Consider the following 72,089-nt stretch of genomic DNA (forward strand, 5'->3'; position numbering starts at 1 on the left):
AAAATTGCCAAAATATAAACGTAAGCAATACGTAGTACCACGTGTTTGGTTTTTGGTCGATTTTATCCCCTTTGATGACGTGTTATTATCCTATATAGTTATATGGTCATGTATAGGGGTCCATTACCTTTCATAAGATATGGGTATATTTGTGCACTCCTTTAAAAATTTGGGAGGGGTACTTTGGCCCACCCCTTAAATTTTGGAAATTGCTCATTTTATATATTTGGTATTATAGTACTGGACCCTAACATGTATTATAATAAATTTGGGTGGTCCACTTCGTTCCCTTTTAGGGGTACAAAATTGCCAAAATATAAACGTAAGCAATACGTTATACCACGTGTTTGGTTTCGACCCAAGTTATCCCCTTGGATGAGGTCCTATTACCTTATATGGTTATATGGTCATGTATAGGGGTCCATTCCCTTTCATAACATATGGGTATATTGGTGCACCCCTTTAAAAATTTGGGAGGGGTACATTGGCCCACCCCTTAAATTTTAGAAATTGACCATTTTACATATTTGGTATAATAGTATAGGACCCTAATATATATATATATTACTATAAATTTGGGTGGTCCACCTCGTTCCCTTTCATGGGTACGAAATTGCCAAATTGTTAGTACAACCACGTGTTTCGTTTTTGACCTAATTTATTCCCTTGGATGAGGTCCTATTACCTTATATGGTTATATGGTCATGTATAGGGGTCTATTACCTATCATAAGACATAGGTACATTTGTGCACCCCTTTAAATTTTTGGGAGGGGTACCTTGGCCCACCCCTTTAATTTTGGAAATTACCCATTTAATATATTTGGTATTATAGTATAGGACCCTAATAGAGATTACTATAAATTTGGTTGGTCCACCTCGTTCCCTTCTAGGGGTACAAAATTGCCAAAATATAAACGTAAGCAATACGTTATACCACGTGTTTGGTTTTTGGTTGATTTTATTCTCTTTGATGAGGTGTTATTACCTTATATGTTCACATGAGCGTATACAGGAGTCTATTACCTTTCATAAGACATGGGTATATTGATGCACCCCTTGAAAAATTTGGGAGGGGTACCTTGGCCCAACCCTTTAATTTTGGAAATTGCTTAATTTCATCATGTGGTGTCATAGTACTGGATCCTAATATGTATCATGATAAATTTGGATGGTCCACCTCGTTCCCTTTTAGGGGTACAAAATTGTCAAAATATAAACGTAAGCAATACGTTATACCACGTGTTTGATTTTTGACCTAATTTATCTCCTTGATGAGGTCCTATTACATCATATAGTTATATGGTCATGTATAGGGGTCCATTCCCTATCATAAGACATAGGTACATTTGTGCACCCCCGGGAGGGGTACAATGCCCCACCTCTTTAATTTGGAAATTGCTCAATTAAACATTTGGTATTACAGTATAGGACCCTAATATGGATCACTATAAATTTGGGTGGTCCACCTCGTTCCCTTTTAGGGGTACAAAATTGACAAAATATAAACGTAAGTATTACGTTGTACCACGTGTTTGGTTTTGACCTAATTTATTTCTTTGGATGAGGTCCTATTACCTTATATGGTTATATGGTAATGTATAGGTGTTCATTCCCTATCATAAGACATAGGTACATTGATGCACCCCGGGAGGGGATTCGGTATCATAGTACAGGCCTCAACATGTATCATGATAAAGTTGGGTGGTCCATCTTGTTCCCTTTCATGGGTAAAAATTGCTAAAATATAAACATAAGCAATATGTTGTACCATGTGTTTGGTTTTTGGCCCAATTTCTCCCCCTTTGATGAGGTTCTATTACCTTATATGGTTATATGGTCATGTATATAGGTTCATTTCCTATCATAAGATATGGGTACGTTGATGCATCCTTTAAAAATTTGGGAGGGGTATCTTGGCACATCCACTCGGTTTTAGAAATTGTTTAATATAAGCATTTGGTATCATAGTACAGGTCTTCAATATGTACCACTATAAATTTGGATGGCCCACATCGTTCCCTTTCATGGGTAAAGAACTACCAAAAATCGAATTTCGGAGGTTATTGACACCTATTTAGCACGTTATATGGTTTATTACCTTTATATGTTTATGTTCCCTTTTAAATTTGGGAATTATCAAATAACAAAATTCGGTAAACGTTTTCTAGGACCCATTGGTGTTCCTCTTATGGCCAAATATTCAAAATTTAAATGTTATTGACCGGCTTTATTATTGAATAAGTACAGGATTTATTACTTTTTTCATAAGACACAGGTGTATTTGTGTACCAATCTTAAATTTTGGGAGGGGGTACATTTCTTATTGTCGTATCAATAATTGGTAAATGTTCTTTGGGTAAATCATTGTGATCACGTGATCGGTTATTGACCTATGATGGGATTAGGAGTCCAGGACATTGGTACATTGAAACTTTGTAGGATAATTTGATAATGCGTCATTGGTTTTGATTATTCCCGCCAAATATAAACGTAAGCAAGACGTTGTACCACGTGATTGTCCTTGATGAGGTAGTGTACAGGGATTCATTTCCTTTGTTGTGGTACTTCTTAAGTTTGAGTACATTAAACGGTTGGTTCTACTCAGGTAAACAATTGACGGACATTATTGACCTTATTGAACATATAATGATATGATTAATTCTAAGACTTAGGTATATCAGGAGAAGTATTCTTTAAATTTGGGAATGGTGATAAACAGAATTTTAACATAAGGTGCGAAATTTGAAACAATACATTGAACTTTAGTCACAGCTCATAGTCTATCATTGGTGGTGATTGATTTGAAATCTGATAGCTATCCTTATTGAATCTTATGACTCATAGACGAAAGGCAATACATGCTACAACACTGGCAAAGTTATTGTTAATGCAATTTGATTGGTTGATCACTATCTTTCCTGCAATCTGATTGGTTGATCACTATCTTTCGTGCAATCTGATTGGTTGATGATTTTCAAATCTTTGCTGTATTCAGTTTTAAGTTTTGTTTAACATTTAAAAATCTTGGTTTCGTTCAACATTTTGCACTCACTGATAAATATGATCAAAACCGTTTATTTGTTAATCGAATAGTTAAAAACCGGATAAAGTTTGACGGTTAACCGTGAAACGTAAAATTTTTTTTAGTTTGAAATTTTTTTGCTTGAAATTTTTTTGTTTGAAAATTTTTTCGTTTCCAAATTTTTTTTGTTTCAAAATTTTGTTTGAGATTTTTTCGTTTGAAATTTTTTGTTTGAAAATTTTTTCGTTTGAAATTTTTTGTTTGAAATTTTTTTCGTTTCCAAATTTTTTGTTTGAAATTTTTTGTTTCAAAATTTTGTTTGAAATTTTTTTCGCTTCAAAATTTTGTTTGAAAATTTTTGTTCTCGAAATTTTTGTTTCAAAGTTTGAGTTGACATTTTTAAAAGTTTGTGCACTTATTAGTAAAGAACCGGAACTGTTTAGAACAGAAACCTTTGATATTGTGGTGCAATAGTACACGTCAGAACCTGGGGTTGTACTTGAAATGAAAAAAAACACAATTCATTGAAATGGATCATTTTATTACACTCCACATACATCCATACCAGATAGTGGTTCTGGATATTGTCGATACAATGTATTTTGAACTTCTTGCACTAGTTTGTCTTTAGCATATAATTTTAATTCCAGTTGAAGTCTTTTAAGGTCTAATGCAATATCAATTGGTGGAAACTCAATGTCCATTTGATCACAAATAAACTGTTTATCAATACAGGTATGCACTAGCCGGAACTGTTTAGAACAAAAACATCTGGCAACGTTGTGGTGCACGTCAGAACATGATAATGCAACGTCATCAGTTTTGCATCATCGTTCGAGTTAGTATTCATCATGGCTACTTGTCTGCAGTTTCTAAACACACGTGATGTGATGAAATCATTTACCAAGATTACTAATTTACAACAGAATGTACCTTATAGAATCTTAGCTAGCCAAATGATCCCTACAAAGTTTGGATTAAGAATCGTAGTGAAGCTTGAAAATGATAAGAATATAATTTTACCAGCAAGATATTTACCCATGGAACCATCAAAACAAGAAGAACTGCTGCGTTTCTTAAATACTGGATCTGTATCTTTATGTTACAAAGGATTCTTGGGTCGAAGTCATCAACTTGAATTTAGTACACAGCAATTATGATGAAATCATGAATTCAAACGTCAGCACATCAGACATAGTTGTATGAATGTGGTTGGTCAGCAACTGTGATGAAATCATGAATTCAAACGTCAGCACATTCCTTACCAATGACGTCAGCAATAACTATAAACCAGCAAATACACTGTCATCCCACGAAATCATTTGAGCAAGTGCTTTTCAGGAGGAAAGATGTGTACTTCTAACGATAAAGAGTTCATCTTCGCAAGCTATTATCCAATAAACAAAACATGTGATGATTGGTATCAGTGCTAGAACATTTGAACCTGTGATTCGATTGGGCAAAGCAGAACAATTTGGTGTACAACTGACCTGTGAAGAATGGCAAATATTATGTTCACGAATCGACCAAATGAACGATTATTTTCATGATGAGCTAAATGTGACCATAGTCAAATCATTAGGCTCAAATCATGAAGTGGTGCTGCGTACAGTCCTCGAAGAGAAGATGGTGCTGTTACGTAAAAAGAGTACATTCCATGTCCCTCGCAACATGGTGTATCTAACACAAACGGAATGGAACAAATTCATCAGCGTATTTCAGTGTGTGAAACATGCAGTGGAAGTGTGCAACAAAACTAGTATATTCCTGAAAAAGTACTATTTTGAAAAATGTGTTATGCATATTGTACAACATGTATCTAGATATTGTGATGGTTGTCAACATCGTTCGTGGGTGCATACCTGTATTGATAAACAGTTTATTTGTGATCAAATGGACATTGAGTTTCCACCAATTGATATTGCATTAGACCTTAAAAGACTTCAACTGGAATTAAAATTATATGCTAAAGACAAACTAGTGCAAGAAGTTCAAAATACATTGTATCGACAATATCCAGAACCACTATCTGGTATGGATGTATGTGGAGTGTAATAAAATGATCCATTTCAATGAATTGTGTTTTTTTTTCATTTCAAGTACAACCCCAGGTTCTGACGTGTACTATTGCACCACAATGTTATCAAAGGTTTCTGTTCTAAACAGTTCCGGTTCTTTACTAATAAGTGCACAAACTTTTAAAAATGTCAACTCAAACTTTGAAACAAAAATTTCGAGAACAAAAATTTTCAAACAACATTTTGAAGCGAAAAAAATTTCAAACAAAATTTTGAAACAAAAAATTTCAAACAAAAAATTTGGAAACGAAAAATTTTAAACAAAAAATTTTAAACAAAATTTTCGAACAAAAATTTTCAAACAAAAAATTTCAAACGAAAAAATTTTCAAACAAAAAATTTCAAACGAAAAAATCTCAAACAAAATTTTGAAACAAAAAAAATTTGGAAACGAAAAAATTTTCAAACAAAAAAATTTCAAGCAAAAAAATTTCAAACTAAAAAAATTTTACGTTTCACGGTTAACCGTCAAACTTTATCCGGTTTTTAACTATTCGATTAACAAATAAACGGTTTTGATCATATTTATCAGTGAGTGCAAAATGTTGAACGAAACCAAGATTTTTAAATGTTAAACAAAACTTAAAACTGAATACAGCAAAGATTTGAAAATCATCAACCAATCAGATTGCACGAAAGATAGTGATCAACCAATCAGATTGCAGGAAAGATAGTGATCAACCAATCAAATTGCATTAACAATAACTTTGCCAGTGTTGTAGCATGTATTGCCTTTCGTCTATGAGTCATAAGATTCAATAAGGATAGCTATCAGATTTCAAATCAATCACCACCAATGATAGACTATGAGCTGTGACTAAAGTTCAATGTATTGTTTCAAATTTCGCACCTTATGTTAAAATTCTGTTTATCACCATTCCCAAATTTAAAGAATACTTCTCCTGATATACCTAAGTCTTAGAATTAATCATATCATTATATGTTCAATAAGGTCAATAATGTCCGTCAATTGTTTACCTGAGTAGAACCAACCGTTTAATGTACTCAAACTTAAGAAGTACCACAACAAAGGAAATGAATCCCTGTACACTACCTCATCAAGGACAATCACGTGGTACAACGTCTTGCTTACGTTTATATTTGGCGGGAATAATCAAAACCAATGACGCATTATCAAATTATCCTACAAAGTTTCAATGTACCAATGTCCTGGACTCCTAATCCCATCATAGGTCAATAACCGATCACGTGATCACAATGATTTACCCAAAGAACATTTACCAATTATTGATACGACAATAAGAAATGTACCCCCTCCCAAAATTTAAGATTGGTACACAAATACACCTGTGTCTTATGAAAAAAGTAATAAATCCTGTACTTATTCAATAATAAAGCCGGTCAATAACATTTAAATTTTGAATATTTGGCCATAAGAGGAACACCAATGGGTCCTAGAAAACGTTTACCGAATTTTGTTATTTGATAATTCCCAAATTTAAAAGGGAACATAAACATATAAAGGTAATAAACCATATAACGTGCTAAATAGGTGTCAATAACCTCCGAAATTCGATTTTTGGTAGTTCTTTACCCATGAAAGGGAACGATGTGGACCATCCAAATTTATAGTGGTACATATTGAAGACCTGTACTATGATACCAAATGCTTATATTAAACAATTTCTAAAACCGAGTGGATGTGCCAAGATACCCCTCCCAAATTTTTAAAGGATGCATCAACGTACCCATATCTTATGATAGGAAATGAACCTATATACATGACCATATAACCATATAAGGTAATAGAACCTCATCAAAGGGGGAGAAATTGGGCCAAAAACCAAACACATGGTACAACATATTGCTTATGTTTATATTTTAGCAATTTTTACCCATGAAAGGGAACAAGATGGACCACCCAACTTTATCATGATACATGTTGAGGCCTGTACTATGATACCGAATCCCCTCCCGGGGTGCATCAATGTACCTATGTCTTATGATAGGGAATGAACACCTATACATTACCATATAACCATATAAGGTAATAGGACCTCATCCAAAGAAATAAATTAGGTCAAAACCAAACACGTGGTACAACGTAATACTTACGTTTATATTTTGTCAATTTTGTACCCCTAAAAGGGAACGAGGTGGACCACCCAAATTTATAGTGATCCATATTAGGGTCCTATACTGTAATACCAAATGTTTAATTGAGCAATTTCCAAATTAAAGAGGTGGGGCATTGTACCCCTCCCGGGGGTGCACAAATGTACCTATGTCTTATGATAGGGAATGGACCCCTATACATGACCATATAACTATATGATGTAATAGGACCTCATCAAGGAGATAAATTAGGTCAAAAATCAAACACGTGGTATAACGTATTGCTTACGTTTATATTTTGACAATTTTGTACCCCTAAAAGGGAACGAGGTGGACCATCCAAATTTATCATGATACATATTAGGATCCAGTACTATGACACCACATGATGAAATTAAGCAATTTCCAAAATTAAAGGGTTGGGCCAAGGTACCCCTCCCAAATTTTTCAAGGGGTGCATCAATATACCCATGTCTTATGAAAGGTAATAGACTCCTGTATACGCTCATGTGAACATATAAGGTAATAACACCTCATCAAAGAGAATAAAATCAACCAAAAACCAAACACGTGGTATAACGTATTGCTTACGTTTATATTTTGGCAATTTTGTACCCCTAGAAGGGAACGAGGTGGACCAACCAAATTTATAGTAATCTCTATTAGGGTCCTATACTATAATACCAAATATATTAAATGGGTAATTTCCAAAATTAAAGGGGTGGGCCAAGGTACCCCTCCCAAAAATTTAAAGGGGTGCACAAATGTACCTATGTCTTATGATAGGTAATAGACCCCTATACATGACCATATAACCATATAAGGTAATAGGACCTCATCCAAGGGAATAAATTAGGTCAAAAACGAAACACGTGGTTGTACTAACAATTTGGCAATTTCGTACCCATGAAAGGGAACGAGGTGGACCACCCAAATTTATAGTAATATATATATATATTAGGGTCCTATACTATTATACCAAATATGTAAAATGGTCAATTTCTAAAATTTAAGGGGTGGGCCAATGTACCCCTCCCAAATTTTTAAAGGGGTGCACCAATATACCCATATGTTATGAAAGGGAATGGACCCCTATACATGACCATATAACCATATAAGGTAATAGGACCTCATCCAAGGGGATAACTTGGGTCGAAACCAAACACGTGGTATAACGTATTGCTTACGTTTATATTTTGGCAATTTTGTACCCCTAAAAGGGAACGAAGTGGACCACCCAAATTTATTATAATACATGTTAGGGTCCAGTACTATAATACCAAATATATAAAATGAGCAATTTCCAAAATTTAAGGGGTGGGCCAAAGTACCCCTCCCAAATTTTTAAAGGAGTGCACAAATATACCCATATCTTATGAAAGGTAATGGACCCCTATACATGACCATATAACTATATAGGATAATAACACGTCATCAAAGGGGATAAAATCGACCAAAAACCAAACACGTGGTACTACGTATTGCTTACGTTTATATTTTGGCAATTTTGTACCCCTAGAAGGGAACGAGGTGGACCACCCAAATTTAACCTAATACATATTAGGGTCCAGTACTAAAATACCCAATGTTTAAATTGGTCAATTTCCAAAATTTAAGGGTGGGCCAAGGTACCCCTCCCAAATTTTTCAAGGGGTGCATTAATGTACCCATATGTTATGAAAGGTAATGGACCCCTGTATACGCCCATATAACTATATAGGATAATAACACCTCATCCAAGGGGATAAATTAGATCAAAAACCCCCGAAATTTGAATTTTTGGCAATTTTTTAGCCATGAAAGGGAACGACATAGACCCCCAATACTAATAGAGGTACATACTATGGTCCTAGGCTACCATACCCAATTTTTAGATTTGGCAATTTCCAAAATTTAAGGGGGGTGGTCCTATGTACCCCTGCCAAAATTTAGGGGGTGGGCCAAGGTACCCCTGCCAAAATTTAGAGGGGGTGGTCCTAGGTACCCCTAGGTCATTGACCCTGGGCCAGGTCATTGACCTTTGACCTATGACGTCACAAAAATTTTTGCTGACTCGGCGCAATATACGCGGACCCCTACTACTTACGGTTTAAATGTTCCTACATCATACCCTTTGTGTAGCTCTCGTGACGCAGAAGGCTTCTGATAACTTGTAGATGAAATTAAGAATAAAATTAAGGCATAAATTTTGTACATAAACTTACAAAACGAGAGGAGATGGAAAGGCTTTTAGATAATCGAGACGAGAGAGTTCTACAAAAATTTACGAAACGAGACGAGAAAACCTTATTTTTCTTCTCATCTACTCTTGTAACAGTAGTTCCGGGTTATCGGGATGTCTATTCATGACATGGAAACAACACTTCCTGTAGGATTCCTGTGAGATATTTCTGGACTATTTGTACTATAATCATACAATGAGTTTTGTACATCCAAATATTGTCACATGACAGATACATCATATTGAAATCGAGTCTTCTGAGATCTAAAGGATAAACTTATGAATTAACTCATGAAATTACGTAGTTTAGCAGCTTGGATCGTGACATGTTCGTATAAAGTGTGGCAGGGTTTAGATACTGAACGAAGAAATAACAAAGTTTCACTTATATGTAACACTTCCCAAGTGTAACTCTCCGATTTTGATAAAAATTTTGCAGGTAGATACTGCACATGAAATAAACGATTGTGTTTTTTTATTTTCTGCGGAAAAAGGATTTTAGGGGGTAAAAGACCCCACCCAAAATTATGAAAATTGACGCCCAAAGAGCACGAAGAAGTGGACCGAAGTGAATAAAATTATGCACAGATATTGTAGACCCGAAATGAGGGAACACGTGTTTTGTATTTTCCCGAAAAAAAAAAACGGTCGGGTGAAGCACAGACCCCTCAAAATCTTTGATCACGAAATATCAAACGTGCTACTAACAGTATGTCAGAAGTGCCTAAAGGAGATGAAGAATTGCAACAAACTTTGCAGGGACAATACGCAATCGATTTTGTTATTTTGTGGGGAGAAATGTCTTTAGAGTGCAAAACTCCCCACTCAAAATTGTGACAGTTGATGCCTTAAAGGCAAGAAGAAATGGGTCGAAGTGAATGTACTTGTGCACAGATATTGTAGACGTAAAATGGGGGAATACGTGTTTCGTATTTTCCTGAAAAAAAAAAAAAAAAGTTGGATGTGGCACAGACCCTTCCAAACCTTTGATTACAAAGTATCAAAAGGGCTAATAATTATGCGTCAGAAGTGTCTAAAGGATATGAAGAATTGCAACGAAACTTTGTAAGAATAAGCAAACATGTTTTTATTTTGTGCGAAGAAGCAGTGTTCGGACCAAGGCCTCTTCCGTAAAAAGTAAATATTATCGTAGAAGTACAGGATACAGTGGAACGAAGCGAATGAAATTATGTGTAGATGTTGTGTATGCAAAATAATGCAATTTGTGTTTCCCAATTGTCTTCCGATTTGCTTCAAATTTGGCACATCAACAGTAAACAAATAACAAATCGACACGCGTTTTTGTTTATGCGGAAAAACATTGTAAGGATTAAATGTGCCCCCCGAAATACTATAAAAAAACGTTATAGGTAGGAAGTAGCTGATGCTAAAATAGTAAATTTTTACCAATAGATAGATGACCTAAAAGTTAGGGTCAATACAGTGAATCTCAAGTGTGTCGTGCTTCTACCCTCAAAATTTCAAGTTCAAAGCAGTGGCGGATGCAGCCCCTGGCCGGGGGTCTTACGCCCCCACTTTTTTGAGTGGCAAAAATAATTGAAGCTATTATTTATACATTTTTGGAAGCTTATAATAAACTTATGATATACCTATCATAGTCTGGGGACTGGCTGCCTCCAGTTTTTACCTTCTAGATCCGCCATTGGTTCAAAGACTGCACATTGCGCCCTCTAGCGTTGTACAAACGAGCAAAGGTAAATCGAGTCGTTCCAGGAAGCCTCACTGACGTTCGACTAATGACAGGAACATATATATGTTGATTTAACGTTACTGTTCTGTGAAGTAACACAAAATAACAAGTATTTCCTACTTTCAACCGTTTATGCATTGGCAGACTTTAACTATTTTAACATTAGCTATTTCGTACCTATAGCATATTTTCAGTGGCATATTTAGGAAGGGACTTCCGGGTTTAAGAAGACCCCCGAAATCTTACTTACTAAAGTATATTAAATATCTTGCAAAATTTTCACATTTTCAGACAAAGCCCCCCCCCCCCCCGAAACAAAATCGTAAATACGCCACTGCATATTTTGTAATATTTCGGGGTTACTCTCTTAAAATGTTTTTCCGCATAAACAAAAACGTGTCGTTTTTTGCGGCTTACTGTTGCTGTACAAAATATGAAGCAAATCAGATAAGGACACTTGCGAAACACGTATTACCTTATTTTACATATACAATACCTAAACACATTTTCATTTGCTTCTATCCACTTCGTCCTGCGCTTCTACGGTAATATTTACTTTTTTCGAAGGGGGTCTTGGTCTCCGCACAGTTTCCCCGTACAAACGAAGAAACATGAGTTCGTTTATTTTTTGTGTAGTATCTGAAACACAGTTTCGTTGCAATTCTCCATGTCACTTAGGCACTTCTGACTTATTAGCGCTTTTGATATTTCGTAATATACGGTTTGGAAGGGTCTATGCCCCACTCAACTGTTTTTCCAGGAAAATACGGAACACGTATTCCCTCATTTAACATCTACAATATCTGTGCACAATTTCATTCACTTCGGTCTACTTCTTCTTGCTTTTCGGCCGTCAAATTTCACAATTTTAGATGGGGACTTTTGCACTCTAAAACCATTTCTCCACAGAAGATAAAAGAATCAATATTTGTTTACTTTTTGAGTATTGTCCCTACATAAAGTTTCGTGAGGGTTCTCCATATCTTTTAGACTCTTTTGACGTATACTTATCAGCACTTTTGATATTTCGTAATCAAAGGTTTGGACGGGTCTGTGCCAAACCCTTTTTCCAGCGCTTTTTCCAGGAAAATACGAAACACGTATTCTCTCATTTTAGATCTACAATATCTGTGCACAATTTCGTTCACTTTGGTGCACTTCTTCTTGCTTTTCGGGCGTCAACTTTCACAATTTTGGGTGGGTCTTTTGTCCCCTAAAACAGTTTTTCCGCAGAAAACAAAAAACATATTCGTTCATTTCATGTGTAGTATCTACCTACGAAATTTTATCAAAATCGGAGTGTTACACTTGGGAAGTGTTACATGTTAGATATATTATAGTAGACAAAAGAAGTTAGATGAAGCGAAAGAGATAACCAAGTTATTGATCAATTCATGTTTCTTCTAAAGAGCTTTACTCATTGGTCTAGTGTGCCTTTAGTGTACAAGGATTTGAGTTCAACTTCCGGTAGATCATCGAACGCTCTATAGTAGTTTAGATATCGTCCTATATAAGGTTACTGCTGACGAACAATGTAAATGCAAATCATTTGATCAACGTTTGTCTAAAGTAAGAACTGGTGCTTGTAGCCTAGGGATGGTATATATCATTAAGAAAATCGTTTTATATCTAATTTGTAAGCTAATAACAGAGAATTGTTTTAAATAATACAGTGTTGCGCACAGGCGAGCACCCAGAAATGTTTGTTGGGAGAATCCAAGCTTTGGGAAGGAGGTTCCAATACAATAAGCCACTACGTCTATGTAGTATTGAACGAGTGTTATTCTGCCCTCGAAAATATGATAAGTAGATGTAAAATACTTTCGCCTATATTTTCAGAAAAAAAATGATAGAATTAGATGTTTTACAAGAGAAAGAATAACTTACAGATAAAGTGTAAAATCAACTTTTCATGCTACATCAATTATTTCCCCATTAAACAAGGATCATTTTATTGAGACACTTTAAAAATATATTTCAATTAACAAGTGTTGAGGGTTGTCCGGATTCGGTGTACCACCCTCGTGGATGCACCCTTAGTTGCGCATTAAACTGAGAGAAAGGGATTTTATATATATATATATATATATATATATATATATATATATATATATATATATATATTGTATAATGTAGGGGACACGAATAAACGATCAAACACCTTTGAAAGTAATGACGATTTTGATCGTTTATTTTTGTCTCATGCTTTATACATTCTTGACATAAATGTGCACCTGCACACATATAGTACGTTCATTTGATCATCTCTTTGTTAGTGTTCAGGCTATATAGGAAGAGATCTGCATGTAAAGTAGACTTGCTCCTCATAACATTTCCAATAAGTGTGCTTCTTATTATATATAAAATAACGTGTATATGTTTTACCTGAGTACGTGTGTGCGTGTTTGTTTGTCAGCAGATTTCGATTTTCGCTCATTTTCCTAAACGAGTCATCTAGAGCCATTAAATTTTGAACACAGGTAGAATCTGTACCACATTTAATCGCTTTCGAACTCCTTTTTTCGATTTTTGACTTTGAGGATTGGCGGGAAGTCAAAATTTTATGCAAAAATTACATTCAAGAAAACGAACCGTAGTATCTGTGAGATAAACGACACAAACTTCTTTTTTTCCTGTGTTATGTTGCAAACCTTTCAAACCTTAGCATTCTTTTGCATTAACTTATTAGTTTTGTGCGAGGAACGGGCATGTCAGATGACCGGAGAACGGATAGGGTCAATGAAAAAGGCATTGCTCGTCGTTATGTTTTTTACACATCTCTTAACTTTCAAAGATTTTGCATAAACATTAATTCTTCCCGAAGAACGGGTGTTTCATAGGCGCAGTAACATGAAACTTTCCCTAAGGGGAAAAGCATTAGTATTTGGATCCACCTAGAAAAATATGAAATATGAAATTTTGGTCCCCTAGAATTAAAAACCTAGGTCCCCTATTACTTTTGGGGGTCCCGGTTGGCGTTTTACTGAAATAGGACCTAATTTAAATTTGTGCTTCATTTTACAGAAATATAGTTTGTTTATATGTTAGGGCAGTAGCAGCAATTTAAGGTATTTTCACTTCATTTTGAACTCAATTCCATGTTTCACAAACGCAATTAAAGGGTGAAAATTAACTGAACGCGTTAAGAAGTTATATATATATATATATATATATATATATATATATATATATATATATATATATATATATATATATATATATATATATTATTTGTAGGGCTGAAAAATTCACATTTTATTGAAATGTGCCTAGATCACACTTTCGTTTCAGGAAGTGAGGAACCTAGTCCATGCTACATTAGCACATACATTTTCTTATCGTATCATGTGGAGTGAGAAAATTTTATCTTGAAGTGGGTCCTCTTGAACTATGGGAAACTTAAATGAAGCGCCATTGCCCTCCATGCATCTTCTCCCACAAGTGACGACACTTATTTCTGTTAGTTAGTGATCCATATAAATAAAAATGAAAATGACTGTTTGTGAGTTAATAACGCTTAAACCACCAAATCCGATCTCGATCAAATTTTTAACATACATGAGGTTCGGGCCTGGGATGATTATCATTTCACTTTGATGGCGCAATTTAGAGGAGGGGAAGATATACAAAAATGATAGAAAATGACTGATATTAGTGTCGAATTCATAGTTTTCGGGGTCGCTAAGATGAACAGTGACACTTCTGATGCCATTTAAATCCAATTTCAGCCCTGCACCTCGTGAGCAAATGGAAGGGAGACATTCAAATGATCGAAAATGACCGATATAAGTGCCAAATCAGCAGTTTTCGGGGTCACTGAGTTGAACAGTGACATTTCCAATGTCGTTTAAATCCAAATTCAGCTCCGCAACTTCGCAACGGGAGGGGAGGGGGAGATAAAAGTGATGGAAAATGACCGATATCAGAAAGCGCTTCAGTAATAGTAAAAAGTTACTGACAAACGGATCATATTACTATTTCTTCTTATTTTAACCCAGCGGATGACTGTGATTAGAAATAATGTTTACTGTGGTCACTTCTGCACGTGTGACCAACAACTAGAGCTTCATTTGTTTCTTTATCTATTGAAGTTTTAGTTTCTCTTTTTAGCACCAAGACAATACAAACGTAGGTCTACAGTTGAAGGTGGAATCTAAACCATTACATCCAAATTTTAGTGTTCTTTCTCTGGAAATCGAACCTGGGGTCTCGTATACCAAAGGCGCACTCGCTAGCAACAAGATCAGCGGTGAGGATTTAAAACTTAATGTACTTGTATTGGCCAGATTCACAGCACAATATGTTCACGTCATGTTCTTTCACGTCCTACTGCACGCGTACATGTTACGAAACATTCAGGTTCGAAACATAAGCTTTCCAAATAATCGAAATAGGCCTACCCATAGGACGTTTCTTGGAGACTTCGTTATCGTTCAGAATACTCTACTACGTAAGAATAAATGAAAAAAAAAAGTTTTGTTCTCCAACATACATTCTATGACTCATTAATAACGCAACATAAATGTTGTGTTTATATGATTAATTTGTAATAACTTCAATTACATATTAATTTACAATAACTTCAATTACATTTAAATATTTAAGATACCAATATCAACAAATTAGTATTATGATTGCCTAAAATTAACACGAACCGTCGGTGTCATGAAAAGGAAAAAAAAAAAAAAAAACAATTGATACATAACAGTAGAGTTAACATGCAGATCTGAGATGTTTTTGTGACTCCGTTGATTATTCAACATGACCTGCCCTAGTTTTACTATTATAAGCGGAAGTACAAGCTTGAGGTCTCCTTTTATCTGTTCTAATGACAAAAGTCGGGCACTGAGGAAAGAGGTGAATGGAAGACATCAGCCAGAGCAAGAACCAAAGACGGAAGGAGTCTTCACATCTTCACGTGAAGAGCCAAAAAACAAAACAAAACGTAACGAAAAAAAGAGGAAAGCATAGATGAAAAGAACTAAGGAATCACGAGACACTGTTAAACATTAACCCGTGATTTGATAATTTTTCATCGCTTTGTTTCCGCGTAAATGAGAGAGAATTTCAGTGGGAAGACACCAAAGTGATGTAGCAAGATTTAATAACACACAGAAACAATTATTCGTTATATTCTATGTTGATCAACTATTTGCCAGCACGATTTTATCTAAACAAGTAGTTATCTGTGTCTTTGACAGGTGAGTGAATTTTGTGTATCTTTAAATACGAGGCATGTTTAAAATATTGTTCGAAAACGAAATATGCATGTGAAATCGAGAAACAATTACAGGGTATATTGTACAGCTTTTATCATAAAAATTTTATTTTCTAGTTTCAGAATTTTATTCGGATATTTTTAGAATATTATTTTAACTTATAACTTCTACTTTTAGTACATGTTACATGAATATCAATAATCTCAATTTTTGGTATCTCTGCTTGAAGTTTGGAATACTGTAAGGCAGAACGGGATTAACAATATCATTGATGGTCCGGGTTTCTAAGGTGTACTGTGGTGTTTACAGCTAAGATGCTGCCATCTACTTTTTTTTTATTATTATGTAATGGAGTTCTCATACTAAGTGCTTAATTATTCAAAAGAACTCGGCCACGACACGGAGCTCTGCCGTGGCTTCCTAAGTCTTGCGTTGAAGACTCCTGTCATAAATTGAAGAAATTGAAAGTGTCCATGACCAGTGTATATTCAGATAAATATTTATTATCTATCATGTTATTAGAATGCTAGAATATTTGATTCCATCTTAACCACAAAAAATAAACTAAAGTATGCAGTCATAGTCATGATTGGTCTTATCAATCCAGTTCCATCTCATGTAATTCCATTATAAATTAACTATATGACATTTTAAAGTGAGGGACATGCGCCGAAGAGAAATCCTTGTATAAATGTTGTTGAGCATACTGGCATTAATAAAGAGAATATTAATAGAAAGATATGAATAACAAAGCATATCTTTGCTTCCTGGTTGTTAAGCAAAAATTCTGCCTCCTATTGACGAAATGGACAAAGTTGTCGAGTTCGATTTCCACTCAGACTACAATTTTCAGTGCGAGCACAGGGGCAGCATGCACCAATTTGGTATATGCGCACTTAAATTAAGAGATAAACTAAACTCTAGAAAAGTTAAAAAAATCAAATTATAGCTTTTCATGGAATGTAGCATAAAATATTTGATGACATTTCAACTAGGAGCTCGTGTGTCTTTGGTATCCTCTCCTATCATAGAAGATTGGAAAAAGAGGAAACGATAGCTTTCCCCAATCAGCACCACTAAAAAAAATTCGAGATTAATTGGTAAGTATTCCCTTCTTTTCAGCTCATGAAACTTGGATCTCATACAGGGTGTCCAATATACAACGCAACCCGGAGTTTAGGATAGTACAACTTTGAACCTGAAACGATACACAAATAATGATTATACCAAAATGAAGCCTTGTTCATGTATATATTTTTACACTAGGAAGCAACGATTGAAATTTACTAGAAATCACACTCTGTTGCCAGATGTATCCAAAGGTGTAGATCACTTTTTCTTTTTTCTTTTTCTTTTTCTTTCTTTCTTTCTTTCTTCCTTTTTTTTTTTTTTTTTTTTTTTTGCAAAACAAGTAAATTGACTCATAACTCATACGTATGGATGTTTTGTCGTTAATTTTCAGTTTGCTTAATTGGAGTAGCTTGGAAACTATGGATCAGAGAAAAAAAAGAATTTTTCATTTCCACCGATAACTAATCGGATGGGGCCTCTATAAGGAGGAACTGGTGAAATCGTAGTTTTCATAAATTAACACTCTGAATTGGCAACACTGCTGATGTTTCAGTGCATAAAAAGTAGGGATGGCCAGACGGATCCGGATCTTGGATATCCGGATCCGGAATTTCGGATCTTGGATCCGGATCCGAAGTTTCGGATCTTGGATCCGGATCCGAAGTTTCGGATCTTGGATCCGGATCCGAAGTTTCGGATCTTGGATCCGGATCCGAAGTTTTGGATCTTGGATCCGGATCCGGAATTTCGGACCTTGGATCCGGATTCGAAGTTTCGGATATTGGATCCGGATCCGGATATCCGGTTCCTGAATCCACACCCGAAATTTCGAACTTCAGATTCGGACTCCTGTTTTGAATATTTTAGGCCTTAGATTGAGACCCAGAACTAAAATATCCATAAGTATAAAATTTACTAGGTGAATTTTATCTAACTCAGTGGGAAGACAATTCAATTTAAATGACAAAAGATTATATCAAAATCTAATTTTCACGTTTTTCGGGGTTAGACCACTGTTGCGCACACCCCATCATTTAGCTCCCTCAAATTGTTTTCAAAGTACTTATATTTTTAAGTTTAAATGGATTTTAAAAAAAGGCAAGACTTATTTTATTATGCATTTGTTCATCTAATATTCATTTTAGAGCAATTCTTTTTCTCTTTGTCCGCAACTCTGATAAAAATCTATAACCAGAGGCGAGATTGAACGCTGAGAAAAGCCAGTGATCTGCTAGATCACCTTGGATGATAGTGTATTTACCAACTGGAACGATTTCACGCAACAAAATGGTTCAAAATACAAGAATAATAGGTCTCCTCCTGAGAAAAAAATGTCCTTCACTCGACTGAAATTCTATATCGCATGTTTTAGCTATAAAGGCTCAAGGTGAAATATTCACTCTTTTTTCTTAGAACTCCAAATAAAGCATAGGATAGATAAGGGATTCTCGACCTATGAGTTACGACCCACTGGTCGATACCGAGAAAATATTGGTTCTTTTTCTTTCTTTCTTCTCGTGACCGGGACAAATAGCCTCGTAATTGACGTGCGGATTAAACCCCAACAAACAAATAAATAAATAAATCTTTCTTTTTCATTATCATCATTTCTTTCTTTTTCTTTTCTTTCCTTTTTCTTTTTCTTTTTCTTCTTTTTCAATACAATAATTTTTCACGATTGAGTCTTCCTCACAACTGGAAGCCAGTCTTTCCATTCTACATCATTAGGATTAGATTAAAGCTACATCGGAATTAAGAAATATTTACTCAATTACTGGTATGCAGATCTTTCAGTGATTCTTGTGGTTGTAAATGATTGAAATTCCTGTCATTGCTTTTATATTCCTAAATTGTTCTATACAGTGGTTGGGAATTATTTATAACTTTTTATTACCATTATTCACTTTTTTTTTTCAAATGGTTGGGTATGTTTGCGACAGACTTCTGCAGATACTCCAGAGATACATACGTTTGCAAGAACTTGACAGTAATATAATTTCCATAGACGAAAATCCAACTCTTCTTTCAAAACATTTCGAGTCGTGTTGAGTTGAGTTGATTATGAATTTAACGCCAGCAGCGAAGCTATATGAGACGAGAACCTACTGATTAACGTGGAATCCGAACTACATGAGGTCCCGCCGGGAATCGAACCCGGTTTCGGATTGTGTGTTGGGTTAAAGATGCCTTGTGATTTCTAAGGACTTTGAGTGAACATTTCCTGAACCACTTGCAACAAGGGTGTCATTTAGGGGGGACATGAGAGGGCAATTGCCCCTCCAAGAGTTTGAGGAATACATATACTTTAATAAATTGTCTACTAATATACTAGTACAAAACGTGAAAGTCTGATATCGGTGGTGCTCTTGCTCCTCAAGCAACGCCACTGACTTGCAAATTTTCTTTTGTCCTGGATGTTGAGTGGCGATCCCCGTGTCTCCTAATATCTGCTACAGAAACCTGTGTTAATTAGCTTTGAATGGTAATTCCTTATGGTTTTTGCATCTACCAAGGCACGTGATTCTTTCACATTTCGCTACCGTCTCTATACCTGTAACACGAACTGCCATATATCGTACCAGGATACCAGCTGAACCCGCTCATACAAGGTTAGACATTGCGCCATGGTCCGCCACTGCTACTGCAATGACATAAATGATATATCGTGTAATAAATTCTACCATTCTAAGGAACAAAGTGTTTTTGTTTCATGAGAATTGGTTGTGTATTAAGAAAGTCAAAAACAATTTTCAATAGAGGGTTAATTTCCGTCCAACCTGTATGAAACATGGAAATATAACTTGTAGATAGAACGAATTATATGCGCATTTTAATAGCAGACCTAGCGTTGTACTAAGTACGGCATCACTATTGAGACATATCTACAAATGTTTCTCTTCAGCATTTTCCGCTAAATTAGAAGTCTCCGAAACAATCCATGCGTCGCTTTCAAGCAGGAGTTCACTTTCTTCTTTAAGCAACATAGAAACTTTATTTTTTAGATGATGGGACTACAAATTTTGTTCTCCAATTAAAAAGAAAGAGAAAAAGGAAAATAAATTTTGATATTGTGTTATTGTTATTAACTCGTATTATAATTTATTTTTTCTATAATTCAGATACAATCCAGAATAGTCGGTTGGATCACTTTTTAAAAAACAGGTTCAATTTTACTTCAGGTTATCAAACAGTATCAAGCCTTTGGAGGTCAAAATTAGAATACATTTATTATGATTTAAAAATAGCAGTATGAAACCATTTCGTTAGATGTCCTTCTGCTATTTTTCCAGCAATATCATAGTCCCGTCACTGGAAAACTTTTGTAGTTTGTAGTAAAAAAAAAAAAAAAAAAATGTGACATACGATTTACACAGGCTTCTTTTCAAACTAACTTGACACAATTCAAAGAACTTTGCACTGACTGATAGTCTGACGGTGCCAGGTCCGGTCGATAGTGTAGATGCATTAAAACCTCCCAACCAAGTTCTCTCAATTTCTGATAGATTGTTAAGGACGCATGCGTTCTGGCATTATCAGCGTGGAATACGACACCCCTTTTTGTGACTAGTTCCAGTCATATCTTTTGACTTGCTAGGAACACTTGCGCTAATTGTCGACAATATAGATCCGAATTTATCGTTATATCTTGTGACAGCATGTCGTAATGCACGATAACCTTCCAACCTCACCAAACGCAAAGCGTCAATCTGGCTTTTCCCGCAAACGGTGGAAGTTCTCTTCGCTTCAGCCACGGTCTTTTTTTGCACAGTGTTATCGTTGATCATCCAATTACATCACTCGTGAGCAATTACTTCAAAAATGAATCGAGTTTGTTACGTTTCAGTAGAGATTCGCAGATAGAAGTTAAGTCGAGCAAATGTTTTCGAGTAAGATCTGTGGACCAAAATATTTAGCTTCTTTTGTAACCAACTTTCTGCAAATACTTTAACACTGTTTGTTGATGGATGTTTACGTCATTGGCGATGTCATACACTGTTTACATGCTGATCTTGCTCGACTTTTGCCTGAATTAATCCACTTTTGGTGTGATTGGTCGCCCACTGCGAGGAGCATCGTGAACATCGAAATTTCCAGAACTGAAGAGACTAAATCATATTTTGGCTGGTGTTTTTGGTAACGTGTTTTGCCCATAAACAATATAAATTTCTTCACAGGTCTGCGCATCATTTGCACCTTTATCGAAATAAAATCGTCAAATGTAACGCAGTTTTACGAAACGTTTACTCATCTTCACAGTGCAATACCTTCCATCTGATTCTACAAGTCCAACACTCTTTGCATATGTACTAAATTTAACTATCAGTTGTCAAATGATGTTAGCCCTATCCCGTTGCGACTCATATACCCTGAGATTTTCGGTACCAGCGTTATCTCGTGCGCTAAGGGTTCAATACATTTTAGACGACGTGATACAACATCGGTGCTAAATTGGAATGTTAATTATAGTCAATGCGAGCCAATTCAACTGTAAACAAAAATCAGATTGTCTTTTTCGTCATAACTAATTATCTTCCATCAACTGTAACCCTGAAGTCCTGCTGCTTCCCCTTGTGCTAGCTTCCATAATATCGAAAATACTAGTTCTAAGATATTTGAAGATTCATTCTTGAGAAAACCTGGCAGTTTACCGAGAAATGCATGCAATTTGTAATTTATATCATAGGTAAATCCATCCAGAAAGTAATTCCTCACTTGCTGTAACACTTTTTTCGGAGGAAGGAAGAGTAAAAAAGTTTGCTTAAAAATATACTTGTGTGGGTTACCTATAAAGGTATACAAAATGTTGTTCGATACATTTCTTCCACCATTCAACTCAATGCTGAAATTTACTCTGGAAAAATTTCGAAGTTGTTTTACTTATCGGTGCATTCAAAGTGACTGTAATGTCTTCCATCTTGAAAATGCTGTTCCCGAAGTTTGTTTTTGTGAGGACTGGGGCAAGCAAATGGAAATCAGATTAACCTATATCAAAACTGAAGAGGATTAAGGCACTACTGACTACCCCGTCCTGTGACGTATCCATTGACATGTGAGGATAGACATTATCGTAGTACAAAAAACACTGTCCGGTGGAATATGCTTTCTTCTTCGTCGAATAGCTTCCGTTAACATTTTAGAAGCCAGCACATGCCAAATTCTGTTCATTGTTTCACCATGTTCCACAAAATTCGTACAGAATCATCATTATTATTATTATTATTATTATTATTATTATTATTATTATTATTATTATTATTATTATTATTATTATTATTATTATTAATAATAATAATAATAATAATAATAATAATAATAATAATAATAATAATAAACTCTATAGGTTAGAAACTGAAGGTTTGTCACATAGAAACAAATCTATCCATTATATCCTATTCATTAGCATTAAATCAAATTGATTTACTCATATCCCTAGCTGATTCGTTCTTGGTTTATTCAAAGGTCTCTTTCCTCTTATCTTAGATGTTTTGATTTTATTAGTGAATTATGCAGCACAGTTTCACAGACTAAAATTAACAATACAAACATAGTAGTAATAATCACATACAGCTTAATGAATTTTTATTGTCACTACAAAGGATAGCACTAGAGTCAGACACCAACTGATAGTCATTGAAGTTGGAAATGAACCAGTAATTTAAATTTCTCATTGTATAATTTCCCATTTACCTTTAATTTCTTACCATATTGAATTATTATGCAATATGCGAAAACTGGTAATAGTCCTGAAATAAAATAGTAACCTGGTAGCCAATTGATCGCACAAAACACACACAAACGGAGAGAAAGAAGGAAAGAGAGTTTAGATATAACTATGTATTCGTAAACAACAAAGCACTTTATAATATTAATATAAACAACAAAATAAATTAGTTTAAAATTACACCATCCCACGAGTTTGGATGAAATATAAAACTAATAGAACCAAAAACATCGTTAAAATGTTTGAACCAGAGAGTGCAGGCTTATTAAAATATGGTTCAATAGAAGTATGTTGAGAATAAGGTATCGAATAAGAGAGTCTTGAAAATAGTAGAAGAAAAAGAATATACTGAAGACAATTCTGAAAAGATTAAATAAAATAATTGAAGGCACTATGAGGCAGGAAGTAATTACACTATTGTTTGTGGAGGGACAACAGAAAGAAAATACACATAGGAAGACCAATACTGAAATATTTTAGACCAAATAGTGTAAGATATAAGGAAGAAAAACTACAAGGAAATGAAAGATTTGATTCAAGATGGAAAGAAATGCAAAGTTAAGGCAAACCAATCGACAGATTGTTGGTCCAAAAAGAAGAAGAAGGTATATGTACTTCCATTAAATACTAAAAGACACACATACACACACAAACCCTTTATGCTCTTACTAAAATCTCTTTAATAAAACCCAACTAAGATAATCTAAAGCGTGTATGCCTTGCATAACATCCACAAGGCATATACGTACACTGTAGCTTTCCTTGGTTGACATTTATTAAAGAGATTTTCGTAAAAGCATAAGAGGATTTTCATCCCTTTCCTAATACATACATATAAATTTAAATCATCGTTTTCTTATCTTACCTCTTCGTTCGTATAAACATTGTTTCACTATTATTCTGAGCACTGATGATTTCAGGGAGTTTGGTGGGCAAAAGTTCTTTTCGGAGATACAAAATTCGTGCCGGAGATTAATTTCTGTTCATGCTCAATGAGGGTTAGCAGCATGTTCACATAACTATTTATTTTTATCCCTCTTGTATTGAAAGTCTATCTGGAGAGGAAGGAGGAATCTTCTGAAATAACCACTGACTCTGAATGCTTATTATATCTATACGGAGGAAGAAAAAGTGGTTATTATTGTTAATTATACTAGAATGAAGTACTGTATTGTAGTTAAATAATAAATTAAACAATTATATATTTTCTTCTTTTCTAGGCTGGTTCGAGAACAGTACAGAATGGATGAAGACCACTTGGAAGAGTTGAACTATTCATGTGAGGGTTTCATTAATGTTAGGAGAAATACTATTCTTGAGAAGAACACTATCTTATCCACAAGAATTCGGGAAACCGTCCAAACAGTTAGACAGCTAATTAAAGGTAAGTTTTCTTCTTCAAGTTTCAAAATTAGAAACACTGAAAAATAACTACAGGTACACTACAAGCGGGGTATTATCGCTAAATATTTCATCAGATAGATATATATATATATATATATATATATATATATATATAGAGAGAGAGAGAGAGAGAGGGCAAGAAAGAAAGAAAGAGAAAGAGAGAGAAATAGAAAGAAAGGGAGGAAGTGCGAAAGAAAAGAAGAGAGAAAGAGAAAGAAAGAAAGAAACAAAAGCTAAAGGACAGAAGATTAGCTGGGCTGCGTCCAGGTAGGTGCAATGTTGAATAGCATGATCATGTAGTCAGTGGCGTAGACAGAACTTCGTTAAGGGAGGTTCATATAATTTCAGGTATTTGTACATATCTTAATATGGTAAATGTTTATTTTTACATAATATTTTGCTTAAGAGGAAGAGTATTAAAGCTCCAAAAACGACCCTTGAGTACAGCACTGCACGTTGTAATGTTCCAAGTCATTACTAAAGAGAGTTTAATGGAAGAAGATAAACTATAGGACAGATGGGCCACTGTGGCAGAGGAGGGAGAAGAAATAATAACATAGGAAAAAAAAGAATTGGAAACTAAAAGTATAGGTTACATGAATAATAATATTTAATAATAGTAAAAATGGGAGATAATACAGAAAGGAAAGCATGTATAGGAAAACAACAGTAAAGAACAGAAAAAAGAAAGTACGTGAAAACGAACGACTGGATTGAGATAGACTAAGGGATCTAATGTAATCTTGTCTTGATGAGTTCAAGTGGTCTGTCAAAAATTCATTCCCTGATGCAATGAGAGAATACTGTAAAATTACAGATACCCTCAACAGTAGCATTCTATCCAGAGACTCAACAGGATCAATATTTATTGAAGTAGTTGCACAAATTGGACTTCCGGACCTTGGCAGAACTTAAGTTGATACCTGTCTCCCGTAAATTTTTCGCATTCACTTTTGCTAGTACAGTTACCAAGGACAGTATTCGCACAAAAGTCCTTCAACTGGCGATGAATATTGGTACTTTTTTACATATAGAAAAATCTTTAATAGGGTTCTCTTCACAGAGGAATATTAAAAATGAACATAGAAGCCTGAAGTTTGGCACACTTAAACTCTAAAGACTATAGTTAACTTATTTGTAATTTTATTAACCTACCGTTATTAGTTTTTGAACTGTGGCAAAATGGCAGGTAATTCTGTACTTCCTCCATAGATGTGACTTGAAAGAGAGTTTAGAGTTTCTTCAACATAGACAATTAGACAGCGGGAGCATTTAAAGATGTAAATGAGATTAGGAGAATCGAATAACTATTGAAATGGAAGAAAATGTATGATGTTGAAATCTCAAATTGGTATCAAATATACAAGAGAACAAGTTTTACATCTAGGTATCTGGTATTTTCTGGTGGAGATACGGTATGTTTCAAGGAATCAGTGTCGTAGTGAGAGTGTGAAAATTACAGGTGTCATTACACGATTTTGGGACGAGTTGAAAGAAACCTTTTGGTTTCGGGTCACTAGTAAGCATGGGATAAATAGGAGTAATGCATTTCTGTAAGGTATGAATGTTGGGATGATATTGTATATATAAAAGTTCGAAAAAGAGGATTTACAGTAATTTCTTCTTCTTCTTTCTTGTTGTTCGGTTTCGGTTGGATTTTGTATGACAGAATTATTTACTGATTAGATTGAGGGAGTATTCACTGTTGAAAAGTACTAAAAAGAAGATGTTCAAGTAGTTTCAGATACAATATGGTGGTACAGATACGGGTTCTTTGAACTTGCCAAAGGTGACTCTTGAGGAGGACACATCTGTAAAAGGTACCATTTTAATAATATAAACTAAGAGAAAGAAAACTTAAAATTTGTACTAATTGTTGTATACAGCTTATAGCGATAATATGTGTACTAATTCCCTTGGCTTGTAGCTATAAACTGCTTATTTTTTTACCAATGTGAAGTTCGTGAAGATTAGCGATAGGAAATGGGTAAGGTATATGTTAAAGAACACATGATGTGATGAGAGCGAGTGTTCGTGATGTGATGATATTTTCATACTAATTGACGTGTATGTCACTTAGGAGACGACCATTATTAAATATGATGCCACGTTAAGGAGGACGACTGTACGGTTGGAGGTCTAGGTGAATTTAATTGAGATCTTGTTGTTTATGCACTATATGTATAACTCCATTACTGCTTGACTGTGAGTTTGTGTTAGGGAATTTTGTCCGTAAATCGAAGCCAGAGAAAAGGTTGGAGTGGTACCAAGCGAAGTACTTGTTAAAAGTTTCCGGGTGAACCATGATTATTTTGATGTAAGAGGGAAACATGCAAATACCTGTGACAATGCTTTTGATTTGAAAGTATTGCTTATTTTCAAATGTGAAAGTGTTCATGGTTGACCTAGATACATTAGGAGCCTTTATTTTATTAATGTATTATCTTTCCCATGCATTTTTATTCTATATTATCTTTTTTTTTATTTTAGTTCTTATGTTTTACTATTCTTCCTAAATGTATGTTTTATTTGTTTCTTCATTAACACGCATTTTTGTTTTTCAATTATTTTCTCGTATAATATTATTATTTCTCCTCCTTCCTGTACTCTTAACGATACACTAGTCCCATAACTTTTCAATTCCGCCACTAAACTCTCTCCATCTTTAGCTTGGCAATACGATAACGTGACCCTACATTTCATCTGGTTTACAACTATTTTCTGTTCTTTAGTTTCTATTTTCTGTTGTAGTATTTTCTCTTCCTTGTTTGATGATGTATTTAGCGAAAGCGCTTATAGTGTAACCCATTTTACTGTGAGTGATTATATCTTCGCTCCTGTCTGGCAAGTAATTTATGTTTCGCTTTTCCTTATGGATTCTCTTGGTTTTCCAAGGAGCTTCAAAGAAGTTCCAAGAAATTATATTACAGTTTCTCTCATTTACAGATTTGCAACGAAGGACTCATTAGATAGATTTATTTTCCAGTAGATTGTTAGGAAATCTAAGTGGGATGTATTGTAAGCTACTACAATACCGAACGGAGTTAGAAATAGTATAGCACTGAAAATAAAAATGGAGATCCTCTTAATTCCTGATGCTTGTTTGACAGAGAAAAAAGAGGAAGAAGAAAGAACCTGAGTGGCCGATTCTGATCAGTCTTTGCATGATAATATACTTCAGCTGAGGGATTTTTTTTATTATAATATAATGGACTTTTTTTTTATCATCACTAACATCTGTGGAATGTGCGATACAACAGTTCTATTTTTTTTTTTTTTTTAAACCGGTGAACGTAACACCACAAAAGCGTTTGCTTTATGTTGTAACAATATAAGTAACGAAAGACAGAAGAGCAAAATATTTATTCCAAAGAAGCGCAAGTTTGGTAGTATTTATTATAATTTCTATGAGATTCACTGATTTTAATGAACTATTGAGTTTTCGGTATATAATGTATAAAGACAATAATTTGCAATTTCGAAAGAGCGATATCGTGTGTGAATATGTGTATGATTCAAACAACCACATATTTTGGAAGAGCCAAGCTGAAGGAAAATTTCTGTATCTGGTATTGATTGAAAACAAAGGAAACTCGAGCAAAAAGCTATTCCTCCTCCTTACCTATAGTACAAGTTTCCATTTGCTGCGAGCTCCTTCGTGGCTAAGCGGTTAGCATATGCGCCTTTGGCATGGGAGACCCGGGTTCGATTCTCGGCCCGAACTCATGTGGTTCGGATTCCACGTTAATCAGTAGGCCCATGTCTCACATGGCCTCGCTGCTGAACGAGACATTAAACTCAAAATCAACTCCCTTTGCTGCGGACATGAAACTTTCTTTCATTTTGAAGTCGCCTATATGGATATATGTTATCTTAATGCATCAGAAAAATTAAAAATAGAAACCGAAAACAAAATTTATGAGACCAGAAAGCATTTTTAAAAAATAAATAAATAAATAAATAAATAAATAAATAATAATAATAATAATAATAATAATAATAATAATAATAATAATAATAATAAATACCTAAAAAGTTTAGAAATCAAAGAACTGCTTGTGAAAAATACTACATTCTTGCAAAAAAAACCTTCAGTAAATTAAGACTAGATCAAACTAAACACAAATTGGTATAGAAAATCATAATCAGAAAAGAAAGAGTTTAATGCAACACGAATTACCTAATTATTTAAAAAGCAACCATCCTTACTTCAAGCCAAGAAACTGATCAGTAAGTAAAGACAAAATTGATTGCAGGATATAAAATATATACTGTAATGGCAATATTTATTCACCTGGTGGAAAAATAAAGACACAAGAGAAAGTATTTCATTTTCAAAAATTGTCCTTTCAGATTACTAGCAGTATTCAAATGTATTCAGATGCCCACTTTAAACAGGCTTGTTAAAACAAGCCGTTCTCTTCTCTTACTTTCACAAACCTGTGAGTACTGAAAGCCTTCAGTGAATTACAATAGCTGAGAAGTAAGCAAAAAATTGGAGAACCAAAAACTTTAATAAAATTAGAAAATTTTCTCATATATTGATCTTGTCTTTGAATATTTTTTAAACCCTGAGTGTGAAATATCGAGATTAGGTACTCTTTATTGTTTTGTTTTGTTTTCCATATATACAAACATTTATTTACACTAGAAGGAGTTTATTTATTGTACATGGGCCAGGTATCACTTTTTCAAGTGAAACTAAATTTTAGGATGTAGCAGTATAATTATTAATACTTGACATTTTATTTAATAAAAATTCAATTTTAATTTCAGAGGATGTTGCATTGAACTGTCCAACGGATGATGACTTTTTACTTCGATTCATTTTAGCGAGCGATTTCCACATTGAAAACTCAGTCCTGCTGGTAAGTACTCTCTAACATTCTAGTTTCATTTGAAACTTTTTTAAGAAAATGATTATAATCAGCATGATTATACAAATATAGTTAATGATTTCAATATTTGTTGGGCTTTACTAGGCATATGGAAGTTTAAACAAATAAATAAGATTACTTTGGGTAGTTTTTCTTGCATCAAATAAAACTGTACTCAAGTTTATATATTTATTTCGAAGTGCTTGATATATAGATAATTAGGAGAAGGTTCACTGTTGCTAGAAAATGCATGATCATGTATTTGGAAAAAACTATTACGCTATTTTTTTCTAAAATCTGCTATTAAAAAGCATAATTGACATTTAAAACAAACACCTCAAATATTGAAAGCAAGTTTGACTTTCTGTTTTGTTTCCTTGTTAATTCCATATATATATATATATATATATATATATCTGTGTTTGCTATGTAAAAGATGTTAAGTCCAAAATAGGCTAAATAAGTTATTATCTCAGGGATGTTGGAAATAGAGTACTAAGTCCAATTCTACTTCTGAACCCAATTGTGCAGAAGTGAACTTTGGAATATGTGAAACAAAACGATTTTTCAATATCATTTTATTTTTCTCAAAAGTACGATTTTGGACTTAACAGTTTTTACACAGAAAACATGGATAAAAGGGTAAATATTTAGAACAGAAAAATAAAGATTAACAGGCAATAAGTGAAAGTTGTGTGCTCATGTGCAAAGAAAGCCTCGCATATACTGTAGATGACACATGATTGTTTTCTATTTTTTCTTGGTCTTCTCGTTAAAGTGTTAGTCATTTGTGTTTAAATTGTGCAGGTTAAAGGTATAACAGCAACCTAACAAAAAATATAATGGTTTCAATAAATCCCCACTTCTACAAGGTGTTTCAGTGAGATACCCCTCTTTTTAAATGGGTATATTGTTGAAATAAATAACGATGCATTAACATTACCATAACATTACCATAACATTACCTCCCATAACATTAATGTAAATGGGAGGTTATCTACGGAAAATAATGTATAGTTACAAGATGTGCTGGAAATGCCGTTCCCCTCTCCTATCTTCCCCTGAAGACAGTCTTGCCCATGCTCGTTTCACCACACCTTAACATGTCTACCTCAATATTGTTTATTTCGGTTGTGATTTATCTGGAGGTTCTGCATGGTAGTAAGTACATATGTAGACTCTATCCTTGAGGTAACCCCACATTAAATAGTCCATTGACATCAGATGTGATGACCTTGGAGGCTACAAATCTTTAGATGACGTCTGACGAGAGCGACAACAAAGAAGAATGATCGATCTCCGTGGAAAAGCAAGATCAACATAACTGAAATCAAAACTTCAATTGAATTGAAGTATCAATCAATAGTATTGAATTGAAGTGAATTGATTTCGTACATCATTTTAATGAATCTATATTTCATATACAACTATGGACACAGTTATATCGACTTAAAAACTGGGTAGTCCCACTAAAACACAATATAGTTTCAAATATCTGTGTGTTTCAGAGTGATATTCGTCAGTGTTGATGGGAATCGAGTTACTGTAGATATAGAGTTTTTGCTGATAACTTTTCTATTTTGCACTACTGAGAAAACTTTTAAATTGTTAATAGTTGCTAAACTGTTAAGCTTATTGATTCTTGCAAATATATAAAGAACACAAACTTAGTGATAAAAAATAAGTATCAACTACGATAGATGTATGGAACGACAATGAGAAAACGATATTTTAAAGCATATTTCTCTTAAATGAAATGTATTTCAATTATCGTATTATCCTCGGCTTAACAGTGGTACATGGAATTAAAAATATTTACTGTTTCCATCTGATTTGAAATAATGAACTGATACGTATTTTATTTCTTCATTGCCACAGATATTAGGCTAATAGATTGAAAATCTCTTTATCAACTTGAATATCATAAGTGGATTTTCTAATAAACATGTGATCAAAACAGTGAACGCCAATGAATATGATGTAAAAACAAGCATTTTAACAGTAATGATACTGTTAAAACAAGTATTTCAACAGTGATGATAAATGAAAATACCACACTTCTTATTTATAATATTAGTATAGTATTAGTGGTTATAGTATTAGTTTATAACCACACTTCTTTTTCTCTCAATTTAATATGACAATATTTAATCATTTGTGTCAGAAACCACTTGATAAATGTATACTTTAAAGATAAATTGTATTGGAAAGAACTATTGATGTTTATTGTTTCCTTGAAATGATAGTTCTATAAAAAGCATGGTGGCCTTAGCCTTTGAGATGCTTCGAGCAAACCTCTCGGAGCCCTTCGCCAATTGCATGGCAAACGAAAAGTAAAAGTGTCAACGACACAATATTTTCCGTCAAAATATCAAGAAGATATAGAATTATTCTCGATTTCAGTGGTTTCTTTGTTTACAAACGGCATTATTACAATGAGCTGCTTAACATAAGCAATATCTCATGTATAATGAAAAATAATGGAGTAGTATTTAAGTGTTTAACAACTTTTTAAAAATATTTCCTTTTACTTGCCGTGAGTTTTGTAAATTCATTTTGAATATTTCTTCCACGATAACTTCTGTATACTAAATTATATGGAGCTAGAACCTGAACACTGGCTAATAGATAGCCTATCTAAAATATATTTCCAGTATTGTTGTTCTGTTTGATATGAATCTGAGATATGCAGTCAATAGTTGTTCACGTATCAGTTCTTTTCTGAGATCAAACCAACACTCTTTGTGGTGCTAGATATTGACCTTTGGTCCTGGATTCGATTTCCAGTGGGATACCGTTACAATTTGAATATATTACGATAGTTCGGGTTCTACCTTAAATTGTAGGTTCACGTCTCATATAGCTTTGGTGCTGAAAAGGGACGCTAAACTTCAACAAACAAACATCAAAATCAGACATTAACCATTTGGAGATACAGAACGAAGAACGGAGAAATATATACTGGAAACCGTTTACAAGTATGAGAAAATAATCTCATCAATCAAAAAGATGACAAGAGTGGAGGATATCATCACGAAAATAAAAAAAGTAATGACAGTGACAGTGAGTCGATTATATTACAAGAAGAAATGATGGTAGGTGGAGAAAAGTAATCCTTAATTAGATATCAAGGGAAAAGAGAGACTTCAGAAAAGTCCTTATGCAAGGTGACGTGATGAAATCAAGAAGCATTGGAGTAATGTGGAAAAACATTGCCAAAGATAGGTGACCGTGGAAAAGAGTTCGAGATATATCTAGGCGGCAGTGAATTGGCAATGATTCACTATATTAAATATAATTTATTTTCAGAATATAATGAAATGTTTTTAATTGCCCTGTACTTCTCAATTCAGCTCTGACAAAACCAATCTATTTGGGATTATTGTCATTTTGGTTAGTTAATTCCTTATATACTTAACATCTCGTATTTATAAGTAAATACAGTAGAATGATTAGTTTCACACTCTTTTAGTACCGAGGCTCTATGAAAGTAGACCTACATATTAATGTGGGATTAGATTCACATGAACTTCCAGCAGGAATCGAACTCAGTCTCCTGCCCTAATCGTGTAGCTAGGAAGGAGTTCTGTAAGATAATCGAGAAAATCAGAAACGATTATGAAAATAGTAGGGGCAATATAACATCATGTTATACAAATATTTCTTTCTTAATAAGCAGAACTCGTATTCGCGATTTTATCTTGTGCTCACCAGCCAGCGTTTGAGACAGCTAAACAAGATGCAGGTTGCGATAATTGAGGAAGTAACGCACTAAGATTTTGCCAATGATATTGCACAAGAAACACAGGAAGGTGTACACTGTATAAAGCTGCATTATTTTGATATAATTTCCCCATTCGGTTGGTAACATTATTTTTAAATCTCACATCAGATTCTCCCGGCGACTGAATGGATTGGCTAAACTTTAGAGCTTACAAATAATTGTAAAGCGTGTATTGATGACGTTACAAAACACTTTCCTGATCGGTACTGATCCACAGAAACACTACAGAATGAATTGAAGAGCCATATGGATCGGTAACACAATGAACATTTAGATGGAAGAAACCAAAATGGGAATATTTTGGTCTATGGTGCATGTGTTTGTGTCCTGAAGATCGGCTACTTACAGAACTAATCGGTTTGATCATTTGGGATTTTCTAAGCTTCAGATTTTATTGAATAACGCATAATCTGCTATCCATAAACATTTTTAAAAATTAGGTGTATTACTCTGAACCGTAAAATCCTTGCATGCGCGAGGCCCCGGGCCATTGCCCAGTTCGCCCTATGCAAAGACCACCGCTTATGAAAAGGACAGAATAAAGAATTATATCGCTATCGTTTAACAATTATTCTCTTTTCTACGATTGGCCAAATATCATCTACTTATAGTTTCAACTCTCATTATCGTTGATGTATGAACACTAGCTTCTCTTCTTTATGTTTGCACTTTCCTTTTACGTGTTTAAGTTAGGTAAATAATTTGACTTCGTTCAAACTGGTTCATAAAGGAATCTATAATTGATCTTAAAAGTTCGTTTATCATATTTAAATATAATCATTATTGTTTCTCTTTAAACTTACTTTTCAGATTCAAGAATATTTTATGGCGAAAGTCAACAATCCAGAGTTCTTCAGACTTAAGCAACCTGAAGAAATAATGGACATCTGGGAAAGAAAATTAGGATTCTTATTACGAGATAGAGATGAAAAGGGCAGACGAATAGCTGTCATTAAGTTCGGTAAGTTGTTAGTGATTTCTACTTTGTACAGTTTCATTTTGTTCTGAAAAATCAAATGTACGAAATAAATATGTAAGAGGATAATTGTAATAGGTATCTTCAAATTTCAGAATCTTTATAACGATATGCCTGTCAGAGAAAATATTAAAAATATACTTTTCCATGAAAATAAACACGTCATCAGCAAATATGGTATAACAAAATATGAAGAAAAAGAGAGTACCAATTCGTATGGCACAATCCTTCAGAGTGTGCTCAAGTTACAGATTCATCATTGATAAAGCATCATAGCTAGTCACTTCAAGCATTATTATTTAGATTATAGTTTTAAGCACGGTAATAACAAAATGATAAAAAACTAAATTCAGTCATGCACCTTCCTTATGATCATGGTTCTCTGCAAAATGAATCTAATTGTTTCACTTGTTTTTTTTTTCTTTTTTAAGAAATCAATGTGATGTGCTATTTCTTTTTTCATATTTCGTGAAAAATATAGATTCGAAAGTTAATCGCAATTAATAGGTAGTAAATTTTTATATCACTATATTATCTACATTATATAGCATAAGCTTACAAACTTATCAATGAGGCAATAAAACTATGTGCTCCCAATGAATATTGTATACAAATTACAAACTCATCAATGAAGAATAAAACTATGTACTGCCAATGAATATTGTGTACAAAGTGCCAACTTTAATAACGAAAGAAAATAGTAAATGAAGACAGATAATGAACAAAAATAAATAAAGATTATTTCAGATTGAAACATTGTTTTCAATTTTATATCTCTGTATACCATATATTTTATGTATTACAGTAAATTCAAATTTTGGAGTTTTTAAGTAAATACTTTGAATTAATTAGTAATTAGAATTGAGTTCCAAATTGAGGTAAAAGAAATAAGATAAATGACAGTTAATAAATTACAAATCGATTAGTTATCTATCAGATGCAATAACTATTAAGAAAGAAAAGTTACTTAAATATTGACCGAATCGGAAATTGCTATTAATCCCCTCTAGAATTGGCGTATTTTCACTCTAATGATTTGATCAGGTATGGTCAGCTACTTAGTCATTTATTTTGTAAAATGGTAAGTTTTTATATTTACGATTAACTTGATATATATTTCTTTTGTACAGCTAATTCTTCTCTAATAAAGCCTAAGCCTTTTAGGCAACTAAACTTTGTATCTAATATAAGATCAAACTCAAATTTTGGTTACTTGTTTATTCGAATATCATTTCCATTGAGACCCATATAGTATTTCGCTACACATTAAAGGAATCTTTTAAATTGCTAAAGGAATTAGGTGAAAAGCGATGTCCACTATCTGAGAGATCTATCACACCTTCAAATCAAAATTATTTTTATTTCTCTTTCGAAATATAAAAAAAAAATGTTCTTTTTATTATCATGGCTGTCATTTATGGTAGTTCTTTAAACTTTATAATGTCATAGTCGATAATTCAATAGAATGTCACTTCGGTTAATTACAAATATCTTTGAGTGCAGCACGTACTATGTTATTCAATTTGCTATCTATATCTACGTTTTATGAAACAAAGAGTTCTATAAGTGAACAAGAATCAATTTGGGAAATTTCATTTCTCTCTTTATAGCTGAACAGTAAACTATAATTGAATTGGGACTTACATTATATATATACATAATAACATTATATATATTGTATATATACATTAGATATATACATAATGTAAGTATATATATATATATATATATATATATATATATATATATATATATATATATATATATATATAGGTATAACAAAAAGGTACGGCAAAATTTCAGTGGTGGATTCCTTATGGGTAGACAAGCAAAAAAGTTCATATAACCATATGTCGGGAAATGCATCGTTACAGAGTTACGGCCATTGAGCCACCTAATGGTGTGAAATAGTCACATTCTAGTCGCTTCTTAATGTGACTCAATTTAAACCTCAATAATTCAGACCCTAATTAAGCTAGGGAGATATTATAATTTTAGTAGCAATGTATTTCTGAAGGATGAAGATTTCCGCCGATATGTATTTTATGAGTGTACCCCCAAGGGAAAAGGAATACCATCCCCAAAATCCTGATAAAAAAAAACAAAAAAACTTAATACCCTCTCCTGTCCACCATAGTACTCCCCACATACATAAAATACATATCGGCGGAAAGAGTCGTCCTTCAGAAATACATAGATACCAAAATTATCTTCCTAGCTTAATTAGGGTCTGAGTTATTGAGATTTAAATTGAGTCACATTAAGGAGCGACCAGAATGTGACTATTTCACACATTTAGGTGGCTCAATGGCCGTAACTCTGTAACGAAGCATTTCCCGACATATGGTAATATGAACTTTTTTGCTTGTGTACCCATAAGGAATCCACCCGTGAAATTTTGCCGTACCTGTTGTTACACGACCCTGTATGTATATGTATACAGGGTGTAACAAAAGGTACGGCAAAATTTCAGGGGTGGATTCCTTATGAGTAGACAAGCAAAGAAAGTTAATATATATACGAGAATTTAATCAATGTTGACTATCAGAGGTTAATATATGATTTTTTGATTGTGTTTGGCATCGAACAATTGATATTAAAATTGATTATACTTGGTAAATTTCGTAGATACATATCTCAGAATATTAAGTTGATTGATAAAACTGTGTGACACAGCGGATAAATATCATTTAAAAAATTTTAAAATAATATAGTTACATAACTAAAATTTTAATGTTGTTTTTAGTTATAAGAGTACGTAGCTCATAATTAATGGTGGTAGAAATGTATACTAACTTGATAGAGTTTGTAAAATTAAAGTACCCGATAATTAAAGAGTAAAGTTAATAGACGTTACTTATATATTCTCAATTTACAAGATCTTTGTGAGTGAGCAATAAGGAAACGATTTAGGAATAGACCACTGTAATGATAGTTCTATGTTGGACTTTATCAAGATGAAAATCGACTGTCGCGAGACTTGAATAAAATCCGATAAATAACTGACTGTATAAATAATGTTAGCATGATTGTATGACTGAATGATTCTTTTGTCTCTTCTTTTGTTCTCACTTTTTTGCAAGAGATGTTGCCAAAAAAAAAAAAAAAAAAAAATCCGCTTTAGTATGAGAAAGAAATATAAAAACCGGCAATATTATATTTTTCTAGATTCTGAAACTATTTTAAAAAATGAGGAAGATATGTCTGTGTAATATTCAGCTCAAGACAAATGTTTTTAATTAGAAAGAAAGAAACCGTAATTTCATGTAAACAATTCTAACACGAGTGGCTTGTGTCAAAGAGTTATTTGAGTAGCAATGTTAAAATATTTCTCTGAAACTTGTCATGATTTTAGGACATAATCGACAATATATTAATAGATACCAAACACGTTTTAATAAGTTTTTTTCTTATTTATTTATTTATTTATTTTTATAAATACTTCAATAATAACAAATATACGACAATTTTGGAATATGAGATATTTAATACTTGTGAAATATTATTAGATTGACTGCTAGTTATTTTCAGAATCTTTCATATTGTACATAAAGGGACTATCTGGTTGCAATGATGTGAACAGACGTGGTGAACATTGCTGAAATTCAGCTCAAATGTAGAAGAGACTATGTAGATTCTATATTACAAACGCTAAGTGTCCTAAAATGGATGGAGTATAGAAAAGGTAACGAAACATGAACATTAATAACAACGGAAAATTAATGAAAACGATGAAGTTCACATATCTTAAAAACTATAATAAGGAGATGTCTAATTGAAATCTTATTGCAAAGACGTAATGAAGAGCTTAGAAACGATGTATAGCACGTAAGGTAAATATGAATGGAACATTTTCTAAAGTCAAGTTGTTTGAGTAGAATGAATAATAATGATAAAGTATATGCAACTTCTGCGAATTACCCAGGACACCCCATGCGGAGGTTACGTGCTTAAAATACCTTACATTTGGACTTGAAATCTCCAGACTCGATTTAGCACTCAACGTGACTTTTGACTTGATCACAACAAATTCTGGTTCTTATGGCAGACCGAATAGGCCCTTTGAGTTAAAGTTAATTTTGAATTTTAACGTCCTTTTCAGCAGCGAGGTTATATGAGATGTGAACCTGATTAACGTGGAATCCGAACTACATGAGCTCCTGCCGGGAAGCAAACCCGGTTCTCCCATGTTAAAGGCGGGTATGCTAAACGCTTAGTTACGAAGGAGCTCTGATAGGCCCTTCGAGTACTTGACGATTATGACGTTATAAAAGACGCGCAAAATTTTCTAGTGAATAAGAGAAGTTCTAGTTCATTTAATAGTGTTATGCACGTATTATCTAGCTCACTTTGAAAAGTACTGATATTTTTATTGTTTATACAAATTGTTTACTTAAAATTAAAACAAATGATGGTGGAGAAAAGAAACCCGTAACAGCTGTCTTATTCTTTATTTTATATTCTATTTATTGATGTATTCTATTTTATTAATTGTTCCTTCAGGTTTGATTGATCCCTCCACACAGACATTTGAATCAATAATCCAAAGTTTATTGATGGGAATAGAATTAATGTCAAGAGAACCGGAAACTCAAATGTCAGGTCTTGTAACAATACTCGATCTTTCTGGATTTGGACTCAATCTGTTGAGGTGGGCCACGCCAAGAAATTTGGGGATCATTGTATCATTCATCCAGGTAAATCAATCGTATATCTTGTTTGTATGTTTAATTAGAATGTAACGACTAATCAAACAATTTTCGTCCCATAAGTTCTGTGGATCATTTGCACACAATTTTCTTTAAATTGCTTCACAGATACACTTCAGAACGGATATGTTTGGCAATTGTAACGGCCACGAACCTTTGTTATCAGTTCGTTTTTCAGTGAATAGTTATGAATTCTACTCAGTAACTTGTCAGAAGTTTAATAAGTCACTTAATCCTGTTGCAAGATGATTCATTTGCTTTCATGGCACGACAATTAATGCTAGAACTCCTCAAATATGTCCATATAAACAAGATTATTCACTACTGTCCCAAAATATATGAGACCCACAGTCTATTTTGCAGACACTGCAAACTGGACTCTGATCTCTTGAACACCAAGGAGATATTGATGAATTATATGCGAATTTCCTACAAACCTACGTCTGATATTCGCAGAATTTATACACCCTGACAGATAGAACCGCGCTTCATCGATCATGGAATACAACAGTGATCTAGCTATTGTTATGAAGGTTAGCGTATACTAATGCACAGGTTTTCTCTTGTTTTTCTGTTTCAGTTCTTCTACTCATGCTGTTATATAGTACTTCATCTGAAAGTGTAACACATGTTGACAAGATTTACATGCTAGTACCCGTTTACATACCCACTTAGTAGAACTTCTGAGCATTTGTACTTGAATATCTGGTGTATGGGAGAGGAACTCTTTTTTTTTTTTTTTTTTTTTTTTTTTTTTTTTTTTTTTTTTGTTTGAAACTAATATTGTTTAATTTTTTCTTTTATAATATTCTTTCTTAGTGTCCTGGCACCGGGAAACCTGCCTGCACAAATGCTAGAATTTCGTAATGAATCCATATTCACGTAATCCTTTCCTATTGGTATTCTTTAAGACAGTACACCAATGGCCACTTCCTTATGCTACATCTAAAATTACTAGTCAAATATCACAACATGAAGGAGAGCCATACCGTAGCGCCATCTGCTTGAATGCACGCCAATGACTAGCTTCTTGTCCGCCTTCCAGTTTTATAGAGAACTTTAACGAGTGGAAAATACATGTGACTCAGAAACTACTAGACTCATTTCAGTTAAATGATTTCCACTGTCTTCTCAAGAATCTCAGACTGGTTATAGGATACTTGTAATAGTGCTGACACTTTATAAAAATATATGAAACTTGATATTTTACAGAACTTTTTTTTTTTTAATTCTAATTCAAAGAGATGGGAAACAAATTCAATATAAAACCGGAGGAATAACGAAGAAAGTTTTTGGAACTCTTGGATGTACGAGCACAAAATTTGATGTAACATATAGAACTTTTTACTACACAGAGTACGAATGTGTCATTTAATTTTGTGATGTTTGGGAATTCCATATCAAAAGAATAAGAAAAAGGCGATAGAGTTTACTATTTTCACACGATATTCTAAATCTTCTACACCGATAGATATAAGTCATGAAACTTCGCATATGTGACCTTTCTTATAAGTAGAATAAGAACATCACAATGATATATATAAAATTTGGAAATTCAATCCTTAAGGGAAAATTTGCAAGCTTAAAATGGGGGGCGGGGGCACGGGAAGAGAAATTTTTTGAAAAGCTGGTTGGAAAGCAATTTTGGTGTGAGGAATTCAGAATTCCAGTGAATGCGAACTTACGAAAATTGTTATAACCAGCTAAGAACGAGACATTTATGTATGCTGTAAGTAATATATTATTAATCTTCTGCTAGCAGACAAATTACGTATACTTTAGTTAGTATGTAACAAGAAGAAAGATCTTAAGTGGAAATTTTGTTTAACAACTGAACACAGTGAATATTTATGATAACAATATGATAACACAATTTAAGTAACAAATTAAACTGTACCACTCAAATAACTTCGAATGATTTCATGATTACCTTAGTCATTTCCTGGTTTTAATTTATTTAATAATGAATAGAATCAAATGCTTTTGATAATTGTTTACATAATTATAAAATTAATTTCTGCCTTTTGTTGAATGGATTATTGAAAATATGTAATGATATAGTTAAATTAGTTATTGTTGATAGATCTTTGACGAATCTATGTTGGAAGAGAAAAATGTTCGACTTGTTTGAGAGTAAAAATAAATATAAAATCTAATGATACCAAAACATTAATAAGAGAAAATAAGAGAATAGTAGAAATGAGGCGATAACTTAGGAAACATTTTTATAATCTGGTTTAGAAATTTGTTAACAAAACATTCTTTTAATTTACCTTGTTTTGAAATTTCACGGAATAATAAAATTAATGATTTAGATAATTCATTAATACTTTCAGTTATATTCCGAGATGGGAAATTACTAACGTATCTTCGCAATATTTTAATCTTCTTGCAATGTAATGTTGCAAGATCATCAATTATACAATTCGCTGTGTGAATTAATTTTAATTAAAAACACATGTTCTCTCTCTCTTCGGTTAACATTATGAATGTGACTAATGAGATTATATTGTATAATATACCTACACACATATATAACAAAATAAAAGTTGAAAACAGAACCACAACATAGTGTTTTCAACTTCTTCCCACAGTGCATTCATCTCTCCAATATAGTGTTTTTTTCCCACAGCTAAAAGCTACTTTTTGAACATCCCAAATAAAAAAAAAAAGTTTAGTTTTATCTTGTCAAAGAGTTCCACATGAAGTTTCTATGTTTAAAAAAACTCCAAACCAGGGCCGTGCCGTGGAAAATCAGCGCCCGGGGCGAGAGCATATGACGGCGCCCCATACATATATTCAAAGCAATTTTTCCTTTTTCTACCGAATTTTTCGTCCCCCTTATTTCGGCGTCCGGGGCCGCTGCCCAGCTCGCCCCCCCCCCCTTCCCACGGCACGGCCTTGCTACAAACACAATGAAGAAATATAGGAACTTACTTAGTAGATCCAAATATTTAATCCACTTCCATATGTTTATTTTAAGTGGGAATCAAATCATTTTTGCGCTATTTCACACACATATTTCTATTTGATTGCAACTTATTTTTGGTGTTCTATGAATTTAAAGTGTCATCTGTAACATTATTCTTATCTTAGTCATTAAAGTATAGAAGAGAATTAACTCGTATCCTTACTGAAGATATACTGTATATTCCATTTCTACAGTACTTGAAAAGTTTACGTTAGACATTTACCTAAGCTGTATTCAATATATCCACATTTCTGTGCACATATTCGCAAAGCAACTTAAGTTACCAGTCATATGACTATCTTAAACGTAAGTTAAATTTTCAAAAGAGAAGAATATTTGCAAATGAAATGTGGCATAACAACTACTTTACTAATTTTCTTCAATTATTATGATACTACATTCATTTCGTCTCGTAATTTTAAACAGATAGAAAATATACAATTCATCTCAACAGTGTTTGAAAAAATTGAAATATTTAGTAATTTATAGGATAAAATATCTTTAAGTTTTATATTTTATAATTAAAAAAAAAAAACATAGTACAAATTTGGTATTATTTTGTATGCAAACTGCAAGACAGGCGAAATTTATTGTTCATTTCTGTCTGTTTCAGTTTTAATATTGAATGTTTGGTTTTCAAAACTCAATGAAATTTAAATTTACTAGGAAAGTTTTCAAAAGTATATGCAAATAGAAAATCTGATGCAATTCAATTTCCAGAAATAGTCTGTCGTGCGGCATTTTGATAATTTATTTTAGATTAAATACTTTAAACTAAAACATTGACACCTGTGGCTATTTATATATCTACATCTTTATTTATATCTCTGTATCTATCTATCCACATGTGTAGACATATAAATCAAAATATTTTATTTCTTTCCTTGTTTACTTATTTCTGTTCTTTCTTAGCTACAGATATACACAGTCATAAATGTTGAGACAGGAGAATAATATTCATCCACTGATATAGCATGATCAAACATTTAATAAACTTAAACGATTGTTCAAATGTAGAAGTTTTATTGTAATTTTCTTTTAGTTTTATTTAATGAGAATACAAGAATTATTAAAAAATCCTTACATTGTTGTCTCTATGAATAGGATTGTACACCGCTGAAATTCCAGGCCTTCCACATGATACACGAACACTTCATCTTTAAAACTGTATTTGCCATGATGAAGCCTCTCATCAGAGGAGAATACAAGCACAGGGTAAGATTTTGTTAATTTTGATGTATGCAATTCAATTAAGTGATTGGGTGTTTCGAAAATACTTTGATAATAGTATATTTAAAATATGTTTTCAAGAAGCTGTTTCCTCTTTCTCAGTATATTCTTTTACTTTTAAACTTCTTTTCTCTTCGTATTTATCATTAATACTACATTTACTATTTAAAATGAGGTCATGAGCGTTCTTAATGCTTAATACTTGCATGTTAGGTTACCATAAACTGACAAACTTTTTATAACGTAAGGAATAGTTTATATTTAAAACTTTTATTGATTGGATTTGCATCTAGAATATGAAGACTAATTTTCAATATTTACATTTATTCGTTTTCTTTCTTTCTTTATAATCGTAAAGTCTTACTTCTGCATATAAATTGGTACATTAAAGCACGAAAACTCAAAATCAACTAAAAATTCAGTGATTAATAAATAATTCATGTATTATATATATATATATTCCGAACACTGATATCACCTTAAAATTAATGTACGAGTTTATGAAAGCATAATACAATTATTTTATATTCAACTTTCGTAGTTTCTTTACTACAATTGGAAATGTAAAATTTCCAAAACAAGGGGGTACAAAGATAAACAATAGAAGTAAAGAAGTTATTCACGTTTGATAAATTTTCTTCGACGAGCAGGAATAAGAAAAAGTCATATATTGTTATTGCCATAATTCAGCTAATTTTCATAATATTGACTGTATCTATCTATCTACAGTTTAAATTATATATATTAATATATATATACATATAAAACTTTGAAATTAACAGTATTCTTTAAATTCTATGAAAATATATGATATATTTTCTCATGTAGATAGTAGTGGCTCATATCATATAAGAAATGGGATTTATTTTCTTCTGCCTTTTTTCTCTTTAGCCGTTTCGTTATTACATTACGTTTTATTGTTCTTTAAATGTAGTTATTCTTAAGTATCATTATTCTCTTATAAACGCATATTTTCAGGTGTTTTGGCATGGAGACAACATGCAAACATTACATGAGTTTCTTAGTCCTAAAATACTACCAGTTGAATATGGCGGTGTTAAACCACCTTCAGAATACACTTATTGGTACAAAAGTATTCTCCGATATTCAGACATATTTTCAGGTAGGTTATCTTGCAAAGGTACTCTACGTACAGTACACTAATTTGAACTATCAAAGATAAATAATAGAATTAATTATTATCTGAGTTTTTTTTTCCTGTATTCTTAAATAACAGTTGGTATCTTTCAATGCCAAATACCAAATAATATATTACAAAGGTATTCTACGTCTAAACATTAATTTGAATTATCAAAAATAAAGAATAGGATCACTCATTATCTGAGTTATTTACTGTACTGTTAAATAACAGTTATTATCTTTCAATACCAAAATCTTGATTTATAGGATCTTCAATTTTTTTTTTTTTTTTTTTTTTTTTTTAATTTACTTTACAATATCTGTTAATGGTCATTAGATAGTACAAACTCACTACAACTGATAGCTACTTAAAATAATTTCCTTTCGTAACTTCAAATTGATTTTTTTTTTTTTTTTTTTAAAGTTTAGGGTCCTTTTTCATCAGCGAGAATATATGAGACATAGACCTAAGTTAAGGGGAAATCCCAACCCTGTGTACACATTTTAAAGCTCTTCTAACGAGAATCGAATTCGGAGCAATGTTCACTGAAAATACAAGCGCTAACCTCCAGACCAGCGAAGGAGGCTCTCAAATCGATTAGTCTTATGTCAGTTAATATACATTTGTTTAGACGTGTTGTAAAAAAAAAAAAAAAAAAAAAAAAAATCTTAGTTTAGCGTACTACTTTTACAGTTTACATAATACATTATATCTAAATATAAGTACATATGTTATACATTTGACCAAAAAACACAAAACTTTTAAATAATTTCAGTATAGCTTCTGACTAAGTTACATTGTTAATCTTGAGGGTGGTGAGGCGTCTACTTTCCAATTTCAAAGGTTTATATGTACCAACAGGGGGCGTTTAGGAAAACAAGAAATATGCCTGCTGAGAGGACATATTTTACCATTAATTACCTGATAGTTACGGAATACATCAGGAAGATAGCTTCCATTACAATCAATGGTTTGCTGCAATCGCTTCAAGAAGTTTGCGAACACACGTTCCAGCAATGGACTTTCTATTGTAACACCCTGTTCAATAATGGCGCACTACAATTCAGGAATTGCTGTCAGGCATCAACGATACACCTTATCTTAAAGGTGATCCATAAAAAAAACTCGGGAATGGACAGGTCGGGGGAGCGAGGAAGCCATAGAATGTCTCCAAAATCTGAGATGACAGTCCTGAATGTTCCTCTGAGAAGGTTGCGATTGCGTATTCTGTAAATAAGTTTGTAATGGACAGATAATTAATGGCAAGATATGTCCTCTCAGCAAGTATTTTTCTTTCTTTTTTTTTTCTTTTTTTTTTTTAAACGCCCTCTGTTAGACGCAAACCTTTAACATTAGGGAGTCGGCGGTGCACCACCTGTATATTTGAACTAATTTAGCACGAAAAGCCTACTTTCTTTTTCTTTAAAATGAAAGATGCAACTTTATTTGAAAGTGTGATCTAAAGATCTTGTCTTTGCAGAACAAAATATTAGCAATAAGCACTTTTTCATTTTATTCTTCCACTTGACTTTGAAATCACAATTATATCATTATAATAATAATAGTAATACCTAGAAGTAATAGTTTAAAGTGATCAACAACAGCCATTTTATTTTTCTCTTTCCAGAACTTCGAACTTACGGATATGGAACACAGTAAGGGAAAATTTTGTCGATATGAGATTTTTCCTCTGTTGGAATTAAAATTGACTATCGACTTATAGAAAGACTAATATCAATGTACAGTATGATGTAAAAATAATTATTAAATATGTGTTCGCGTTTGTTTATTAAAGTGAGATACTTTTTAAAAGTGTCAATAAATTAAGGTGAAAAAGAAGTGGTGTTGAAAAAGGAAATTTTCATGGTGATATATAGCTTTAAAATTTTCCTTCAGACTTTTTTTCCAAAAAGAAAAAAAGAGAAAATTATAATTTATTCAACACGGACTCCAAAGAATAAAAATTGGTACAACTGATTTTAGGTTAAGACATTTTATAACATAATCTCACTGTGAAAAATAAACAAAATAGAAATTAAAATAAGTGAGTATTAATGTATGTACGGTCTTTTCTGATGTCAAGTTTGGCTAATTATATTCTGAAAATTGATCTAGTTTCGAATGAAAATAATAGTGAAGTAGCGTGTGATTAAATGAGTAATTTCTAGAATATTGAATTATGACGGATTCTCTACATAAGCTTATTAATGCATTTGTTGTTTTTCATAATTTTATTTGATTAATAGTGATTTAAAATAATACAATAGCATCTTACATCTGTTTACAAAGGTAAATCAAAACTTCACATCTTTTAAGTCTGTGGTTCTCAATCAGCGTGTTGCGACATACCGATATGTCGCACAATCTCATAGGATGTGTCGTAAAATTTTAGAATTTAAAAATCATGAAGCATTTAATCATAGGTTAAAATCGATTTTGAGACAGACTGTACCAATGAGAGCAACAATATTCAATATTACATGGAGTCACTATTTTGTGGAAACTTATTGTGTTATATCATTATAATTGATATTAGTAATAATAAAAATAAAACAAGCGTGTTGTGACGTTGTGGGCATTCAGCAAGTGTGACGTCAGCTAAAAAAAGATTAGGAACCAGTGATTTAAGTAACTCAAAACCATACAGAATACAGTAAATACTTATAATTGTTTTTAAAGTTTCAGAGTATATCATAAGAACAATACTACTTTCTATAATCTTAGGTATAAAAAAATTATAATTAAAGAAACTGATCAAAGTGCAGTTTCGCGATTCGTTTGTGAACAGAATTCATTGTAATAAAAACAGTAATTGACTGATATTGAGATCTAGTACACTCCTTACACAATTATTTATTACGAGGGAACAAGTTTGTGTTAGGTTCGTTTGTTCTACTTACTATAAACGTGCTTCTAATTTGTTGTAACTTGAATCATTTTCTTTACAATGTAACCGTCAAGATTGTAATGTTGTGGGTTTATTGCAGAAGAACAAAATTCATCTGACCATGTTTATACTCTACACAATCATATTTTTAATTTGTTAATTAAAAATATAGCCAAAGATTGTTTACTTAGTTTTAACGTTGTTAACCTTGCTATTTCTCCCTCTTATATGGTGTAATTTCTTTCCGTTATCTGCCGTTTTCTATATGTTTATATACGTTAGTATTTGCATACCAGGAAAACACCTGAGAATTATGGAAGATGTCGAGAATATAAATCAAGTCTTTACTGAATAAACAGTGCAAAAATGCCTTACTCAGTTAGTTTGTCATTATAATTAATTCCATTTTCAATAAAACTTAAACATATATTTCGAGAATTGAAAGACTTATTCAATATTCAATTACAGAGAAACTTACTAATAAAAGACCTGTACTTGTTGATGTATTACTAGCTACAGTGCGTTTTAACCAAGTTAATTATGTTTGTTAATTGTAAATTATCGACAATAGTAGTATCAGTAGTACTTTCAAGTGTCTTTTTATATGTACTGAAATTAGTGTCAAGATTAGAAAGTATGATTCATGTTAATGTTAATTTCGTACGTATTATTAATATTATGTTAAAGTATCCCCATAATTGTAGATTATAACTATATTTGTAATCCTATAAAGGGAGAAGTAAAATATTAAATATTGTAAAATAAGTTGTTTTCCTTTCAACTTCATCTAATATAGATTTTAAGAGTATAAAATATTCAAGTTGAAATTATTTGCTAAAGCTTTTATATTGAATTTCAAAAGGTCAATAGATGCATACCATTATATTTATTTTAAAGGGATGTATTTTATGTGGTACATTAATTAATGTGAAATAATGCAGGTTGACGTCATGAAAATTTGTCCACATGTAGCCCTTATATTTTAAGGATTACATAATTATTTCCAGTATTATAATGCAAGAAAATGAAAATATTGATAAAATATAAATTTGGAAACTTGTATTATACAATGAGGGTTTTCATGTAGTTTTTATTTTCATGTGAAAGTGAAGCATCTGAACTAAATAAACACACACACACACACGCACACACACACACACACACACACACACATATATATATATATATATATATATATATATATATATACATATATTTAGTATGCACATTAGCGACTAAGAATAAGAAAATGGAGTTTAAAAATTATACTAAACATTGGTGGTCTAAGATTTCTATGAGGTAAGGAGGAGGGGCACTTTCAAAATGTGGAACATATCAAGTATCACATCGAAGACACTGGTAACAAACATTAATTATGAACAGATGAACGGAGATATGGTACAGCCATGCATGCATGCTATCATTATTGAGATCGGTGTTCAGTCACTCAGTAGATATGGACTATACCACAACCTTTGGTGTACTTTAAAAACCCAGAATTCCTATGACCGTTGAATATATACGAATATTTACCATTAATATGCGATCCGATATGCGATTTTATCGAGAAAATATCCAATTTTATAACATCTAACTACAAGTGTGAATTTAGTGATTTCCCTCTTTCTTTCTCTCTCTCTCTCTCTTTATATATATATATATATATATATATATATATATATATATATATATAAAAGGAAAAATGGACGATTGCTAGTCCAGGTGGCGAGTAACAGACAGCAATTGACAAGATGTACATTCTATCGTTACTGATCTTTTCCGGTAAATCAATTTCTTTATAAGTATTTCCTTTGCATTTTTATTTCTTTTACTCTTACTTCTATCCTCAACGAACAAGATTCGAGAGGAAAACAAAAATATTTAAATTGCAATGATTTTGCATGAACCAAAAATTCAGAACAAATGCTAATACGCGCAAAAGTAAGAAAAGTTATGCCTATAGTGACTTTCAAATTATGGACCTTGAGTTCACAACTTATCTTTTCCCTTGCTTTAATACAACTATAAGCTGATAAAAATACGTTCTTGTTTACAGATTGTAGAGTGAACATAAAGTTTTAAAGCTCAAAATGAACTCTATTAAACATAATTTTCATATGGTCATTGTTTTGAATTGTCTAAACAACGGTCTTAGATAAAACCCAAATCCTGGTTATATTGGGTTGGGTTTTGATCTTACCTTACTGTCACAGACTTAAACATTACTATTTTATCTATTACAATTTTATAAAGAGAGAAAGAAAAGAATAGCTGCTCATATGATCCCATATTTTAATATGTGAAAAAGAAAGAGAGTCAATTCATTAAATACTATACTTGAGTAATTATATATACATATGTAATACAAATATAAAGCCCATCAGACAATCTACTTCCATTTGAAATTTAAGAAAATATAAAAGGAAGGATACAAAACTTATAAAAAAAATAATCAGCAATTGATCTTACTACTCCTTCCAAAGGTATTAAAACATAAATGTTAGGGAAAATTACATAAACATTATTCACAGTATACCAGAAATACTGAAATTGTTAGAAAAAGGGTCATACGAAACATTTAGACGAGAAGCTAGCTCATATTTCCCTTGTAACATTTTACCAGAACTGTTTTTAAGTACTGCAAAACCAAGATGGTTCCCAATGATTTCCATACTTTAACAGGGGCGTCACGCTAATGGCATGTTCATTTTTCGCTTCCAGTTTTATCGGAGCAGTTCTCTGCTTCTTTGTACTGGGATTGTGTCAGTGATAAGAGAATAAGATATTCATGCTTGCAAATTGTGCACAATAAAGATGACGCAGTCATTCCAAGATGGCTGTCACGATAAAAATTATGACCTTATGAAACCAATGGCCTTATGAAAATTTTCCATAACACCTAATTTACTAAAAATGTTATTATCTTCAGTTTTGAAGAGATTAAAGATTTTTGTAAAACACACTATTCTGATAGAAATAATTTTCTTTCAAAAGTTATATTATGTCACAAACTTCAAAATGTAAAAAAGTTATAAATGCGTCAGACTTTCGGAAATACTATCTCTTCCTGGGAGCACAAACATAGTTTAGAGTAGGAAGGCTAAAAGTTCACTATAATATTATCTGGCAAATATGGATTTTTCAAACTGTATTTTAGTTTTTATATTACATTGAAATACGTTCATCACTCACGTATACGACTGCCAAAGAAACAAGTAAATAAATAAAATGAAAATAATAAATGAATAAATAAAAGAATGCACTTGAAAACTGAGTTGTACGAGTGCAACAGAACAGGATAGCATGGTATCAAGAATAAAATAAATAGAATAAAATAGGGAAATGCTATGGAAGTGTAAAGACAAAGAAAGGGGATAAAGTAAAGTTGTAATTATTTCACTTGTTATTTATGAAGCCAAACTATTATTTAGAATAAATTCAGCCAACTAAAGGATAATTAATAGGAATTCGTTGAATGCGATGCGACAAAAAAATCAATCAGTATTCTTTTTATATCATGATTATAAAGAAAAAATAATGATATACAAATCTTCCTATATCCATAATATATGGAAATTACGTATTGGAAACGGAATTACAGAGCTCAGTAACAGATACTGTTTAATCGGAAGTACGTCCAATGGAAGCTTTTTCTCGAAATACAAGAACATGCAAAATTGTAACTAAGGGGATGCCATCCCCTCGTATACTTCACATTTTCACCCTGCTTAGAGCTATTATTTCAAAGAAATAAAGAAACAAAACCTATCAAAATGCACAGTTAATTAGTAAGAAACATAAGCAAAATGCTAGTACTAAAAAAAAAAAAAAAAAAAAAAAAAATCTAGGAAGCGCTTTGGGAAATCTCTATTCCCTCTTCAACCTAGTCACAGTTCGAGGAGGATTTTAAAACATGGAAGAGAAATGTGGATAGGTAAAAAGTGGTTAAAAGAACTTATAAAATACGAAGCACAAAGAACAATAATGAACAGTAACAAGTGGGTGACTAATTAATATTAGTTCATTGTGCTTCGAATTCAAGAAGGTTTCTGCTTCGCATTTTTAAATCCTTTTAATCATTTGTTTACCTATCCACATTTCTCCCCTATGTTTTAAAATCCTTTCCGAACTGTGGCAAGGCTGAAGATGCTATATAGTTATCCGAAAGCGCTTTCTAGAATAACACTTCGGTTTTTTGCGGTGAGTACTAGCATCTAGCATTTTGCTTATATTTTTTGCAAAATATTATCACTGCTTGCAATACTGTGATATACACAGTTCATTATCTACCAGTTCAAACAGCAGTTAAAACATTCGGTACATAATACTACCCATTTGAAAAAAAAAAAAAAAAACTATAGCTAATGACAATAGTAATGAATTAGGTTCTTTTGACATCATAGACATGTATGTATCGGTCATCTTAGAAATCAGAAAAAAAAAATCTGCAAAGAAAAAAAATATTTCAGAAATGAAAATTAATCAAATAAATAAGTTGTTGAAATTATGCTTATAACATGGCTATTTTAAATTTGAAAATTAAACATACAAACATGTTTATGGCTTGTTTATGGTGACTCTTCTATTGCTTATTCTTTTAAAAAATGTTTTGAATTATTTTGAAGAACGAATTCTAAAACACGAGAACTTATCTTAGGCACATTATCATCGATCCGTGGACGATATTTTCTTTTATTGAGAAGAACAATAGTATTTTGCCTGTAACGTTAAATTCTATACATTCTAGAATAAAAGTGATAGTTGAAAACGAAAATTGTATCATTTACATTTTCTGGATTCATGATTACTTATTGAGCGTATAGAACACATTTGTAATAATAATAATAATAATAATAATAATAATAATAATAATAATAATAATAATAATAATAATAATAATAATAATAATAATAATAATAATAATAATAATAATAACATGACTTACCTGTAATGTTCCTTCAATGTGTGCTCTTTTCAGCCAATATTGCAATTACTTTACTAGTAAGTAGCTCTTAACCTGTTAAATATCAATACACAAAATCCTTTTTTTAAATTTAATTTTATTTATTTTTTATTGTAGGATTCCTTCGATGTTATCTTCTTGTACTAGTACTCATTATGTTTATCAATCGATGAGGCATTGTTTTATCCTGACTTATTAGGAGGGGAAAATTGCCCTTCTCCCAAAGTTGTAGAAGTCCTCCTCACAATTTTTAATATCTTGGTGTAGCATGTAGGCATAAATTTCTCTGCGTCAGATTAATTTTATATAAAATTTTTCTATTTTTTAGTATGCCTTACCGTTTCTTGAGCCTTCTGTTAGTGACATTTTTGTTCATTTCCCGCAAATTTACACTTTTTTTCATTCATGGTAACTTTCTGTATTTCCCATTTTCCCTTGTGATGCTGAGGAAAATGGTTGCTAAAAGTCACTTCAAACTTCGATATTTTATGAAAGGCTGAACATTCAGCAGTATATAGAAGCACAACGGAGAGACAGAAGACAATAAGTGTAATGATGTGGTACGTTTGTGATATACGAAGTGTAATTAATGCTTGGAGTGTTTGTATTTTTATATGAAAATTTCTGGAAATATATTAAATTTAGCCAAGTAAAACATTGACGTTATGCTATGAAAGAAAGTTAGGCTTTTGAAAATAGACTAGTAGAGTACTCAAAAGAGGATATCCGGATTTTAACACCTCTTTACCAAGGTATCATGAAAAAATATACAATACCATATTATGATATACTGTATACACAAAAATCACGAAACGATAAAAACTTTCTCTTGTTTAGAGGAATAACAATAAATCCAACATGGTTAAAAATTCAATTCCTAGCCATATTTATGGGAGTCAATATTACGTTTCTCTGGACCTTGAACTCCGCTCCCGTCTCTGATGAAATTATGTGTATGCCACTGCACTAGACAATGGTAGTGCTCTTTATTTAGCACCTTTTATAAAATAGACCACTTCCAAAAAGGTTCGGATGGTATGTTTACATGGAGATGTTTTAGTCTTGAATAAAAGTACAAGTAAAAATCCAAAAGATAAAATACTTGTAAAATATGGACAAAGAAAATCTCATAGAACAGTTTCTAGTGATGATTGCGAGGTAAAGAGAATTGAGTTTCAATATAATCCTGTATACTCGTTATTATTATTGAAATTTAGTGTTAATTTACAGACGTGTTCAAATTATTAGACTCGCGCTCTAAAAATGCAAAATTGATATAGTCCTAATTTCAGAGTTCTAGAACTTTTAAGTTAATGGTTGAACCACCAATATAGGATCCTTGATTTGTTTACTGTACATTTGAAGTGGTGATATTGCCGTTGAATAGCAGATGGTATTAGTGAAGGGGGATTTAGAAAGTGGTGTTTCAGTTGTAGATAGCTATTGTGGTTCCTATCAACAAGTTACAGTCTGAAGTGTTGTGGTTGCTGTTGTAAGAAGTTAACGACATTCAAAGCGTTCAACAGTTCGAATGGGCCAAAAATGATCGTGACGTGTTTCGTGTATCAATCTTTTATTCTGTGTAGTCCTGTAATTGCAGCATAATGGGAAAAGCAAAAGACCTTTCTCCGCGTAAAATGGAGGTTAACAAAATACTTCTGGTGGAAATAAGATATACACGGCAATACATTGTTAGTAGAGTTGGGATAGAACAAAAATCTGTGAGCAGCTTCATGAAAGAAAAGAACTTTTGGAGCTTCATGAAAGAAAAGCTAGAGAAGAAGCACATTAGAACCAAACTTCAATTGATAAAAGAGATCACTAATTTGTGGTATCACCATGCTGAATTGAAGACAAAATGTGCTAAACTCGTACATAGGATGCCACAAAGGATAAAAGACTTAATAAAGAATAAGGGATTTCATAAGAAATACTAATCTTTGTGAGAGATAATTTCCTTGTAAGTATTCCATTTTATTTTCTGTTTCCAATTTGGATATACACACTTTATAGTAATTATATTTGAATGTTACGTACGCATTTGTTTTACTGATATTGAAAAGCATATGCCACACCCACTAGAAATTAGGGCAGAGTTACAAAGTAGTAATTTGGACTAAGTTCGAAAGTATTTTCTCACTTAATATTGTAAAAACAGTAAAATATTCAGAAAGTGACTACTGTTTAACGAGGAATAATTTCGCTCGAATTTTAATATTTCCTACCAGGAATAGAGCCCGGAACAACATACATCGAAGTCGCACGGACTAGCCACTGTTTTTATTTCTAAAAGTTAACTGATTAACCCAAAATTTCTCACTTACCGCAACTACCATAATTTTCCTGATTTCACTTTTTATCAGTAACCTTAACGATAGGAACATGAACAGAGAAAGGTCTAGAAAAGTTAAAAATGTAACCATACCTTTCAGAAGGACTTCAACCCTAAATGGATTGCATCTCATGATTCGAATCCGAATCAACAATCACAAGACCCGTGAGGGGGAGGAGGGGCATTCACAACGCAGTATAAATCTCCCATTAACCTTGTTCCACATATGAATCATAATGATCAAATAGTGATTTTATCATCTACTCGGTGGGGAACACGACGGAAACACTACATTAGTCGTCAAGATATTGCAAACAACGGATTCCAATTGAAATACTATAAGATGTAAGGGCAAGTCCTGTTCTATGTGTAATGGCCAATGAAGCTACGTGTGCAATCAGAACTTTCACTTTGTTTTTATGGTATTATGGGATACATTTCACTAAAGGTACTACTGTCCTGGATTCAATTGTCGGTGGGAAGGCAAAAAAATTTTATTTCACGAAAATTCAGTTTTATTAATCATCCATCTCCTTTAGCCTAAATAACATAATCGAGATACTTTAAACTAAATGATTTTATTTTCTAAAAGTACTGTACATAGCTTTTTCATTTATTTGAAGAAAATTTTAACTAACGTTTCGAAAAACTTTGTGCTTGATTGTTCAAATTAATCACGCAGTAGACTATATTTTTAAGTATTATAGATATGACTTCAACTATAAAATTTCAAATTGAATAAAGGCCTAGGTATAATGCACGTAAGATGTGGGTTGCATAAGGTAGGTTATATGGTTACTTTCCTCGATTTCTTTTTCCCATTTTTACCAACTGCTTTATCTTATAATGTAGCACAACTACAAAATAAGTAATGAGTATGGTCTTCCCTTAGAACTTCAGATTCGCCAAGGAAATCAATTAGACTGGATAAAACACTGCAGTGAAAGCTTCAAATTTCTAGATGTATAGTGTTGCGAGATCGAACATTATTGGCAATTAAATAACAACGATAATAAATAATTTATGAAATTTATGAATTTTGTGTCAACTACGCAAATTGTAATAAAGTACTCTTGACGTTATAAAATTTGGTTTTGTTAATGTAATTAGTAATAATAGCATCCCCGTTTTTCTGAATATTTCCCTTATCCGTATTTAATATTGGAATTTTTGTCCTAATGCAGCATGCATCAAATTCGCTTCTTCCAATATTGAAGTAGGCACAATATAAAACTTTCACATTTCGAATTGAATTTTTTGTGATTTGGAGATCTTTTGACAACCCTAACAGCTTCTTTTTCCTCACGAGATTCACTAATATGTTCCTTCAATCTGGTGCTAATATTTCTTTTAGTCATCCCTATGTAGGTAACATCACACGAACAAATGATCTAGTAAATGCCACTTAACGTATGTATGTCCACTAAATAGCTTTCGTAATGACTTATAGCCGTGTGCACCAACGAAGTTTAAACGATCGTTCATTCAAACGCGTTCAACATTAAACTTTCAAGTTTAAACGTGGTTCCCGGACTTTTGTTGTACCATTGAAAATCGAAGTCCAGTACACCTCGTTTAAGTAAGCTTCGGTCAATTTATAAAATCGGCTCTGATTGGTTGTCGTCTTTTGTCTCTAACCTTCGTTTAACAAAGTAGCAAATGAAGAAAGCATACCGCGTCCGGGGTTTTCGACTTTCGAAATTGTGTGCATCTCGACTGAATACAACATCAAAGAATGGACTAATAAATTCTACCTAAAATAAAATAAGCTAGTGATACTTGGTGTCGGTAGTAGATTAGATTGGTAGTGGATTTAGATTAGATTGGAAGGTGTAGTTTTATTATACGGATCCGTAGTTTAAGTGGTAGTACTAGTAGTAGTAGGAAAGGGTTAGAAGTCCCGCAGGGGCTTGTTGGGTCCTGTTCTCGGTGCAGTTTTACTAGACGGATACACAGATTGTAAAATGTATAGAAAAATATGGGCAAGTCTTTAATTTGTCCATTTTATGTCGAGAACAGAACCCAACTAACCCCTGCGGGGATTCTAACCCGTTCCGTTACTACTACTGCTTATACTATGGATACGTATAGTAAAACTACACGCTGTTCTCGACATAAAATGGGCAAATTAAAGAGTTCTGCAATTTTTTCCGTATAACTTACAATCTGCGGATCCGTATAGTAAAACTGCACTATAAAGATTACACTAAACTCATAACAAAGAACAAATATAACAGTGGTGCCCACCCCCCCTTATGTCCATGACGCACCCCCCCAATTGTCTACCCGTAGGTGTTCTTCCATGAAAAAAATCTTTTTTTTTTTGATTAATTTTTACACTCCTCAAACATATTTATACAGATTTTTACCCCCCCCAATATTTCAATGACGCACTTTGCGTCATAGCCCCCCCTTGTGGGCACCCCTGAATATAATGTGAATCTATGTGGACCAGTGGTGATTTCAGGAATTGGCCGGGGGAAATTTCTCCCCGAGAACCATGAAATTCCCTGGGTACCATATATCCTGTCGTCTTGGGAAGTAACGTAACGCAAGTAACGCGTTACTTTTTAAGTAACGTTTCCTAGTAACGCGTTACATTTTTTCCAAAGTAACTGTAACGGTAACGCGTTACAAATTTTTAAGTAACCAGGGGTGCCCACAAGGGGGGGCTGTGACGCAAACTGCGTCATTGAAATATTTTGGGGGGGGGTTAAAATCTATATAAATATGTTTGATGAGGGGGGGTAAAATTAATCGAAAAGATTTTTTTCATGGAAGAACACCTACGGATAGACAATTGGGGAGGGGTGCGTCATAGACATAAGGGGGGCACCACTGAAGTAACGTACCTAGTTTGCGTTACTTTTTTCGCGTTACATTTCGGATGAGTAACTACAACATATGTATATTTTTTGTCGGAAACAAATGTTTCTTTCCTGTAAGTGAATTTCTCAGAATGAAACAATCAAGCATGAACTACGTATGTCAGTGACCGACAGTCACAGACACACAGAGAAACAGGTAAGTTCGTAGTGCTACTTGCTGTTTTGGGAAGATGAGGACAGCCTTAGGGAAATCACGTGTACTGATTGCGAGCACCTGGAAGATTTTGTCGTAGATTTTGACAGCTCCAAATCAATACATTCAGTGAGTGAACTAGGAGTGCAAGGATACCGGTAGTCTATTTTACTTTGATTGGTGTTGTTTTTATAAAGATGGAGAACAAAAATATTTTACCGTTCGAATATTTGAAAGAATACTGAGGATGATGGTGGACAGAATTTAAAAGTAAAGTGTCTGAAGTTCCCCGGCAGGAAATATTTATCAACAACTAGCGTGCATAATTAACGATATACAGTAAGGGGTTAATATGAATAAATTGTGTTCTGATGAGCAGGCCTACTTTATTACTAGAAAATAGTTTGCTGATGGTATGTAATATTGGAGTTCTTTCAGATCATTTTGCTTATCCTACAGTCCCGTTGATTATAGATTTTGAAACTAGCTTTAAAAAGCATGTATCGATTTTAGAGTTACTGACGAGTTTTGATTCACTTCCAGTTCATATGTTCTCACTTTATTAGTTGTAGTGTAATGTTTCTCTATATTCTGTAGTTTTAGTTTTACATAACAACATTGTTATTATCATATATTTGGTCTAGGAATTAATTCGTGCTGGTGGACAAGAGATGGCGCAACGAACGGAGCGTCCCACAGTTCCGTGTATCCACACATGTGTTGCAAACCCCTGTCATCGCATATCGTTCGTAGTATAGGGCAGTGGATTAAAGCGTCAACAACACCAGTTTGTAGTTAAGTGAACATGGCGCAATTTGTGCCTGATAAAGTGTTTTTGCGGGGTGTCCTGCTGCATTACTTTAACATGCAGAAAAGTGCGACTGAAAGTCATCGTATTTTGGTGGAAGTGTATGGTGACCATGCTCTAGCTGAGCGAACGTGTCAGAAGTGGTTTGCACGGTTTAGAAATGGTGATTTCGGCTTGGCAGACCAAGAGCGAGCTGGACAGCCAAAAAAATTTCAAGACGAAGAATTGACAGCATTGCTCGAGCAGGATTCGTGTCAAACGCAGGAACAACTTGCAGCAGCATTAGGCGTTGATCAAACAACAGTCTCCAAACGCTTGAAAGCCATGGGAATGATTCAAAAGATGTCACATTGGGTTCCACATGAATTGAAAGACAGAGACGTTGAAAGACGAAAAACCATTTGCGAATTGCTGCTTCAACGACAGAGCAGAAAGGGGTTTCTGCATCGAATTATTACGGGTGATGAGAAGTGGATCCATTACGAGAACCCTAAACGAAAAAAGGCCTGGGTGAAACCAGGTGAACCAGGTCCATCACAACCAAAACGAGATATTCACTGTGCAAAGGTTATGCTGTGCATATGGTGGGATATGAAAGGTGTGGTGTACTATGAGCTGCTGCAACCGGGTGAAACTATGAATGGAGAACGTTATCGATGACAATTAATGCGTTTGAAGCAAGCTCTGGCCAGAACACGACCAGAATGGGAGAACAGACATGATAAACTTATTGTTCAACATGATAACGCTCGCCCACATGTCGCAAAACCGGTCAAAACCTATTTAGAAAATGTCGGATGGGAAGTTTTACCCCACCCGCCGTATTCACCAGACGTTGCTCCTTCGGACTACTACTTGTTCGATTGCATGAACAACGATTTGATTGGACACCGGTTTACTTCTTCAGAAGATATCGAAACATGGGTCTCTGACTGGATCGCTTCCAAGGATGAGGACTTTTTTCGCCACGGAATCCGTACATTGCCTGACAGATGGGCGAAAGTGGTGGCTAGCGATGGACAATATTTTTCTTAAGGTATTTATGTATTTTGTGTTTGTACTACAGCTTCAATGTGTGCGTACCAACCGCACGAATTAATTCCTAGACCAAATAATTAGTTTAGCAGAATAATAATAAGCAACCATTTTTTCTAACGCATAGGGATGAGCACGAGTCAAGCTAAAATTCGACTCGACTCGAATTCAAGTCGAGTTTCGAGTCAAGCCAAAGGTCCTCGAGTCGAGTTCCGAGCCGATTCAGTTTTTCGCGTCGAGTTTCAAGTCCAGTCGAGTTTGATAAATGGCTCGTTCGTTTTAACTCGTCTTGAAATCATGGCCTGATTACACTGAAAAACGAAAGCCATAAAAATGTAAGCTAAACAATAATATGGAATACTTTTAGTGTTGCCCACGAGAGGGGACACTGCTTGCATCTCGTCTCGTCTCGATAGCGAGAACACCAGAGATATTTTATAACAAGCTCAGCTCGGCTCGGCTCGGCTCAACTGAGAAAATGACTCGAGCCGGCTCACTTGGGGTGAACCATCGGCTCGAGCTGGCTTAGTAGGGATGAGACGCCTGCTCGGTTCGGCTTAACTGAGCCGAGTCGGTTGGGTGAGCTGTTGGCTCGGCTCACTTCACGGTTCGGGTCGACAGTGAATGAGCTGTGAACCGAGCTGCTCTGGTCTTGACAATTCTAAACCCGATTGACGGACGAACAATTTGAAGATATTTGGCCAGTGCCCTATAACTTTTAATAGCGTTTGGCTCGAGCCCAAATACTCAACCTGGACCCTCAACCCAAATTCAGAAGCTCCTGAACAACGTCCTTGACTCCTAGACTTCACGACTTCACGAGGTTGGCAATCAACTAGTTTTTTAGTATTCAAATATAAACCGCCTTTCATTTTTATATACAGTGTTGTTATAATTAATAATAATAATAATAATAATAATAATAATAATAATAATAATAATAATAATAATAATAATAATAATAATAATAATAATAATAATAATAATAATAATAATAATAAAAGTTGTAGTAGTAGTAGTGTCATTGATAATAATTATACTCGTATGTAATATACTTGAAGAATGTACTCGAAACTACACACCGGATTTGGCTCGACTTTACTCAAAACTCAACCCCAATTCGAGTCGAGTTGGAATTTTTCGAGTCGAGTTCTCGGGTCAAGCTCAAAGGTGTCTGTTTCTAGTCAAATCAAAGAAAAATCAAAGAAAACTCGCTCGTGTCCATCCCTACGAGTAACGCAGTATGGCATTTTATCAATGTTACATTATATGAAAATGTTCTTACAGTATATCAAGTAAAAATTTGTCCTTGCATTTACATAAAGCGATTCAGAACGTGCCACAATAATAATAATAATAATAATAATAATAATAATAATAATAATAATAATAATAATAATAATAATAATAATAATAATAATAATAATAATAATAATAGCGGTAGTAATAGTAGTACGGAAAATTGAAGTTATAATTTTTTTCACATTTTTAAAGTTTCGGACCTAAAAGTAACGCGTTACTTTCGAAGTAAAGTAACAGTTACTTTTTTGAGGCAAGTAACGCGTTACTAACGCGTTACTAACGCGTTGCATTTTAAGAGAAAGTAAAGTAACTTGTAACGCGTTACATTTTTTACAAGTAACTAACACTGATCCTGTCATGCTCAATGTGGATTCCTAGTATTTCCGTTACTAATACATTTCGTCCCCACTATACTGAAATTTGTCATCACTAGAAAATAAATGAATAAGAAAAACTTCTGGAATGCACTGATAGGTAAAATTGATTCAACAGTTATACATATTTCATCGTGAAAATGTTAATTCTATTATCTTTTACATCCTTTTCCCTGTTGGCGTCTCCCTACAATTCCCAGTTAGCATAGGTAAAGTTGAGGAGCGCTACCATTTATTCTTTTCACTTATGATCTAACGTCTTCTGCATTCTTACAAGGGAACCTTCCGAAAATGATAGTTGCAGTGAAAGATGTAACCTATGCCAATTGAAATAGCTGTAACAGATATGTTTATTCCCAAAAAATTAGCTGCCCATAGCAATAAGTTCAAGAAATATAAGGGGTGGAAGTTCGGAAATAGCAAGGTTGAACAAGGGGGGAAGAGTGCAAATTCCGCAAAGAAGGAGGGCACGGCAAAATACAATGATGAGAAGTGATGTATAGAAAGAGACTTGCCACAATAGGGAACAAATGAAGGCCACCAGTGGGGTTAACACAGTTGCCAACTGCAATGAAGAGTACATGTTTTGCAAAGAGCACTATATGAAGTGAGTGCAATATTCAGTGTCAACCTGTCATGTAGAAATAAGATATGACGTGTATAATCAGTGGTACAATATAACAAAAGAAAATAGAAAAAAACAAAAGTACGAAAAATACGGAAAAGACGATGTTGACCATAATGCGCCACATTTGATCACGAGCTGTGCATATTAGAATGAACAAAACAAGAAAGCACCAACTATGCAGGAAATCGACGTACCTAGAGTCGAAAAGAAAAACGAGTTCCAAAGTTGGCAACACTGGCCATGAAAATCCAGACAATTCTAATATAGTTAGGCCACTCGCTTCACAAAAGGAAAATTCCGGCTATAGGCATTAGCCTTCGCATCATTTGTACGTACTCGTCAACATTGTATGTGCATTGTTCGATGAGACAATGGTCCAAACAGAAGATACATTTGCAGTGAGCACAGCGGAATACTGCCAATCCGTCACACATGGTACAATGATCGCCTGTGAATGTCTCCAAACAGTACTCTAGAGGTGTCGGAACCTTTTATGGTCTTTCTATCACATATACACACCTGTAGATAGCAAACATAATCAAAGGCTTAATCTGCTGTGTGCTGCTGTCTGCAGTACTATCACCGCCTATATGATATTTCCAGAGTGTCCCACCTAACTCTGCGACTGAAATAGTTTCAAAGCGAAAAAATGTGACACATCCAGTTGTGCAGGAATGTACCCATGTCAGCGAGCGACAAACTTCTGTGAGACGCAAGTGCCCTCAAGTCCCCCATCATAGGGTCCCAGGGGCCAACTTCAAAATTTCAAATAGCACCATCGGTCGATATATATTTCTTTCGATAAATCTTGGAATATGCAACAACGCATATCAGAAATATTTACTATATGGGATTTCAAAATGGCCGTCAAAAATATCTTCTCGGTGACAAGAACAACGTGCATTTTTGGCTGTCATTTTGAAACCCGTGCTTCATATAGCAAATGTTTCTTATAGGCGGTGTTGCATCTATCCAGAGAAATATCATCCGCCCCCTGTTCCCATTTGAAATGTTGCGGTTGACCCCTCGAGCCTTATGATGAGGGCCCTGGGAGACTTGCTTCTTACAAAGTTTTCTTGGCCCTCGACATGAGTACATTCCTGTGCAATTGGATTTGCAACATCTCTTTTCGATTCGTAGCAATTTGAGATCACAATGTTCGATGCCATGTTAAGACACGGCATATATTTGTGGCGGCTATTTGAAAACCATGCTTCATATAGCAAATGTTTCCTATAGGTATTGTTGCACATTCCATGATCTATCGAGAGAGGTACCAAACGGTTTCTGTTGCTATTTGAAAGTTTGAAGTTGGCTCCTGGGGTCCTATGATGGGGATCCTGGGGGCACTTGCTTCTCACAGACTTTTATCACCCCCTGACATTGGTACATTCCTGCACAACTGGATCCATCACATTTTTGTTCGTTTCGCAAATCTTGCAGGTCACAAAGTTTGCTGGGACACCCTGTATATTCCCACATACGACACAACCATGACATAATGTTCACTACTTCCATTATCGGTTGTTGTCTCAACCCAACCATTTCATGTTCCCCGACTTGACATCGCCTCAATACTCTAGCATTGATGCATTCCGAGTGATGCCTGTTGCCGGAATTTTCTTTTTGTGAAGCGAGTGGCCTAACTATATTAGAATTGTCTGGATGTTCATGGCCAGTGTTGCCAACTTTGGAACTCGTTTTTCTTTTTGGCTCTAGGTACTTCGGTTTCCTGCATAGTTGGTGCTTCTTGTTTTGTTCATTCTAATATGCACAGCTCGTGATCAAATGTGGCGCATTATGGTCAACTTCGTATTTTCCGTATTTTTCGTACTTTTGTTTTTTTCTATTTTCTTTTGTTATATTGTACCACTGATTATACACGTCATATCTTATGTTCTACATTACAGGTTGACCCTGAATATTGCACTCACTTCATACAGTGCTCATTGCAAAACATGTACTTTTTATTGCAGTTGGCAACAGTGTTAACCCCACTGGTGGCCTTCATTTGTTCCCTATTGTGGCAAGTCTCTTTCTATACGTCACTTCTCATCATTGTATTTTGCCGTGCCCTCCTTTGCGGAATTTGCACTCTTCTCCCCTTGTTCAACCTTGCTATTTCCGAACTTCCACCCCTTATATTCCTTGAACCTATTGCTATGGGCAGCTACTTTTTGGGGAATGCTCATCTCTGTTATAGCTCTTTCAATTGGCATAGGCCACATCTTTCCCTGCAACTATCATTTTCGGAAGGTTCCCTTGTTAGTTTCTCACCTGTCCACCAGCTGCGTACACATTTATAATATGCTTGCAAACTTATATGTTATAAATACAATAGGTGTAAAAAAAAACACGCATGAATCTGTGCTAAATGGCCAACACAACCTAAGTTTGTATATATTTCGATTCGAAATAGGGCACAATTTGAGGGATTGCTCATGATTTTGTCCGCGAAAGAAGGCATATTAGCGTAGGTGGTTGAGTTGAGTTGATTTTGAGTTTTACGCCCCGTTCAGCAGCGAGACTATATGAGACGTGGACCTACTGATTAACGTGGAATCCGAACCACATGAGCTCCCGCCGGGAATCGAAGCCGGGTCTCCTACGCCAAAGGTGCGTACGTTAACCGCTTAGCCACGAAGGAGCTCTAGCGTAGGTGGTGTGTGCATAAGGAAAGACAAGTGTGGAAAATATTAACCTTCTGTTTGTGGTGCAATTTCTCAAAATACATTCGTTGCACATGTAAGTAATTTGTGGTTATAGAAACAGCGTTAAAATGTATGGTTTATAATTATGCAATTATAATGCAAAACTAGCTTGTAGTGATCACCTACTACAGATTGGTACGGATTTTTTGTACTAATTTGTTCATTACTCGAGCAGACGGTTCTACTAAGTTTTCACACTTTCTTACATTTTTAGGTTAGGTTAGAGCTTTCTTTTAGAAGAGCATGCACTAAATGAAGAGCTCTATTACTACTTGCGGATTGACTTCAGGATGGCTCAGTACCGTATAAATAAAGTGTGGACGTATACCATAAGAACTACTGTATATAAAACACGAACCAACTTGTGCTTCCTTGGCCACTAAAAAGCACGAATGCTATCTAACCGAGTACAAGCGCAGTAGGGAGGCCCTAGCGATAGCTAGCGGTTGTGTCCATAGGGAGCAGGCACGTCGGCGACAGGGTATACGCATAAATGAGGACAGTGGAACAGCACGATTACACATACAATATTTTCTTTATCATAATAATTCATGGTAATTACTTATACTCACACTTTCATTCCTTCATGAAAAATATTTCACGTTGTATTTTACGTATAAATTTTCTGTTTGGGTAGAACCGTCTGCTCGGGTGAACCTTTAATTTGCTTACACGTACATCCACCATCGCAAATTGGCCTGCTCCCTACGGACGCACCTCGACTATAGCCCTCCAGCTTCACCTTGGTGTAAACCGTAATAGATTCAAAAATACCTTGTAATGAGCAGCTTTCAAAGTTTGGTGCGTGGTTTTGAGACGTGTGGCTTTCACTATATGTAGTTAAGTTTGTATGTGTTTTATACAACTGTAGTACATGTAGTTTATTTCTAGTGGATTCTCTATTATAAAGCTACAGCGTCAGTAGTTAGATATGGTTACTACGAGCACACTTTTCCCCTCCACCCCCTAACTAACAAAACATTATGAACCCACCACTAACCATTACCTTTAAGGCAGAAGGACCCATCTAATTATACAAAGTTACACGGCGCAAAGTATCCCCATAACTACAATGTTAAAGTGAGATTGAATATGCTTTTATGACATTTAAAATCATAAAAACTTACATCTAAAAACTTACAATCTAAAACCTTACATTTAAACCTACATCTCTTCTATCTTATAATGCCCCCATGGTAGGGTGTTGATCCCATCCTTTAAAACACATCTCTCATCATCTACGGAACTTAAAGCTAACTTATTCACTTCTATACTGTACAAATCGTGCTTATAACTTCTAATCAAGTTCATCTTCTTATAATATTCTCTTTGGCTAATTAAACAGTCCTTATATTCGTTAAAGGTAAGTTCTTTATACACGACACTCTTCTTAACACCTTTAGCTTTCTTACAACACTTTTCTTTATCGAACTTACCTTTAAAGTCTTTATCTGTTAAATCTATTTGAGGTGCTTTTATACTGTACATCTTACTTCTTAAACCCACAAACTCTTCTATGATTGTGCCTTTAATTTCATCCTTCATCTTACCAAGTATTTTCTTATTGATTTGTGGCATCTTATATTTGTTATCTTTAGGGTAATCACTCGTGTCGAAGTAATCAATGTAATTTTTCATGTCCTCGTACACATCTTCTGTTTGAATATGGTATATATAGCTATCAGTATCTGTATAACATACTTCTATTTTGTCTTGATATTTTGGTTTCATCACATTATAATGGAAATCGTACATTAAATATTTTGATAAATCTAGAATTGACATACCAACATAAATCGGTTTGTTAAATTGCACTTTAACTTGTTCATGTGAACTGCTACTAAATTTTCCGTAAAAACTGTAGTACTCTTATAATTCGGTTTTGCTACAAGCTTCTCGTATTTTTTCTCATCACTTACAAGTTTGATATTAACTCTCTTTCTAATATTCTCCATAGTCTTTCCAAAAACTGAATTGTTCATGAGCTTATAGAAGTCTTTTTCAAAGTCATTTGTTGCTCTAGTTCTCATCTGCGTGTTTAAATCAATCTTGTGTTCTTTAACCAATCTGATTGTTCGAACTCTATTACTCGATGTATCTTGTTAAGCTTTAATCCAAGTGAAAGACATTGTTTCAGGTTTCGATAGTGAATCACATATTTTTCTTTGTCATATAGGGTTGTTAATAGCTTCGATTGTTTTGAACCAGACGGACAAATATTTTGAGGAGCTAATGGATAGTCTTTGTGATAGTCATGTAATTCTTTAGGATATCCAAGATCAACTTCTAATATGTAACCAGTATCAGAATCATCAGGTATATTTGTGAAATCTATTTCTCTTATCTCATCTTCACTTAACCATCTGAATCCCTTATACGGCAGATATTGACTCATTGCCCACCCATACAAGTTATTGGCATCTAGATACATTAAGTAAGAATCTTCTTTGTTCTTATCATAATCTTCCATATACTTATTGTTTGCTTTTACATACCTTTTTGAGCATTGACTAATTCCACCTCTTATACCTTTCTCTACCATTAATACCATATCATAATTCCACAACAATTCTAACTTTATATTTGTCATCTTTAACATTGCATCCCAAGCTAAACCTGGTGCTGTCATATACCAAGCTGGATCAAGATCATAAGCTTTAAGACATGTTTCTCTAAAGTTCTCAAACACATCTGCTAACAATAATACATCTGTTTTCAAATATAAATCATGGTATTGTCCGAGATTCTTAATGCCAAATGTTTCACATACTTTCTTTGCATGTTCATAATCTTCATCACTTATATGTGTATTCATAAGCTTGTTGAAGAATGCTTCCTTTATCGGTAATTTTCTTTCTCTAAACCTATCCCAATTGTTAACATAATCATATGGGTAAACACCTTTTCTTATTACAAGTTGAAACTGTTCTTGATTAGGATAAAAGTGTTGAGTATGTATCATTTGTTCGCGTTTCAAGTTCGATGACAATTTGTCTAAACTAGAAGTCATAAATCTAAATGAATCTACAAATTTCAATTTAATAGTTCCAACCTTTTTACTGAATGATATGTATCTTTCCTCGTTATTGGGTATTAGATCTATTTCTTCTTTATTACATCCAAGCTCTTTTATAAACAAGTGAGAGTCATATCCTGTCAAGTTATGTATGATCACTGGTACAAACTTTGGTACTTTAACTTTTAAATTGCAGTTATTACATAGAGGTGCTACAAATTTTCCTGTTATATGATCGTGATGTTTAACTTTGTGGTTTTCTTTAGTATACTCCTGCTTACAGTAATAACAACATTTAGACTCATTGAACTCTTTTCTCTGACTTTTTGTTAATGGTAATTCGTTATTTTGTTTGTATATGTTCGATATGTGTTTGGCTTCTTTTGTTAACAGTCTTATAAATTTCTTAGCAGCGTTTTTACCTCTATACAAAACAGGATTGGATTTACTCCCATCGCTCTTTACTACATAATAACAAAATCCAGATGGTTTATGTTGTTGATATTTTTTCGTATATGGCTCGTTATCTGGATAACATTCTTTACAACCCATAACTTTATGTAACAAACATTCAAAATCAGCATAAATCACAAATGGCATTTTCATTATGTATTGGTAGTTTTTAAATTCAACACATTTACCTTCTTCAGGCATTATTATTTTTACTGGTTCATTTAACGAACAATCTTGCTCATGTTTATTTAAAGCGCCTTGTGAGTAAAAGTATAGCAAACATCTATCACATAAATATTTTCGAGCTCTCTTTTTTGTTATTTGAGTACTAACTAATCTACTTAGGTCTTTAATCCAACAATTATGTGTTTTAACTTGGTCTTCATTTTGTTCTTTTATATATAATAAATTGATATGATTTTCTTTCTTGTTTTGTGTATGATATAGTGTAAAAATTGAATAGTCTTTATCATATGCATAGACATTTATAGAAATATTAAGTAATTTTTCAGCTCTTGAGATGTCACTTAGTTTTACAGGATAATTGATGCCTTTTAATTTTTTTCCAAGTCTATAACAACATGCTTATACTTCGGTGGTCGTTGTGGATTTTTTTCAACAGGATGTATAGCAGAAGCGATTGAATATAAGAAACATTTTTCATCTTCGTTCTTTACATTTATGACTGCTTGTTTATTTTTAATTTTATCAGGTAATTCTATGTATGTTGATCCTCTATATGGTGTATATTTGGTGATTGCTAGTTGTAAAAAGTTAATGTTTATAAGAGCCCAACCAGAATCTCTAGCTTGGAACTCATCCATTCTTGTTCTTAATCTTTGTTTCATCTTAGTTATTTCTTCCTTTAGATTACTTGATCGGTATATTTCCTGGTTTTCAGTGTTAAAATAAAAGTTTTCAGTTTCTTTACCTTTCTTATATGTACAACTTATATAAAGATTAGCTTTCAATGAACTATGTTTACTTAAGCTAATTTGTAATCTGTTTGATATAGCTTTAGATGTTGCAGTAATATATTGTTCAAGTGGATCTTGTGGTTTGTAATCTGTTGTAAATTTCCATGTTTCTAATCTTGATTTTAATGCAATGTTCTGGCGTTTTACATCGATTGGTTGTGGTTCAACTTTGATTCTTGGTTCTTCAAATACTTCTTGTTTAAAGGGGAATATATTTCTAATCTGCCTTCTGCTTTGTTCATCGTCATATTGTTTAAGAAGGTCTATCAGTTCTGCTTTTCTTAATCGGGAATATCTTCTGATTCCCCTCTCTTTACATTGGCGTCTTAACTCTACTACAGTAAATTTACTATAATTACTCATCTTATTTATTATATAGAAAATCTTTATTACTCTTCAATTTTTATCTTCACCGGACTATTTCAGTTCATTTTCATTTGTCCTAATACAACGCTTAACATTGTACACTCCTGCCATTGTCTACATATTACGCGTTGTATTAGAACACGACTTTCATGGGAATAACCCATCAAAGTCACATATACACATTTAAAATTAAATCATTTTTGTAAACTTACTCATCATCATCATCATCATAATCATCACTGCCATATTTATATTCATCATCACTACTCAAATCAGATGTTTTTTGTTGCATTATTAATAATTCTTTTTCCTTTAACAGTATTTGCTTCTCTAGTAGTGTTCCTAAGAGTTTAAGATCATGATGAATTAGTTCAAGTCTATCATGTAATAAATCAAAATGTGCTTCCATATTTGTCATATAGAAAACCAACAAAAATGAGATAAATTTAAAAAATGTGGTTGCGGATTAACGCGGGGCATTGATTCAATGTCCCTAACAATCAATTTCTTTAATCAATTCTTCTTTTGATAGGGGTGTCCAAAACTCATACCCCTTACCTTTACGAATCTCTTACACTCAAAAACAAATCAACAACAAACTCATCGTCATCTTCTCCTTCAATATCCACATGACAACCATACGAAACAACACAGCTGTATTTTTCTTTGACTTTGTTTAGGAGGTTGACTGAGTTTGGATCTTTGGTTTCTGATAACACTGACATGCTTGGGTACTTTTCTTCGAGACACTGAAGTCTTGCTTTAACGTTACGCTGCTGAACCCTTCCAACCCAATATTTGTATGACTCGTAACGCCTAACCTGATCGTGTTTGTCTGTGTCGTACTTGTCTACTATGTCTTGAAGTTGACTAGCCGTGAGGTTCTTGTTAACGATGATTAACTTGTGTACTTTTCCTTGGTCTTCTGTGTGTTCAGCTGCTATTGATTTTAGCTTTGTTATCTCCTTTGCTTGTTCTTCGTTGTGTATTTTGAGGTCAGTCATTGACTGTTCTACTTCTTTAACTCTTGCTTCTAGGGCGGTTGTGTCTTGTCGGAGCTGTTTAAAGTTTTGAAGAAAAAAATCTTAAATAATCACACTACATCTATCGTAAAAGTCAAACGACAACCATAAAGCAATGCTAAGGAAAATTCTCTTGTGTACATAAGTTCCGGATATAAGATTGGTGAGTTTGGATCTTCCTACGGGTTGAATGTAATAAGAAGGCTTTAGCTCCCCGGCTTCCTGGGAAGCAAACTTTGTACTATAATACTCAATAAGCTCCTTAGAATGTTTGTTTTCTAACCAATGATCAAACCTCTTACCGCCGTCTTGACACAACTTAGTAGCGTTAAAGTATCCTGTACTCTTATCTATAATCAACTTGAAGTCGCCAAAAACCCCATACCAATAGTTGTCCTTGATCTGTTCGTAACAAATGTCATTAAGACTAAGCATTGAATCCATTTGTATTTAGAAGCTTGTTATTCACCGTACTCATTTTTTAAACGGTGTGATGTGATTGACCAAACCAATAAAACTTTCTAGCAAGACTAACCAACTGTAAAACAGTCGAATTTTTAGTTCCCTTGTTTAGTTGGGTTTGATGGACGAACCATAAAACCTTTTCAACAACGAGAAATACGCTGAGACACTTATGACCTTATACTCAAAAACAAATCAACAACAAACTCATCATCGTTTTCTTCTCCTTCAATATCTACGTGACAACCATACGAAACAACACAGCTGTATTTTTCTTTGACTTTGTTTAGGAGGTTGACTGAGTTTGGATCTTTGGTTTCTGATAACACTGACATGCTTGGGTACTTTTCTTTGAGACACTGAAGTCTTGCTTTGATGTTGCGCTGTTGAACCCTTCCAACCCAATATTTGTATGACTCGTAACGCCGAACCTGATCATGTTTGTCTGTGTCGTACTTGTCTACTATGTCTTGAAGCTGACCAGCCGTGAGGTTCTTTTTAATGATAACTAGTTTGTGTACTTTCCCTGGATCTTCTGTATGTTCTGCAGCTATTGACTTGAGTTTTGATATTTCTTGTGCTTGTTCTTTGTTTTCTATTTTTAATCTTTCCATTACTTGTTCTATCTCTTCTACTCTTGATTGCAATTCTTCTTGGTTTTCTCTATATTGTCTAAAGTCTTTTGTGTAATAGTCGATAATGATTTGATTGCATTTAAGGTAAAACTCAGGAGAAACCCATCGAGATATATCCAAAATCAACTCTTTACATACATATGTTCCTCTTATTTCGTTCCATGTTTCACCTTTACCTCCTGTTATTGTTTTGATAATTTCATCTCCTATTATTATAGTAGATGAAATATACTCTATTAGTTCTTTTGATTCTTTATTTTTCAGCCAATTATCAAATCTTTTCCCACCATCTTGACACAGCTTAGTAGCATTGAAATATCCTGTACTCTTATCTATAATCAACTTGAAATCACCAAAGATACCATACCAATAATTGTCTTTAATCTGTTCGTAGCAAATATCATTTAAACTAAGAGAATTATTCATAGTACTCATATTTATTATATAAAAAATCTTTATTTTTAACTTCATTTTTCGTTACCAGCTAGTTTTACTGTGTAAGACGAGTTTCTGAAATTCCTAGCTTCGGAGGAATTTTGAAGTTTGTTGTAGTCATAGCATTTGTCATAGAAGTCATGTGATGTCCAAAAAGCAATAGCTAGGAAAGTTCTTTTGTATACATATGTGCCAGAAATTATATAAATCTTTCTCGTTTGTACCTTTTGGTTCTATATAATACGTTAAATTTAGCCTCCTACAATTATAGGAAGCTAATTTTTCATTGTAGTATTCCAATAATTCTTATATCGTTTAAAGTCTTTAGAAAAGTAGTCTTCGATAATGTCATAGCACTTGTCATAGAAGTCTTGTGATATCCATAAAGCAATAGCGAGAAATATCTTCCTATAGACATATGTTCCGGAGATAATAACATTTGTTTTTG

The 72,089-nt window shown here is 33.5% G+C and overlaps 1 protein-coding gene across 1 annotated transcript; it reads left to right on the forward strand.

Moving 5' to 3' along the window:
• Nucleotides 1–16,168: 16,168 nt before the first annotated feature.
• LOC145693288 (clavesin-1-like) lies at nt 16,169–48,202 on the forward strand. Its single transcript, XM_081769140.1, has 8 exons — nt 16,169–16,311; nt 24,343–24,506; nt 29,303–29,394; nt 33,998–34,148; nt 38,667–38,860; nt 42,948–43,058; nt 44,052–44,196; nt 45,842–48,202. The coding sequence occupies exons 2-8, from the start codon at nt 24,365–24,367 to the stop codon at nt 45,871–45,873; spliced, it is 867 nt and encodes a 288-aa protein (XP_081625266.1). The 5' UTR covers nt 16,169–16,311; nt 24,343–24,364; the 3' UTR covers nt 45,874–48,202.
• Nucleotides 48,203–72,089: the final 23,887 nt, after the last annotated feature.

The sequence above is a fragment of the Thermobia domestica genome, chromosome 8, assembly GCF_964235325.1.
Source record: "Thermobia domestica chromosome 8, izTheDome1.hap1.1, whole genome shotgun sequence".
Classification (NCBI taxonomy): domain Eukaryota; kingdom Metazoa; phylum Arthropoda; class Insecta; order Zygentoma; family Lepismatidae; genus Thermobia; species Thermobia domestica.

Excerpts from the sequence above, each read along its gene's own strand:
- LOC145693288 (XM_081769140.1), top strand. The coding sequence starts at position 24,365 with ATGGATGAAGACCACTTGGAAGAGTTGAACTATTCATGTGAGGGTTTC. Across the intron at positions 34,149-38,666 it reads AATAGCTGTCATTAAGTTCG|GTTTGATTGATCCCTCCACA; the intron begins GTAAGTTGTTAG and ends TTGTTCCTTCAG. Across the intron at positions 43,059-44,051 it reads GAGGAGAATACAAGCACAGG|GTGTTTTGGCATGGAGACAA; the intron begins GTAAGATTTTGT and ends GCATATTTTCAG.